Source organism: Neolamprologus brichardi, chromosome 4 (assembly GCF_056152115.1).
Source record: "Neolamprologus brichardi isolate AB-2024 chromosome 4, ASM5615211v1, whole genome shotgun sequence".
NCBI classification, from domain to species: Eukaryota; Metazoa; Chordata; class Actinopteri; order Cichliformes; family Cichlidae; genus Neolamprologus; species Neolamprologus brichardi.
The window spans coordinates 12,969,652-13,041,740 of NC_142107.1; the positions used below are offsets into that span (position 1 = coordinate 12,969,652).

Sequence of the window (72,089 nt, forward strand, 5' to 3'; positions counted from 1 at the left end):
AAGCGGAAGTCTATTCATTAGCTCAAAAGGAAGATTTATTTACGTCTGGGAGCTAAAAGAGACTGAATAACGCTCCAATAAACAGAGGATTACCTAAATCTGTTTTGCTTCTCGCATTACATTTAGTAATTTACTCATATTTTCACTGGACGTTGTATTTAATGAATTATATGAATAGTTGCATGCACACGTTACAGGGCCCGTCAAATAAGCAGCAAGTTATAAAATCTAGCAGCAGGACATTTAGTAAACTTGAAGCTAAGTTAGAGCGTGACATCACATCTGGGATGGGAGGGGTCAGCATGTGCACCGGCTTTTCTGGAGAGCTACATAACAGCGGAGCAGTCAGGCATCGGCAGCACACACCTCTGAAACGGCAAAAAGGAAGGGACAAACAGAAAAGCAACAAGCTAAGAAAACAAAAAAAAAGTAAGCTTACGCCTGCTTTCAAGTTGAGAGCTGGGAGGTGAGGCGAAGCCAGAGAAGAGACGAGAAAGGGAGGGAAGGAGGGCGGCAGGTAACGGAGTTGCTGCGGGCGCTTCGAGAGAGACATCCCCGGACAGAGACGCCTTCATCAGCCGCAGAAGCAGCAGCAGCATCAGCACCACCGGGATGGAGGGGGAGAATTACGGTTTGTCCTCATCGCACTGTTTCACGCAGACTGTTTGGCATGTAGCAGACGCTTTGATCCAAAGCCTGACACTGCATGAGCGCATGCTTTACAGCACTGCCGTAGCGTGTCCGTGTTCCTGCTGTGCCAAGAGATTAAAAAAAATGCAGCCCACTGAGCTATGTCCACACTACTGCCTGTCTGTTTGGTGAAACTGTTAAAAAATGACAACGTGTCACACTTCAAAGTAAGTCCTAGTCCGCAGCAGGCCTGTATGCCGTGTTGTTTTCATCCTACACTTGCCCGTGTTTATGTAGTCTAAGCGCATACACAGGAACAGGAAGAAGGATGCAATCTAAAGCCAGCTTTAAAACAGGTGGTCTCTGTGGTATGCACACATCTAAAAAGGTCGACGCAATTAATTATTTAGCATCTCACTGCAGCTATGACAGCAGGGTGACAGCTGTGAAAACAATAATTATAATAATAATAATAATTCGGATTTTTACACTCAAAAACAACAGCAGGGAGAAACAGAAAAGTTCCTGCTCTTTTGGGAGTTTACATGATCCGGACTGATTTATTTATAGGATATCAGGCTGGGATCTATTTTGAGGCTGACATAGTTTTTCTTTTCTTTTTTTCTTTTTCTTTTTTTTTTTTTTTTTACAGAATGCCTTCTTATACAACTACTTGTGTTGAAAAAAATGTGAGCCATATTTACTGGCAATTCAGCATCATGTCATCAAGTGTATGATGGTGACATCCCTGATGATGTCAGACCGGGATGAGCTAGCTGGTGGCTCAGCTTAGAATATGATAGAGCCTTCATCTCAATTATTTAGTAGTTTAGTTTTTTTTTTTTTTTTTAGTGAGCTTAATGCATCTCAAAATAGAACCTCCAGCAATGGCCTCATTGCAAGAAATTCTACTGATGCTCTGCTGAAGGGAGCAGGAGAAGGAGGGGGATGATGCTTCTCATCTCTTTTCCAAAAATGAGGGGAAGTTTTAGTCTAATGGAAGTATCACAGCTCCTGACAAAGGAGCAATTGCTATAAAGAGTCCATAGGTGGTGACTTTGGGTAGCCCGTGCAGGGTGTTTTCCTGTCAGCCCCAGAACAGGATAATGATATGCCTTATTTGCAAAGGAGCTGAAAGAATCAGTTGGTGATTATGTAATTATCTGCTGAAGTGTGAGGTATAAGAAAAGAGACACGCTGAAGCACCCAGCGCATTCAGATAACACTCTCGCTGTCCCCGACACCTTCTTAGTCAAATCGACAGCTTGTGAATCTGAATGAAGAAGTGCAAAGCATATCATCTCCTCTGTGAGCAAGAAGACGGGAAGAAGATGGAAGTAAAAGTGGAGATGTCGTTTTATTTTGGCACAATTTTTTTTCCCCACTGTAGTTTATTATTAGTCCGGACTTATATAACAAAACACAACATTCGTCTGGAGGCTGGCTATATTTCTAATGTAATTTGTATAATTTATTGCGTTGTGGCTTCACCCGCATAGCCGCCTTCTTACATTTACAGCAGGATTATCATCGAAACAGGTTTCTGAACCGTGTTCCAGTGATGTTGCTAGGTGCTGGCGCCCTAAACCAACTACCTGGGGATTCATGAGGCGTGGCTGGGTTTCAAGACTTACTTAAAAGGATTTGAGCTGCAGGGTGTCAAAATGTTTTTTTTCTTTTGTGTGCACCCCCTCCCATCTACTTGCACCTGTCAGCGCAGTTCGGTTTCTCTTTGCATAATAAAATGCGCACAAAGGAAACAGTGCAACTGCTCATAGGTGTGGTGCGCTGGTGCTCTAGGGTGACAGGTATATGTGGTTTCTGTGGTTATGGGTGTCATCTTTCTCTCTGTCAGTTTGACCTCTCCTGAAATAGATATGCTTCTGCTGGTCTTAATGCTGCGTGTGTGTGTTTTTTCTTGTTTTCTTTTTGTAGTATTTTTCCCTTAAACTGTCACTCTTCAGCCATGTGACACGTTTACTCCAGCTCTAAGCTCCTTTCGTGTTCAAAGCATACTGACACTGTCACGGAAGCAGCAAACTCTCAGCGGGCTTATGCAGACACAACTTGTTCTTAATAACAAGAAATAAGTAGTTACATAAAAATCACACCAAAGATGCTACAGCTGTTCTACTTTCTTGATCGTGTAAGATATAACTCCAGAAATAAGAAGCAAAATGAATTTAATGGTTTGTTTAATGTGATTAAATTTGCACCGATCAGAAAGAGACACAGATGAAGAGAAGTGCTCAAAGCTGAGCAACGAGTGCTGCATGATACTATTGTGGAGATATTGTTAAGCTCATTCAGCCTGTTCAGGTGTAGAAGCTCTAGCCTTCATATTCACTCTGGTTGTATCAGCAGAGTCGCTGGCTCTGCCCCCACTCAGCCAGTTGTTAGTCACCAGAGGTGATGCTATCATTAGGCTCCCATGTAGGAGTTCCACCAACACAGATCAGAAAGCTTCCTGTAGATTTTATCTTCCACCTGGGAAATGATTTTACCAAAAAAGACAACACGTTCACCTCCGTAGCTGTCTACTCATTTACTGATGACTGATTCACATCAGAATCGTGTAATCTGATGGGGAAGTTATCGGTTTTCTTATTGTAATTTTTACTCATGACTGTTGCACTCAGTCTCCAGTCTCCTAACTCCAGAAGACTTGTAGCCTGCTAGGGGAGGTGAAAATAAGAGTTGTTGTTGCATGCAGTGTCCACATGATGGCATGTCATGCTCAAGGAAGTGGTTCATCTGGGGCCAGTTAAACGAAAAAGGCCTTCATGCTGTACATGGCAACACTTACAAGAAACCATATCAAAGCAAACTGCTTCAGTTGTTACGAACTGGCTCAATAGCACAACATAAAGTGGAGACTGACACCAGATCTGGTTTTATTTGGCATTATTTTGATTGACTTCAGCTAAAAATGACAGCCCAGAGAGTATGAGGCCAAGAAGTGGCATCCATACTTTGTTGGATAAACACAATTAGCAATTAAGCCATGACAACACCCAGACTCTTGCACCGTCACTATAAGACAAGTAGGGGTTGGATCGGGTGTGACAGAGTACAGTCGTTAGCCTCCTAGCGGTTTAATCACTTAGGAGTGGATGCATTAGATTATTTGTATAATTTAAACTCTTTTGATTTGTTTAGGGAATTCTTTTGCGATGGCATCCTACTCTGGAAACTCATATTGCAGAAAAAGTGCAGTTTACGTTGTAATCAATGCATTGCTGTAGATTTTTAGTTTACTCACATATTTGAGGGTCATTAGATGTTTTCTCCCGTTTGGGGTTCGTGAGGAATCAATCAGTGACTTAACATGTGCTTTTTTGACTAAAGCAATCTAAAGTGTGTTATATAACAAATCAGTATTAGCATTTAAATTGTGACAGTTTGGGCATCTTGGGGATCTCTCTTTGAATGACTGCATTTGCAGCTTAGTTGCGTGTTGCACTTGACGTCCTCATTAGTCCATAATAAACTGCAGTGCAAAAATAATTAATTCAAATGAACTGTTGTCGATTTGGCTAATTGGCTTTTATGAGTTTCATTAGAGCATTTAAAGTTTGCTCTGTGGACTAGAATAGCTCCATAAAAGTTCAGTGAAATACACAGATTTAAACATTTTCAGTGTGTTTGTGTTGTGCTGTCGAGCGAGGGGGGAGGAACAAATCTGGAAAAAAAAAAAGAGGCGGAAGATTTGTGCTGACTTCACTGTGTGCCGTTCCTCTGGTGACAGAGCTGTTCTGTCTAGGTGATGTGCAGCTGCAGCATTTAAAGTACCCAGAACTGACTTTGCAGTTCATACAGAAGTCAAGTTGAAGCACTGTGCCCTCATATAATGAACTAGGCAGTGCTTGTTAGATCATAATGATTTCCATAACCACGAAGCACGTCTTACTTTATTGCATTCCTTATCGAGTCACCCCTATATTGCTTTTCAATGGAAACATGATTGACAGAGAGGGCGGAGTTGAAGGATTAATGAATGACTCGCAGAGAAGGAGTAATTAAGGAGTGACTGACAAGTGGGGTAATGCAGAGTGGCAGGTGACACGAGTTCAAGAGGGAAGCTAATCGTTTGCATTTTGTTCCACGAGAGGAAGCGAGAATCTGAAACAGATCGTTGACGAGCACATTTTTGTTGCCGTTGTTGTTGTTGTGAAACCCATGTGCGTTATACAGCCCCAAAATGCGATCGTGTCACTGCGAATAACCCTCACCGAGTGTGAGAATAATCTAATCAAAACAAATGGCTCACAGTGTTTGGCCCAGGAGCTAGTTATTTCTTCTATCCTGTTGCCAAGCAACAATGAAATCTTGCCTCTTTTTTTTAATGCTTTTCAAGCCAAAAAACCACGAGTGACTAAAAGCTAAAAGCAGCAGAGGGTGGAGATGGAAATAAAAATCTGGAGTGGACAAAAAAAAAAGCATACTGCTGACTTTCATCTATTTATTTATTTTTGCCATAATTTCCATGAAAACAACAGAACTCCATCCCTTCTTCAAGCGACTTTTCAGATTGAACCAGTCGTACGCGGTTGCTGCAGCAGTCGCAGATACGTTAATATATTTTGTGTGCAGCCTGTCAAGAATTAGTATGTGAGGTAGCTAGTGGGAGAGAGAGGGAGCAGAGGAGGATAAGAGCGAGGCTCAGATACCAACGGAAAAGGGGAACGGGGGAGAAAGCAGAAGTGATTTTAGCATCCGATAGCAAGTTGCACATTCTCAACAAAGGGGAAGAGAAAGTAGGTTAGTGTAAGACATTGGCCGAGGAGCGTCATCCAACTTGGGGTGGGGGGGTGGGGGGGATTAGGTGAAGCAAAGTGACACAGTGCAGGATCTTACAGTTGGAATCCTTCCATGGAGGGAACAGCTGGGAGCAAGGAGTGACAGGTGCACTGGGGAGACTGGGATCTTCACAACTTTTCTTTCACATCACAGTCATAAGGAGGGAGGAACTCAGGACGATACACAGCTGCAGTCTGAGACATACACTCAGATACGGAGATTAGCACGCCAGAGCTATGGGGACAGTCAGTGAACTATGTGTGTCCAGTTTTCAGACCTTCTTGTGCCCTGCTGTGAAGCCACTCGAGGAAGCTCCAGGTAAAGTAAAAGTTGTTTTCAGGAAGATCATTTTTCATTTTGCTGGCTTTTGGCATCATTACTATAAACCTACAGTGTTGAAACTATCACGAGCATTTGTTTTTTGAATGTGTTTTCAACCTGTGAGCGTGGTCATGTGTGCTTCTGTGACCACTGGCACGAACACATGACTAAACCAGCGATGAAAACAAACAGTCGGACAGAAATAGAAGGAGCTTCTCGAGACTCAGGGAGGCTCTCATTTAGCACAGCTTAAACCTCTGCCCTGTGCGTGCACGCACACTAATAGAGCGTGAGCTAATGTTATTACTCACTCAGCTGATCGAATCTGCAGCAGGGCTGCTTCCTTTTTTTTTTCCTTCACATTCCTTTTTCACACACGTACATAAAATCCTTATGTCGGCCGACAACATGTGAAATCTCAGCTTGCGAGCCAGACTTTCTCAGCTCTGCCAAAGACTTGTGTTTCCGTCCTTTAACAAAGAGGACTGGCAGTGTTGTGCTTACTGGTGATCGCCTCCTAAAGCTGGGTAAAATGAATTTTCTGTGCTTCTCGGTTTAATTACACACAGAGAGACACAGATTAAGATGTTGGTTTCTTTCGAAGTTTGCTACTCACCATCTGGACAGCGATGGAGCTGATGTGTGCGTGTTTGTTGTTTTGGATTGGTTGCTAAGCGCCGCGATGACATTGCACTGCAGGATGGTGTGCAGGTTCCCATTGGGAGTGTTTAAACTGCGTGTTGACATGACTTCAAAAGCTTTGTTGGGTGGCAGTGAATCAGCTGACTTTGTGCGAAGCATGTGGAAGCGTTGCTGCCTCAGTCATTTCAAAATATCCACATCAGCACCAGGGCTCTGCCTGTCGATTTGGATATTCAACGGGGAAGTAATCTGGATTGTTCTGGTACTAAATGTGATGACAGCAGACTTTTGCTGATTTTTTTTTTTTTTTTTTGTCAAGCCAACAGAACTGAATGGCATGTTGGGTGTTTCTAGTCACTTAGATAAAACACTTGCTTGCATTTGTACATTCAGCCGTCCCTGCAATTTGTGGGCAGCGTATTACTAAAGCTGCCAACTGCCTGCCTTGTGTCACGTTTTTTGATTAAACGGCAATAAAATGAAGTTTGTGTTGTGATGGCAACCGTTAAGAGTTTGGGCCACTTGTGATGTAATGACATTGGCTGATACTGTTAGTGTTGGCATTTCTGCTTTTAATGGTGAATCACGAATGATTCATGTGTGGCTCATCCAACTGTTGTTAGGCAAGTTCACGTTGTGTCATCTAAGCTATTACTGTAAACCACTCCTGAAATAAGTGGTGGAATTATTTGATTTCTGTACTTGCGTACAAATTGCATCACATGTCGCTGTTATGACATCTCAGTAGGAAATGGTGTACTTTTATCTGGTGGCTTTACTCTCTTGCACACACAACATATAAAGCTCTTAAAAACAGTTTATACAAATGCAGCTTGACGGAAACTATAATTTATCTACTGACTCACTGGTCACATTGTCAGTTAAACCTTTCTAGTACTGGGTTACACTCCTTTTAAGTTGCTTGGAAGAGTTTTTGGTCCATATTGAAATCATGGTATCACAAAGTTGATGTAGATTTATCAGCTGCACATCCATGATGCGCATCTCCCATTCCACTGCATCCCAAAGGTGCTGTATTGGAATGAGATCTGGTGATTGTGGAGTTCATTTGAATACAGTGAACTCAATGTCATGTTTGAGATGATTTGAGTTTTGTGACACGAAGCCGCCATCAGCAAATGGTACACTGCGGTCATAAAGGGATGGACACGGTCAGCAGCAACAACACTCAGGTAGATGGTGTTTAGATGATGCTTTGTTGGTACCAAGTGGTCCAAAGTGTGCCAAGAGAATATTTCCCGGACCATTAAACCCCGGTTGATGGAGCTACTACTTCCTGCCTGAAAGAAGGCAGGATGGATCCATGTTTTCATGTTGTTTACTCTAACTCCTGACCGCACCATTCAAAGGTTGCAGTGAAAATGGAAACTCATTAGACCAAGCAACATTTTTCCAGCCTTCTGTTTTCCAAACATGGTGCCCATGCAAATTGTAGCCTCAGTTTTCTTTTTTTTTAGCTGAAAGGAATATCACCTGGTGTGGTCTTCTGTTGTTGTGGCTTGAATCAGTCCATGCTCCTCTGACCTCTGACATCAGCAAGGCATTTTGACCCAGAGAACTGCCACTCGATAAATGGCTGTGCAGGAAAAACCAGCTATAATTTCAAAAAATTGAAATAATTAACCTTTCTTCTCCATTCTGATGCTCAATTTGAACTTCAGGAGGTCGTCTTGACGATGACTTCATGCCTAAATGCAAGGAGTTGATTGGCTGACTAGATATTTACATTAACAGGTGTATCTAAGAAAGTGGTTAATGAGTGTATTCTGACAACAATAACTGTTTACATCAGATTTTTCTAATAAGACATGTTAATAATACTTAATGCTTTTATTTAAGAGGAGAATGTATATTGAAATTAAACTGATCTTGTTCTCATGTAGTAATATCAGACTCCAAAGTAAATACAAACTTTTATTTTATCATTTATTTTCTTCAGTTCCCTTTTGCATCTAAATTACTGAGTCACACGCACACTGTTTTGCACCTTTCACAATGTAATTGTTATTGTTAACCAAACGCTCACAGTGACAGTCACTGTGAGTCGGCATGCTTAAATAATCATCATAGCCCACAGAATGACAGTGATCCCAAGTACTGTGTTGTTTATAGAAGACATGATAGAAATTTTCTCTGAGTGATATCAGCACAACTCCGTCAGCCATCTGTGCAGAGAGCCAGGTGTGCCCCGGATTTGCCGAGGCTCTCTGACGCGGAAATTACTCTCGTGGGCTCCGGGGACAGCTGAGGACACACTGATCTGTGCGAAAGCACAACAAGGCCGTCAGCAACAGCGTGTGTTTGAGAATATTTGCCCTATCAGCTTGTTATATATGAGACTGTAGTGATGGCAGCAGTTACCAGCCTTTTTTGGTTTGGGAGCCTTACACTGTACTGTTATCTATTTTAACAGCTCTTATATCAGTTTATTATTGATTATTAAAATAATGAGATATCTCACAAGTCAGATAAAATCAATAGTTTTTTTGACGGAAAAAAAAGGTACAATGAACAACATCGAGAACCGCTACAGGTGGAGCTCTTTTTGAGCTAGAGCTATAAATGCTGTCATCGGCCACTTCATTAGGTACACCTATTCAGCTGTTTGTTAACACAAATATCTAATCAGCCAATCACATGGCAGCCACTCGGTGCATATAGGCCCTGTTTCAGGCAGGCAGCAGTGTAATGGTGCAAAATTTTCTTGGTACGCATTGGAGGACTTAGTACCAGTTGAGCATCTTTTAAATACCACAGCCTAGAAACACAAGTAATGCTGTCTGTCCATGTCCATCCCTTTATGACCACAGTGTACCCACCTTCTGATGGCTGCTTCCAATAGGATAACGCACAATGTCACAAAATTCACATCATGTACAGTTCACTGTACTCAAATGGCATCCACAGTCACCAGGTCTCAGTCTAATAGAGCACCTGGAGGATGTGGTGGACAGGATATTCTCAGCCGACAAATTTGCAGCAACCGCGTGATGCTATCATATCTATATGGATTAATATCTGTGAGGAGTGTTTCCAGTGTTTGTTAAATCTGTGTGAAAAAGAAACAAGGCATTTCTGGAAGCCAAAGCATGGGTTGCACAGAGTACCCAATAAAGTGTCCTGTGAGTGTTTTTGCTGAATGAGTTTGACAGTGAGAAGTCTGACAGGAAGTTCCTTCAGGGAAGAGTGTATGAAAACATAGAGAGACTCACAAAACCTAAGCTCGGGGAAAAAAGTGGGTTCCTTTTGGTGTTATGGGAGGATATGTCTCAAGATATTTTTTCATGTCTTGATAAATGCTCTAGGAAAGAACAAGCAACGGATAGGACAGTAAAGAATTGATGTCCATAGTTGTGCTATTTTGGCTATATCTGACATGACCATCAGTTTTCATCTTTAACGCTAACTGCTTAGCAGCATGCACCTGCTGCCCTCGATCTTTTAGTTTTCATGACTCAGATAGAATCCTGTTTATAAAGAGCAAAATGTATATTTAGTCATTTCTCTGGAGTGCTTATTAGTCAAACTCATGAATTTTTCAGCAAAGATACGCAGTCGCTTTGTCACCGTGTGCTATCTCTTGTTGGGGTCACCATGTAAATGTCAAAACTTTGTGCGGTGCAGAACGCTGCACGACTAGAATGAGATGAGTACGTTTTCTTATGCAAACAGGTTCTCAACTGTCATGTTTTATCAGAAGCTTTGGAAATTTTGCATACTCCTCCTGAAACAGTTTCTGGCAGCAGTATTACTGCGTGTAGGTGGGTCCTGCTGTAAGCTGTGTAGAGTTCTGTATTTTAATTGCAAATTGATTGGCCGCCCACAGAGTTCTTTCTGACATGCAAACATCAGAAAAATAGCACCAGAGTTAGATGTATTCTGCTATTTTTTTTTTTTTTGCACATGACTCATGTCAGTAATTAATCGTTCAGTCCTGAATTCCGTCTAACCCAGAAAATTACAGAGTGCATAGAACCAAAGGTCTCATTACCTGTGATTGCACCTGTAAAAGGAGAGCAGTGGTTTCAAAGTAAACTTCTGCAGTGACTCATGCGTCAAGCAGCAGATCACTCGAGCCATGTCTAATGCCAAAGAATATTTGCCGTGCAGGTTTGTAATTGTCGTGGTGGCAGAACCATTTTTCATGCCTTGTTTCGAGCTCGCCTGTAGATATTAACCTCCTGTTTCTCAATAAACCTCCTGTTTGCATGTTTTGTAAGTTAGAAAAAAGCAACATGACTCTGTACAGTGACCCAACTTCAATATGACGCAGTGTAGTTAATTTTGAAATGCTTTTGGTTGAAATCATTGCTGTTTGATAGTAAATATAAATTTCTCTAAAATTTTCCTTTGTGGGGGTTTTTCTCCCCTCCTGCAGCTGTAATTAATACAAATGATCAGCAGGAGTCACTCTTGGTACCTTTTGTCTTAATGATGGGGATTATTTTCTCTCACAGAGCAATTTTCCATGTAATTCAGGCTATTTGAAGCCTAAAATAAAGATGTATTTTTAGTTCAGGAGCTGCCAGGATATTGTTTTGACTCTGTGGTTTCACTTATAATAGCCCCGGCACACCCACAACCGATTTTACACATATACACACACACACAGAAACACAAAAAGCAAAACATTATTTTGCTTTCCAACTTCTGTGTTTTTGAAGATTTTTTAAGATGTTTGAAAACGTATTGCATCAGTGTTTCTTGGATTAGGAGGCTATATTTTTATGGCAAGCCTGCCTTATAAACTAGGACTTTGGTTTTGGGGCTCTTCCAGGGAGTCGCAAATTGTAGTTTTTGTGAAGTGGAGTGTTTTGCTCCACTTCAGACATAAAATAAAATTTGCCCTCTGTTGGAATTATCTTGACAATCGTTTTCTTTCACATCCTGCAACCTTAATTAATATTTTGAAATCACTACTTACGAAACTTTATATGGTGTCGCTGAATACTAAAAACCTGGTAGTGACCTACGCATCAGTAATGAGTGCTAATGATTGAAGTCAAAACATTCAATCATGTGTTCATTACACTCAGCTGAGGGCACCTTTAAAACCACAAGCTTTTTTGAGACTCGCACTTGCAATCACGCTTTAATCCACATTCTTAACATAGCACCGTAAGACTGAACAACAGCTATTTCACAATACGAGCCAGACTTGTGTGAGGTCAGAACATTCCTAGAGGTTAGAGAGCTACAGTCACCATATGTAGACTTAGAGGGTGATACCAGAAAGCTGTCAGAAAAAGCTTTGCTACAAATCCAACACAGCCTGATTTATATACAATGTGTCACATAAGCCCTGTGAGGTGTGTCCTGCATGTACATCTTGCAAACTGCTGCATAAAATGTAATCTTATGCCTGCGGCAATAACGCATGCGTGGGATATCTAGAAATGATAAATAATTAAGCAGTGTTAAAGTAAATGTTTACCTTTGCTGTAGCAGCACTGTTACAGACACCATGCAGTTTGTTGGACAAAGCCAACAACTTCACACAAACTTACTGACATGAAGACAAATTAATATTGTCTTATGGTCGTCATACATACATGCTCTAAATAATATATTAATAAAATTGTAATAAAAAGATATCCTCAGTAATTAAAGCATCATATTTTTTCTTTAAAACATTTCTAACAAAAAATACATTCTGGAAAAAGTAAAAGATGCGGCTTTATAAAAAAAAAATGCTGGAGAGCGGTTAAAAATCCTTTATAAAAAACTTATGTGTCATATCATCAACACCAATTCATATAAATCTTATTGCATTTACTGGAAAATAATATTGTGTTACACAGGTGAACCTAGTTTCCCCATTTGGTTGTGGCTGACCTCATAGTTGAGACTTTTATAGGTCATAGTTAAAGGTTTTGCGGTAATGGTATTTTAATTTTAAAACTGAAAAAAAGAACTAACGTCCTACAGATTCTAAGACGAGCAGACCTTTGTCTATTTGAGGAATTTCTCTTTTCCTTTGAAACTCAAAATCTGCTGCACCTTTTAGCACAGACCTTGTTCTTTTTTGGTCTTGATTTAAAGTTTGCATAAATCCTCCATTTATCTGCTGATCCGTTCTACTTTAGCTCGTTCAGGAAGCTGTGGATAACTGTAATCTTCATGTGTCTATGTCATCTCATAATCTTTTCATTTAAAGGTCAGGCAGCTGCCTGAGTGCTCTTGTTCTGGGTCCTTGAGCACAGATTTACAGCATTGCTTGGGGGAATGGATGCACTTCTAACAATGAATTGAAACTTTGTGTGCACGGGGGTCGCTACACACAGGCTGCATTGTCAGCTGTTGAGTTTGCGCGACACAGCTGAGGCATTCATGGGTCACAGAATGAAGTTGAGATCCCCCCTAAATAAAGATTCAGTGCAGACTGTAGCACTTTACCGTAGTCTTCTTAGTAGCTGTGTCCTGATTCCTGGCTCGGTGCTCAGAATCTTTTTAAAATGCAGCTGGACAGCTCATACACATTTTTCTACCGTACGTCAGATAAACAAAACAGATAAGCTGTTTTCTCCCCTTACCTGGCCTCTGTCATTGGCTGTGAGCGGAGCATTCCTCTTGGCTCTCAGGTATTCATCGACAGGCAAGGACAGGCTCAATCCTCTGCTATCTGACAGCAGTATGGCTGTGCAGGTGTTATACAAACAGAAGACTAATTTATTCACTTTCAACAGGGGGCTGTAAATCCCTCATAGTTCTCCCTAAAATATCTCTCTACTAGGAAAAAACGACCTTTCAACAAACCTTTGATCAGCCTTTGATCACAGGGGGGGAAAAGGTGAAGGTCATGACATCAAATCTCTAAAGCTGCATTAGGCACAAACATTCTGGTGAGTATCACCAAGATGTAGCCAAACCTGTTTCATCGTTACTGGTAGGCCCCTGCATTGTTGTGGTGTAATCATAAGAGTGCAATGAAAATCAGCTGTTTTTCAGAATCACTCAATCATCCCCAATAATAATAACAACAACAACAACAAAAAGATTATACAGGATAATGTGGGAAATAAATCCAGAGCCATTAAAGCACTAGACTGAAACATTTTGATTTATTTGTTTATTTATTGCAATAATATCATGTGGGAATAGGCTGTGCATCGAGTTCGAATATCCAACAGGTGTTCACAAGTGTTTGTCTGTGCAGGTGTTGTTGCTATTTTCTAAAGAACGGTTTAACATTTGTTTCTGAGGTAAACGTCCGACTGCACACACACGTCTACTCTCGGCGGATGTGGTGAATCAAAAGCCTTAAAAAGAGCAAGATCAGCAGCAGTAAACTGCTCTGCCTCGGTGAGTCTAACTCACTCCCTGCCCCCACTCAAACCCCAGCAACACGTGTGTGTGTGTGCGTGTGTGGGAGAGAGCCGAAGGCAACAGGGTGGCAACACGGTGGGGCAGACGCGTCATAGGGCACGTTCGCTGCGCTCTAATCAGTTTGCATAATCAGGACACAGAGATAGGTAACGAATTCCTTTCAAAATAAGAGTCTCACTTACAATAACAAAGTCCAGTATATGACAACTACTCACACCTACCTTACTTTTTGTAAGTAAGTAAAATTTATTTATATAGCACTTTTCACAGATAAAAATCACATAGTGCTTCACAATAAAGAGAAAGAAAATGAAAAAGAATGGAAATACAACAAATAACAATGTAAAACAGTAAAATACAACATAAAACAACAAATTAGTTGAAATCTTGTCTTCAGCTGCCTTTTAAAAGAATCAATGTAGTCTGTACAGCATAAAACCAGTGGAAGAGAATTCCACAACCTTGGTGCCACTGCCTGAAAGGCCTGATCTCCATGAGTTTTAAATCCAGCGCGTGAGGCCACCAGCAGTCTCTGAGCTGATGACCTTAGAGCTTGGTGGTGGAATGTGGTTTCAGCAGGTCAAATATATACTGGGGAGCTTGACCATGTAGGGCCCTAAAGGTTAAAACTAAAATTTTAAAATGAAACCTAAAACTTACAGGCAACCAGTGAAGGGAGGCCAAAACTGGAGTGATATGAGATCTTCTGTTGGTGCCTGTTAAGAGTTGTGCTACAGCTGCACAGTCTGAAGACTATGCAAAGCTGATTTGTTAAAACAAGTAAAAAGACCATTGCAGTAATCCAAACGGGTCGTTTATGCTGAAGAACTGAATCATCTAAAAATGTAATATGTACATTATATATTTATATGCACATGTATATAGTTATATATTTGTTTATTTTTTCTCACCTACTCACTGGCATCGTAAAGACACAAATCAAAACTGTTGTATAAAACATAAACCTGTAGGATCCTGCAGGATAAGCCTAATTTGAAAAAAAAAAAGAAAAAGAAAGTTATGTGCTGAAAGTTATGGTCTGATTATACCAGCACCAACACATATGCAAACAGGAGTTTTGAGCTCTGCAAATTGGTATACTTCTCCAAGTTTATGTGGCAACGCTGCAGGGCAATTCCAAACTAATAACAGACAGTTATTCTTTGAAATTATTTGGATGTGAGGATGACGGGGATTTAGCCAGTTGAACGCTTGTTTGGGTGCCACAATGTCTTGAGTCAGTCTCATTATACACCTCAATATTCAAATCAATATAAAGTTCTTGTAATTTAAGAGTAGTGTTTTCTTGAATTTATATTAAGTTTTGTACTGTCCTGAAGATAACTGGTTTGGCTAATGGTGCCTTTATGAATACCAAATCACAGAAAGAGTCGAAACAACAAAAAATTGTAACTGTGTAATCCAAATAAAGTTTTTTGGAAACATTCTTTAAAACGTGTTTTAATTTGAAAGGCACAACCGGAAGCGCTCCTCTGTGCTGAGCCTGCTCCTCTTGCTACTTTCTCGCTCTCAGGAGCAAAAGCTGGTTGGTCAAAGTCCGTCACTTCAAACCACTCCCTTGAGTCGTGGACCGAAACAGTCTTGTTTTAGGCTAGAAGTCAATCCTCGGAGTAACTTTTAACTCGCCAATTGAGAGTTGAACAGTCAATAAAGCTGTCGTTAATTGTATTCGGCGAAAGGTTTGACTCTCGGAAATCTTCTAGAAACTTTTCGGACTCGAAACCTTGAGGCACAGACATCATGGTGTTAAAGTCGGAAGACGGCGTAGGTGAGTGAGCTACTCAGGGAGCGACGCTTTACTTCGTGTGAAAGTAATTTAAATGGCACCACATGGCCTTTAAAATATACATATATATCGGAGATAATAACTTGACGGTATGAAAATGGAAAATCTCAGTGGACTGTAACTGTCCTTGGCCTTGTTGACATTGTTTATTCTCCTATTGTTGCTTTGCTGCTTGTGTAAGCGCGGCACTTTTCTGAGCCTTATATAGCAAAAAAAAAAAAAAGACAAATAAAAAATATGTATACACAATCATTTGGGTTTTTTTTAAGTCTATTTTTGTTTATCCATATCATATTGACTGATCCTTTTCTACAAAATTCAGCACATTACCACATATTTGTACACTGAATCAAAGAGCTGGCTGTATTTTCACATTTAATTTTGAGCAGTGCTGTGTCAACATTATCAAGCACTTTAGTAGTAACACTCTGTAGACTTAATGCTGACTCTAACACGGTCACAGTAAATATCGTCGGTGTCATTTTTCACTGAATACTCAGCAACAGGTGTGAGAGCAGACCGCGCACTCCTCCAACAAGCTTTACATGAGTCATACTTCATCATTCCTGCCTTTGGATGGGCCACCTTTAGTTGAAATTATGCCAGAGAAGCCTTGCTAACTGTTGCAAATTACATTTGTGGCTGTAATTCCTTTACATCAGTTTGATGATGTGCAGTCATAATGAGCCAGTGTGTAGCCTTTGGTGTGAGACAGAAAGCCTTTGTTGCTGAGCATCATTCTTTCATCTTTTCTCTTTGACTTGGTTAGCCTGGCAGCATTAATCAGGAACTTTGCCTTGCGTCACTAATAATCCTGTTAGAGAACAGTGGCTGATCCTGTTATATGCTGCTGCTCCTTTATTGTTCTTGGGAACTTGCACACTTTGCCCCCCTCTCTCTTTTCCTTCCATAGCCTTGGCTCAACCTGGCTGGCACACACAGCTGCATTGTTTTTTGGAGGCAGCGAGATGAGAGAGAGGTCCATTCGATTTCTTTTGAGTCCATTTGTCTCTGCCACTTAGCGGTGGGTGGTCTGGGAAATTAAAGTAGTTGTCACTAATGGTTCCCTAATGAGTGGCGCTGAGAGCTCTAATGGGGCCTCTGGTACGTTGTACCCTCCCTGGCACTAATGCCCCCGTGGTTTGATAATCTTCATCATCTCGCCATAATCATATTTTAGCTCTCTTTCTGCATCAGTTGCAGCGCTCCTTTCCACTCAGACCATCGTTCACTCTGCGTTGTTAGTGCTGAAATGGAAAATGTGTTTAGAGCAGAGAGCACTAGTGAGGTGTTGTTGAAAGTCTGTTTGGTAGCTCAGCAGCACTTGGTTGGCTGTTTTCGCTGATGTTGATAGTGATCTCGCAACTGAAAGAGGAGAGAAAATGAAGGGTGTGCAGATTTTAAACTATGACCTGTCACATGAATATTGCAATGGTTTCATGAGAGTCTGTGCTGAACAAACATTTTTTTCTTTCTAATTAGTCAAGGCAAGGGGGGAAAAAAGTTTGTTTTGGATGAGCCTAATTAAATAGGTGGAATGGAAAGATGTGGAGAGTTTGGAGCCAACTGTTGATTGTCATTTACCTGCATTGTTATTATGGTCAACTACAACTGACTTTCTAGTTGGTACTGGGCTTTGTCTTCATGTGACATCATGTGACGCACATCATGATTTCATAACATCATGATGGCGAGCTATGATTAGTTGGGGAAGTCTGTCATGTCTTGCGGTCAGGTCGTTATTATAATCCCAGATAAATGAAGTCCTATCGTCCTTTTAAAAATTTCGCAGATTAATCAAGAAAAGTGTTGTGGTTCTAGTCCACATTTCGTGACATCTTGTCATGATGCTGCCTGTCAGAATGACAGGAGGTTGTGAGGACAGAGTGCAGATAAGGGTGTAGCAAGACTTTAACTGCTGTTTTCACTTCCTTCTCGGTTTCTCAGAAAGAAATGTGTCAAGTTCTCTTTTTTTTCTTTATTCTTTCTCTAGGAGTGGAAATTACACTGCAATCTCAAAGCTTAGCAGCTTATTATTCCTCGCCTCTCTCAAAGTTACTGACTTTTAGTGACACTCAGCTTCGTCTGCAACAGGTAGAGACATGCCTGGAGTTGCTGTCTTATTACAGGAAGGGGGAAAAAAAGTCTGACTTCTGCTGGTAATGTGAAAGAATCCAAAATGGCGGCTGGGAGGAACTTCTTGATAGATGCCTTTCTAAAGGAGTATGCTGATTTGCCAATCAAGCAGCTGTGCAGCAGCAGCAGGGTTTGAGCTGTGACTGAGCTGTGCTTACTTGGTCTACTCCTGGTGTTTCTCCACTGTTCAGAGCACAGTGAACCAATGCCTATTTTATTCCCTTCCCAACAGGATGGGAGGGTTTCGCCGCAGTTTTCACTCCTCTGCCGATCTGTTAGAGCAGCTCACAAACAGGAAACTGAGGGTTTGATGATATGCTTGACAGGAAGAGGCATCCTACAATTTGTGTGATGGGTACATTTTTTCACTCTTCTACAGCAGAAAAAGCAAAAATAAAGGTGCTAAAAGATAAAGATTTTGGCTCTTCCAGCTTTTCCACCACATGTTTTTCAGATCATGTGTGTGTTATACTGGGAAGGCAGGATGTTGATAGTGGGAAAGCCCTGATTAGAATCAAGGCTAACGGCATCAGAGGACAAAGGCATGTATTGTGGGAAGAAATAGCACTTCCGCTTTTGAGGGAAAACACAGAGTTGCCTCCTCGGTGGCTTCTAAAAACAAGTTAATGTCAATAAAACAGAGCAGGGATTATGTAAAAAATGCTCATCTTTTGTGTTTGCTACCGTGGATTATGTCTATGTATGTGCATGCAGCTGCTATGCTGCTGTTGGGCACTCTGCATGTTTGCTTTACACTGAATCTGACGCTGACACAGTGTTTAGGGTGGCGAGCCTTGCTATACATTCTTTAGGCTCAGTTCCCACCCACTCACATCCTCGGGTCTCTACATTCCTGCACAGCAGCGTCAACAAAGCTAGCCAACCCACTGTGAACTATGTCTGCGCTGTCAGGGGAATGACGGGGTCGTTTCTGTTTGACCAGTCTTCTTTTGTGATGGCATCGACTTTTTAATGTGCCTTTTTAAAGGGTGTAAAACATCTTCTCATAACACAAAAACTCACACAAACACAAAATGCTTTGCACTTTCACCTGTTGAGAGCTCTGGAAGACAACCAAGTTGGACTACGTGAGAGGGAAAAATCCACTGAAAAGTGAAACTAGTGCTCCTCCTTAAACTGGCATTTCTTCTAATAAATGTCAGGGTGTCCTCTGATTGCAAAACAAAGCCCAGATGCAGAGAAGTCCATGAGACGATGTTTCCTCAGATCACTTGTCTGTGACCTAATTAAACCCTTTCCTCGTGTATTTATGTGCACAGTCACTATTTTCAAGTATATTAGTACAATATGGTGTGTATGTATTAAATTATTTCCCCATTAATGTCAAGAATGTTGATAAAGCAGCATATGCTTCAGGGCAGACTTTTGTCAAGTTTCCATTGGCTTCACCACAGGACTTCAGTGACCAGTAGGTGACATCTGAAGCCCCTCAAATTTAGAATTTTATTTTAAATCAATACTGATGTTTTTAGGAATTTAAAAAGAATAATAACAATAATAACAATAATAATAATAATAATAATAATGATGAGATTGGCACTGATGGCACAAGCAAAAGAAAGGGATCTGTCAGTCTTATTGCTTTCTCAAATCACTTTACATTTGTATTGCATTATGTTTTATTGGAACATTCATTAGGAGAATAACACCTTTGACTCTCCAACATAGATCATTGTAATCCTGAGGCATGCTACAAGTGAATTTACTGTTGCTATTCCACTCTTGTCTAAGATGGGATTATGTGAAAAATGGGTATAACTTCACCAGCACATGGATCCCATCCTGACAACTATCAGAAGAAGCTCAGTCACTTCGAGGCTGCAGAGTGCACTCAGCACGGCAGAGGGCTCCAGGATGACTCATTCATCTTTATACAGACATCAGACAAGCGCTCATGTCTGCTCTGTGCTGCAGACGTACCCGGGGCAAGTGTACACTCATACTGTAAAAACACACAGTGAGGAGCAGTGCTGAGAACCATTCTCTTAAAAGATCATTAGACTCAGGATAACACTCATGGCCTAGACTTAACAATAAACACATAGTCGCCTCCAGCACAGAGTCCGTTGTTAAAGTGGAGTTTGGAGGTGGTAATTTTGGAAGCATGACTGGTCAGGAGAGTGAAGAACTGGCTTGAATTGCTTACTCACTACACCAGCTCATAGTAGAATATATCCTCGCTGTCTCTGTGGGAGATGACAGCAGAGGAGGAACCAATCATCATGTAGTTATTTGGTAATTTAACTATTAATCATCATTACGAACATAAGACAGGCTGGATTTTTTTTCTTTTTCAGTCTTATGGTTCTGGGCTTTTTCATTTCATCATTCCTGATACAAATAGGGCAAATTCCCACACTTGAAAAATCTGAAATGGGGGGGGAGTAATCGGATTACTACCTGAAAAGTATTTCATCCTCTAACTAGAACTCAGCATGTTGAATTATAAGCATGGGTTGAACGTATGCCTACAGGTGTGTATGCAACATATTTTTGGGAGAAGGGGCAGCAGCTAAAGAAATGACCACCGGGTGGAGCCACCATGTTCGTCGTGGAGACAGGAAAGCATGTGGAGAGAGAGAGAAAGAGGGAGGGCGAGGAGGTGGTGAGCTAGTGAGTAAGGCTCCTTCCCAAAGAGACTGTATCAGTGGCTGTGTGCCTTGAGCCGGCTGGCAGCTGATAATTGTGCTGAAGAAATCAGGCAGTGTCTCTCTCCCTGTCCGGAGGAGCAGGACTCTTCCTTCTGTCACTTGACGTGTGGATGTTTTGAATCGCCAGAATTAAGCGGTAGAATCTGACAGGAGCCAGGACTGCTGAGCCTGTTTGTGTACAACAAGGTGGAGTGAAGAAGTGGAGTTCTTCAGAAACCCAGAAAAGTAACACTTTGGAGATTTTCTTGTTCAGGTTAGCACCAAATCTTGATGATGCTTCTGTGTTTAGCTGATTAATTAATTTCAAGGCTGTTTTCTGTTGCTTGCTGTCATGTTGCTGTCATGTGGGACTTTGGTCAGGTTTCATTGAGTCTGTGCCTGCAGTTGCACTTTGACAGTTTTTAGGGTAAAATCAATGAAGCTGGAAAAAATGCATGCTTTATAAATAAAGAAACTGCTGGGAGATGATTCATATATATGAATATTTATGTGTTTTAAATCTCCTGGCTGGCCTGTTGTGTTGACTGTATACCAGAGCTGGAGCCCCAAAACTGGGTAACAGAGTGATGTCAGCAGTGGTGAGTTTGTTGGTATGAATGAAGCCCTTTTGATGATGGATGTATGTAGAAGTTGGACTTAAACACCACATCATCAGGGGTCTGTATGGAGCACATGGGATATGTCCATTCAAGAAAATTAACAAGGATCAAGCTGGTAAAAGTAAAGGCAATTCCTTATCATCAGCCCATGTGTTTGGGCCTTGTTAAGGAATGAAGCTACTTGTCGACACAAAGAGAGAGCTGTGATCATCCCACCTCTCTTCCCACAGTTTCTGTGTTCTTCTGCCATTTGCTGTCCCACGCTTCCCTGGCTAAACACAGGGCTTCTTCTCCTGTTGTCTCTCCTCTGCCAGTCCCCCTTCACATTTCATACCAGCAGGTCAGAATGAATGGATTTGGGCCTTTTTTTTCTTATTAATCCATAACTGGTGGTCCTTTTCAGTCCGGTGTGTGGATTCGGTTTCTTTGTGTGCTCTAAAGGAGGAGGTCAGAGATGAATGATTTTTTTTTCTCCTTTTGGTGACCACATTCAAAACAGCCTTAGCTTTGTTGGTTTTGCTCTGCTTTGTTACAGACTGTCTATTCCTGTCTGTGTGTGTGTTTGCTTTTAGATATAAATGAGAGAGGGTGCCCGTGGGATTTGCTAAAGTAATGAGATTCAGTCTGAGATATGTGGATGAGATAGTCACATTTAAATCACTTTCTGTTTAAGCAGACAACAGCAAGAATCAGAAAGCTTAGAGTTATTTATTAGACTGAAAATCAGCACCATAATCGATTGTGTGTGTCCTGTGCTGAATTAATTAAACCTTATCAAGAAGTGGACTGCTTCTTTTGACCATTTGTGCTCTTATTGGTATTGGCTAGGGAGCAATTGATTGGAGCCTACGTGGCTCTTGAGGCCAGTGGCCAGGTTTTAAAGGGAGGATTGTCAGTGTAAATATAAGGTCAAATGTTGAACAGCAGCAACAGAAACCTGATGGAATGGGGGGAGAGGAGCAGGTAGATGTTGACTCGAGAAAACTGATGTTCTCAGTTCAAATAAGATCGGCTGGAATAAGAAGGGAGTGCAAAGCATAGATAGGAGTTGGTCAGACCAGAAGGATGGTGCATGAAGGAGAAAACCTGCAGACACAAACAACAACAAAACCTTGTGCAAAGAATGATTGCTGCTGACAGTGTCATTTGTTTACCTCCATCACTGTGTGCACTTCATCAAAATAAAAACAGTGATCTGTGTGTGTCTTTGCATATTCCCTCACTCAGCAAATTGTAGGTGTAAATATATTCCTGATGTCTTCATCTGCTGCTGTAAAACACCAAGACCTTATACACATCTGTCTACTAAACTGTCATTTTACTATAAAGATCACTCAGCATTAGTTTCTTCCTTACATGCAATACGTACGCATGTCTAGTATCTGTGTTGCTGGAGCAGCCTGAGTAAGGAAATTACCTAGTTAATATTTTTTCTCTTGGTCCTTGTGTGCTTGGAGGAGCTCCCTAAATTGGGTCACATCAGCAGGGAGGGGGAGCTAAAAGATCTTATGAGCACTCGGAATTCTAATTTCCGTATTTTCCAAGGAGAGTTCTTCAGTGATCTGGGTGGAAATGAGACGTCTGCTTCTTTTGCCAGGATGGCAATCAGGATGAGTATTAGTGGCTTCTGCCGCTCTGGGAGAGTGATCTATAATTGGTATCTCTCTTGATGCCACCTCCCTGGTGCGCTCTGCTGACCCAGCCTTCACTAAAAAAAATGCTTCACCCATCTAGGAAGTCTTAGATTAAAAAAGTAAGGGTGCACCGAGACAAGGTATTATTCTTATACCTGATTTGGGGCTCAAATGAAGCTTTGGGGAAACTTAAAAAAAAAACTTCTTAAGCACTTTACCTAAAGTACAGAATGTATTTGACAAGAAGTGGGATGTACCAGTTCAGGAGTAAGCGCCATGATTATTCTTGCAGAGTGCATTGAGTGTTTCAAGTCATACATTTGGGTTGAACTGCACCCAGGAGTAATGAGGGCCAGGCCACTGCAGGACAGCTCTGATTGTAATATGCCAGATTTAGCAAAAGAGCACTTGTGTCAGTACCATTAACCAATTGCTTCACACTGTCATCTTTTTCAGCAAGGTATATAAATGGAAAGCATTATCTTTGGTTTAAAATAAGATAAATTTAGTACTTTGTAATACTGACTTGGTTAAATGACCTCTGAATAGAGGTGAACACACTTTGGGAGTGACAGTTTCGTAATAATGTGCTGGAAATGACAGTCAGATGGTGTTAGTGCTGTAAAATGAAACAAAAAGCAAGTTGCAAGAGTGCTGATCATTAGTTAATATGTGGGTGTGCAATTCCATGTTACTTTTCCCTGGTCTCTCTGCATGACGGCACTATGTGCAAACACACCCCCATGTGCGTTTGCATGTAATTCCCCTAAATGACTTATTTTTCACGCATTGCAATTCCGAAAGTAGTGAGATGTGGGCGTCATGTGTTTTACTTGTGAAACAGTCTGTGGAGTCTGTGGTCATCACAGGTTCGACCCTGCCCTTTTTCCATGTGAGAGAGTAAGAATTAAGATAGATGAGGAGGCGTGGTGTGCGTGGAAGGAAATGCCTAATTTATCTCTTTTCTATAATATTGTAATGTCAACAATAAAATATGGATAGTAGGTGGTTATCACAAAGTATCTTTTAATAAGACCATTTATTTTCATTGTTCCAAAAACAAATAGTCCCTTCATTCTTCCTCTACCCTCTCTGACTCTCTTTTTAATGTCCTGCCTATTGCTGATGACAGCCACATTTCATCGGCTGTGTCAGTGCAGAGGTTTGCTGAATGCGAGCCAAGCAGTGCTCCAAGCATTTTCTTAAGTTGATGAACTCCCTCTTCATCTGCTGGTTTCTGGGAAATTACACCCACTTGGTGCCCACCTCTGAAGCAAGCATGTTTAGGGCCTTTCCCTGCTGTGCTGTGGTTATGGTTATTTTGGGTGGAGCAAGGAAGGCATTGATGGTTTCAACCACGTTGCTCCGTGATCATGCGGATTCAGATGACATGTCGGGATGCAGTGTACGTTTTGATTGCAGGATCTGGGTGCCATCGTGCATCTGTCATATGGATTTTGCACAAACTATTTTTATGTGCTCTCAAAAGAGGAAAGTGTATAAACAGTTTCCGTCCTTAAAATTATTAGTTTGCTAATTTTTTCAGTTTTCTCCTTGGAGTGAAATTATAGTCCTGTATGCAGCTCTTCTCTAATGTCAGTCCTCCTCTAAGGCCTGGAGCAATGTGGCTGTTTCATATTGGGACCTGCTGTCCTGTGCTGTGTCCTGTTCATTTTTTTAGGGTCTGCCAGGCCCCCTACCTGACATCGTGTTTCTAGAAAGACAATTGAATTTTCTTCTTTGAGATCATCCTCCCTGTTGTTATTTTTTTAGGCTGTTGAACACAAGGCCCTGCTCTGGATTTCATCATTGTGACACTAACTCATCCAGGCGATCAGGAGATAAGGTCATTAAATGCAAGGAGGGCCATATATTCTCAGACCTATCACCACTTTGTTTGTGTGTTAGGTGGTGCCTTCTTGTGCATCTGCAAGGAGGAATTGTGACCAGATTTTTAAAAAATGCACATATATTTGGGTTTGTGTCTTTGCTCAGTATCATCCTGTCAGCTCCCGCTTATAAACAAAATTCATTCAGACCCCACTGTGACTTTATATAGCAGAACGCTCTGTATGTATATGGCCGGTATGCCAGAATTACTTAAGGTGTCGAGGTTTGATGTGTGAAAGGTCAGCTTCATGTGGACTCCCATTTTCCCCCAGCTGTCTGAAAGCAAAACAGAAAGACAGCATGGCATTGTTTTGGTGCTCCTTCAGTCTGCTCTAAAGCAGTCCCTGTTTTTTAACTTCCATTGTCTATTATCCCTGTGTTAAATATTATCAGAAATTCTGGGAAATGCCATAGTTATTTACCCCAATGTCTTTAGGTTTACTTGCTTCTCTTATTAAAATAAGCATCCTCAGTTATACAGATTTCTTTCTGCTGGTTATATATTTAATGTTGGATTTTTTTTTTCTTCTTTTTTTTGCTATTTGTATGTTTGTGTCTCGTCATTTATGAGTGACGTGCTTAGGATAATTTCTGAATGTCAGTTGTGTCCTTCGATTGCTTGCGTCTCTTTTTTTTTTTTAAACCATCATCATTCCACTAACACTTTTACATGTGGTACACTGTTACCCAGTCTCATTGAATCAAGAATTTTACCTCTACAGTTATGTTGAGTCTTCTGTCCTCAGCTTTCGTCTCTTTATATCTGTTACTTTGTTAACTGCTGAAGACTGACTGAGATCAATAGTCATCCAACCTTTGACTCCCTTTAACCTTTAAACTCTGCTGAGGAAATGAAACGAGGAGGTTACAGAACAGATCTTGTGCTGAGCCACTGTAGGAACTGGAGAAATGGCCTCGCATGCCAAATAATGTATCTTCTGTCTTTTTTTATGCAAGTATTTAAAGGCAGCTGATTATCAAGCAACACTTTACAGCAGACTTTTGGGCACACACCTTTTTCTTGGAAAAAATTTTAATTATGAGAGAAGCCATTGAAACAATTTGAATAGCAATGTCAACATCAATGTCTTATTTGTTTTATATTGAAATGTCATTATGTGTTGTTTCCCACTGGGAATCCACCTTACGAACAATGCAGATTAATGACATTTACTACTACTACTACACTTTGACTACTTCCCTTACTTCATACCATTAGTTTTTGTTATTTTACATGGTATAGCATACATTTTGTTTATCAAGTAAACAAGTTAATCAATACTTGTTTTTAGAAATTGACTATGTTAAATATATAAATTACACAAACACACAAGATGCAGCTAAGTCATTATTAGCATATTTGTAAGGTTATGCTTGGTCTTAATAGGGCTGCTGACAGAATAACCTGATTGCTTTATTAAGAAACTGTCACTGTTTTTTAAAGAGAAAATGTAAACTTTCTAGTTCAAATGTAAAGCAAATGAAACGCACTGTTTGGAGTGCTGCTGTGCTTACAGTGCTCAGTGTCCACGCATCTAGTTTTCGCTCAAGTGGACAAGCAGGCACGTTGTCCATCAAACAGGCTAATAATAACTAAGGTGTGAGTGACAGGAGGACTGTCAGCACTTTGATACCTGTCACATTTGTGCTTCTTATGCACTGATGCTCAGTGCTGATTGGCTGACCAGACATTTTTTGAAAAAAAAAATTGTAGTTCCACAATAGCTGATTTCCTGTTTGATCCGCATGTGACCGCTGCTGATTAGGTCACTCTGTTGGTGTAGGCGTTTTGAACTCTTTAGTGTTTGTAATGCAAAGGCTTATTTGAGCCATCACTAACACTTTAACAAAGAAGGACTTTTACTGTATTGTCTTACGACTTACGGTAGCCCCTGCAGTTGAAAATGTCTTCTCATAAATCACCACTGGTTTTCATTGTTCCTCATATCATCTTCCACATTCCTTGCTATGTGTGTAATCACTTTTTGGAATGTTAAAGAAATGCTTCAGGGACATTTATTTATAGAAAATGGCAGGGATTGTGCTGCATAGTGGACGTGCACATGGTCATCTATGCATGCTGACAACTTGCCATTATTGTATTGTTTCTTTTCCTTGTGGAGGACTGATGCACATTCATGGCACTTGTATTGTGTCTGTGCAGGCACGTCTGCATGGTATGCCTCTGTCTGCGTACAGCCTTATGTACACCCTTGGATCATGACTTTTCTGTTACTTTAACCCTAGTGGACCATTACCAGCCCTCACACATTGGGACAGTATTTCACTGGTTATTCTAAGTTATTCTAACCCTTCATCTTCTTTCTCATGTGTCTCTAGTGCCGGACGACCTCACTCCAGAGGAGCAGCAGGAGCTGGAAAATATCCGCCGGCGTAAGCAAGAACTGCTGGAGGACATTCAGGTAATCCTAGAGGAGGATATGTAGGCAGACTCTTTTAATGTTAGTAAGGAAATTGGATGTCGTTTTTATTGTTCATTTATTGAAAGTGTTAACATTTTAACATTTTCTTTTATCTGCCAGTTTAGTGTTTTATCTTTCAAGGATAGAAACTCCTTCAGCAGCATTCTTAACTCATGCTTGAAAACCTTGGTATTCAAACAGAGAGAGATTTGCGTTCACTCTGGGGAAATCAGGTGACAAAGAAGGCAAAAAACCTCAATCATCCTGACCATGTGCTGTCATCTGAGTTCAGGAAGTTGTTTTCTGCTCATCACTACCTTATACCCCGAGTGTAGAACAAATGGATACTTTAAAATCTTTCATTCCCTCAGTTATTAGATCATCAAACCTGAACAGGGTTTATTTTAGTCTCATTATTTTCTGGTGTTGTTCGTTTTTAGACTTCTCCTTTTTATTTTTTTGTATTTATTTATTTTTATCCTGATTGTTTGTTGATCTGAACAGTGTTTGTTAAAGACTGTATGTTGTGTGACTAGGTTGAGTGGGTAAGCTGCAAATGAATTTCCCTTCTTGGGGATAAATAAAGTTATCTTAATCTCAATCTGACAAAAACGACTCCACACACAGATAAAAGGTGATTATGTTCTTATGACTGCACGTTTGCAGGAAGCTAGTAGCATATCCCTCCTGATTTACAAGCAGAGCCAGGATTCAAAGCAGCTCTGCTGAATTTCCATAAAGTGGTTTATTTGATTCCTTTCCATGGCCCATGATGATGTTTGTTGGCTTCAAACTTGAGACCAGAGCATAGCTCGTGAATCTAGCTCTATCTGTAGGTCAGTCCTCTCACTCAGTAAGCAGCGATAATAAGCAAATAGCTCACAACAAAGGTGAGAGACTGTCATGCCCTGGAATTAATTATGACGGTGTCCTGAATTCCCAGTGGGCGAATTGGCTTCTGCTGACCCCAGTGGATGTTTGAGGTGTGATCTGTCACCCTTACTTTTATGAGCTTAGGCCACCATCACTGCCCTTCCCCCTCTATGGCTGCCCCGCCGCTGCCCCCATCCTGTCCTCGTCTCTTTTTCGGTGCTCTGCACATTGACCCCTCTCCTCCTCACTGGCTCCCACACTCTCCTCTGCTGGCCCTGCATGTCAAGGCCTCGGCACCACACCCACTCTACTTTCTGTATGAGCACAGCCTTTGTTTGTGCAGACAAGCATCTGAGGAATGTGTTGTGATTGCGCAGGCCTTGAATGGACAGATGTTGTCTTTGTGGTTTCACAGTTGGTAAGTTGGCATTGTGTACAAGAAATATTGCATTGTCACGCATGGTAAAGGAAAAGGCTTGATGATTACTGTTAGTAGGCAAACGAGATCTATATTTGAGTTCTCTTATGCTACTGTCTGTTCTCCCATGCTTTGATCAAGCTGATCGCATCCTCTGCCTTTACTGTGCCAGTCTGGCACCAGCAGGTCTGGCAACTAAATCTGCCTCTGAGACCATTAATCGGTAAAATACCACACAAAATATAATCCTTTTCCATGCTTACTTACTCCATTTGTATTGAGGTTATCCCCTAATGTTCTCCGCCCAGTGAAATTCAGATTGAGAGGATTGTTTGGCTCAGACACATCCTAGCAGGCTTTCTGTGAAATAGGAGCTGCTATCACTTTATAGTTTAAGGAGCATACAGTGTTGCATGTGCAGCATTATCTGAAGAGGCCAAAAAGTGACTTTTCTCCCTTTGTTAAACTGTTTGCTCTGATGTGAGTATTTATGCAACAAAAGGCCACCTGACTTATAGACAAACAATGATTCAGCCTCTCTTTGCACTGTTTAATACCCTCACGTTTGGGGGGGTTGTAATACAAATGCTTTGCATGTTATTTGCATTGGTTATCCCTTTCCACGCCTCTTCGAGGGAAGTTGATGGACATATGTTTAACCTGTTCCTGACTCCCAACAAGGCTAATATATATATATATATATATATTTTTTTTTTCCTTTGCAGCGGCTGAAGAATGAGATAGCAGAAGTTACTAGTGAAATTGAGAACCTGGGTTCCACTGAGGAGAGGTAAGAGAACTGGAGTGACTTTCCTCCCCTGCAAACACATTTCTTTCTCTGTTGTGTCTAAGTTGCTTGCTTTCTATTAACTTTGCAAATGAAGCTGTCAATTATTCATGTTTGATGGCTAAGTTGGGCCTCCCATCTCACCAAATTGGCTATGCTTTTAAAGCCGTTTAAATGTTTCATCAGGCACACCCTCATGATGGGAGGCCTCATTGAATAATGCAGTGGGTGTTCGGGCAGAAGCAGACAATAGGTGGTCTCAGGGGAGGGAGTGCTTGGGTTTGGTCTACTTTAGTGGATAGGGATTCCATCAGCTGCTGAAAATCTCTGAAACACTCTTTCAGTGGTACCTAAAACCCCATTAGGGGTGCTTATGATCAGATATTTCTGTGATCCATTGATTGGAGATGGTACATAGTAGTTAGCGTGTGTTATTGCTCTTCACATGAGTGCTGGACTTTGGCTAACAAAAGCCAAAGGAATGCTAGTGTGAGTGAATCAGTGGGGAGAGGTGGAGATGGAAATGTAACCATGGTGACTGCGGACTCTAGGATTGCACTTTGACCCTGAAATTACTCAAAGCCTGAGAAACCACACATTCCCATATCCATGCTAACCTTTAACAACTGTGTCTGACCAACACCTTGTCATCACAGTTGAGACGTACGGGAAAGCTCCTGACAGACCTTTTTAAAAAGACAGGGACAGAGATCGGTGAATTGAGCAGTAAATTGAGTGTGTTTCAGTTTATCTAAAACTCTGAGCTTCAAATTCTTGTCACTGCTTCATATATACTAGATCTGCAAAATACTGCTTTAGTTGATTATTATTTATTGATCAAGCATTTTTCACCATTTTCTAATATAGGTGATAGAGCCTGACAGATATAGGATTTGTAAGACAGATACTGATATTGACTGATGTATAAATTCAATATATGTATTTTATTCTTTCAAAAATACAAAACGTAGAGATTTCCCTAACATTTGATATGTGCAGCTCTGGGTCCTTATTAACATATTACAATGCAATTTAAATCTAATTTGTTTTGTAGTCATGATTTACTAATTTAAACTCTGCCTGATTCTCCTCAGATCAGTTGATTGTTGTTTTTGCATGTTCCCAGCAGGGACGTTGCAGAGTGCCCTCTAGTGGGCAAGCTGTGCAACATCAGTACTCAGACAGCTGAAGGGTGTTTCACTCTTCTTCTTCTTCTTTACTTCTTTACTTCTTCTTTACTAGTTGATATTTTTTGTATGAGCTGTTATAAATGCTGATAGCAATATATCACCAAATGGCTAAAAATAGTTACCGGCTTCTGATAGATAAGACTGTTGATTGATCAAGAAATAATTAAGAAATAACTGATAATGAAGTAATACCTGTTATGTCCATCATTGTCATTGTGTCACCACATTATCATAGTATAACTATTCTGCATTATGTTCATGTTAGTATTAATAACAACATAAACTCTCTCTTTTAAAGGAAAAATATGCAGAGGAATAAACAGGTGGCTATGGGCCGTAAGAAGTTTAACATGGACCCCAAAAAGGTAGGTAAAAAAAATACTGTGGCTCAATTAGAAATATGATTTGTTTGTTGTGGTTTTCGTAATCAGGATATAACCTGGGGTTCACTTTCTTTCTCAGGGGATCCAGTTTCTGATTGAGAATGACTTACTGAAGAATACCAGCGACGACATTGCTCAATTCCTCTACAAAGGCGAGGGCCTCAACAAAACAGCCATCGGAGATTATCTTGGAGAGAGGTCAGAAAGAAGCTTTTATCCACTCTCTCTCTCTAACTGTCTTCCACTCATGCTGGCCCATTAGTCAGCAACCATACACGTGGTTGATAAAAGTATCAAATAGAGAACACATAGTTTCCTTATTGCTGTATTTCCTCTTGGTCAAGCTCACGCCCATCCTTTCCCAAACACAGGTTATTGGTTCCACATTTAGACCTTCCTCTCAAGACAATGATCGCTACTCTGAAGCCAACATCTGTGCTTGATTATCTTACTCATAAGTAACTTGGTCAATAGACTCACAATTTTGGAATGTGTGTGTTTGAAAGCAATTAAAGATTTCACTCGAGTGAAGAGATCATCCGTGTTAGAGTGAACACATAATACAGGAAATATTGATGGGCTTAATGTACGGTATGCACTGCTCGGGGACTGTAGGGATGGCAGTGTTACAGGCAGGGTGTGGTCTGTAAGGCCATAGCGGGGACTGGAGTGCTGTTGACGTATGCTTTTTGGTTGTTATCAAGCTATCTGGTTCTGTAAGGAGGGGCTGTGGCAGCATGCTAGTCTTAAGACACGATTGGTCATTTGTCCACTTGAGATGGTGTTGAGTGGATATGACTCTGAGCTCCTTAAAGCCTCGCTGTGATCCCAGAGGGCAGATTGTTTTCTGTGAAGGGCATAAAGGTCGGGGATGATGTCATGCTCTAATTTAGATAAGTGAAGAGGGCTGGGAAGTGTGTGTGGTCCGTCATGTGGGGTTTGCTGGGGGTATCCATTGTATCGTCACAACCCCTTGCTTATCAGATTAACAAAACATTTTTTTTTTATCAAACACATACTACCATTTTATTATTTTAAGACTTATTAACAGAATATAATATGGACATATTCACTGACAGGATAATTTACCCTTTTTTTTATCTACCTTAGAGATGATTTCAATATCAAAGTACTCCAAGCCTTTGTGGAGCTTCATGAGTTCACAGACCTCAACCTGGTTCAGGCGTTAAGGTAAGATATCCTCCTAACATCTGTTTCACACGCGGCTGACTCCTCATACTGTTGCTTCCTTGCAGGTTTATGTAAATCACCTGCACTAACATCAGTTTTCACGAACAGCCTCATTTGCAGTTTGTAAGGATGCAGCTGTCAGTTTCAGTCTCGAGGAGGAAAAGAAAAGGAAATAAATAAATTCTTTGACACTTGAAGGAAGTCTGTTGCTCACTGCAGAGTTGTGTCCCTTGACAGACAGTTCCTATGGAGCTTTCGGCTGCCAGGAGAAGCCCAGAAGATCGACCGCATGATGGAAACCTTTGCTCAGCGCTACTGCCATTGCAACCCTGGTGTTTTCCAGTCTACAGGTATAGCCGTCGTGTCTTCCAGCCCAGCTTTTAGTGCTGTCATAAAAACAGAAATAACCATAAATGTTAGAGCAGTGAAACAGAACAAAATGACTTCACTTCATATTTTCTCCTAATAAAATATCTTAATACAGATTTAGATGTTAAACTTGGCCTGTTGAATAGATCATTATCTGTAAATTTCCTCAAATGTCTTCTGTGTTACCCTGATTAAATGGACTGGCTCTTATGTAGTGCCTTTCTACTCTTCTTGAGCACTCAAAGCATTTTATGCAATGTGTCTCATTCATTCATATTTTCAGTTATTTCTGCATATAAGGGCTTTCTATTTAACATTCACAGTATGATAAACAGGAGCAATTTGAGGTTCAGCATCATGCCCAAGGATACTTTGACATGTGGACTAGAGCAGCCAGGGATCGAACCACCCATCTTTCAATAAGTAGATGATTTGCACTACTCCTGAGCCACAGCCACCCCAATTAATCAGTAGTATCTCTTTAAACTCATACCTTTTCATGTTGCGCTGCAATCCAGTGACAGGTCAATGGAAGTCATGTAAAAGCTGGATCATTTAGCAGACACAAAGTCTGTTGTGGTGAACTGTGTCAGGAAGTGTCTGGCTTTTGGGAAATAATGACACTAGCAGACAGACAACTCCATCCTGTATGGATGCTGGTGGATGTAAATAATGCACGGGACTGCCTTAACAGGCTTTTATAAAGTGCTGCTGTTTCAGCCATGTGCTTCGCCTCAATGTCTTTTAGCTTATGCATGTATACACACTCATACATTAGACAGCACATGCAGAAGCATACTTGGCTGCCCACATGCAGTCCTCCTCTCCTGCCCACTCTGCGCCCTAATGAAGCTACATCTGCCTTTTCCCTCCCAGTTTGACTGCAGTCCCCTAAGTGCAGTCCTTTCAGCTCGACTAATTTACATTCATATTTAAACGCAACATTAAACACCCACACCATTTTTATGGTAAACGGCAACCTTTCACTGCCTTTCAAACCTCACCCCCTCTCATAGTGCGATCCCACTTTTGTTTTGTTTGGGTTTTTTTTTTTCTTACAGACACATGCTACATTCTGTCATTCGCCATCATCATGCTAAACACCAGCCTCCACAATCCAAATGTAAAGGACAAGCCGACCGTGGAACGGTTTATCTCCATGAACAGAGGCATAAATGATGGAGGTGACTTGCCTGAAGATCTGCTCAGGGTGGGTAGCCCTTCCCAAACTTTGTTTCCTGAAATCGCCCTTCTTTCCTTAATCTCACACATTCTTTACTCTTTGTTTTAGAATTTGTATGAGAGCATCAAGAACGAGCCTTTCAAAATACCAGAGGATGACGGAAATGACCTCACACACACTTTCTTCAACCCGGACAGAGAGGGCTGGCTGCTAAAACTGGGTGAGTGTGTACACAGCTACACGAGAACACAGAGAGGCTATTTTCACCCTCATGACTGCTCCCATAGATGACTTTGTTGTGTCATTAAAGCTGCACATATTTTTGCATAACCCGATAACCAGTGTCTCCCCTGATGTAAATAGCCTCTGAGTGTGCGTGCGTGTGGGTGCGTGTTAAAGGTTACTGTGAGCACACGCGAATGGCTAGAGACACGTCTCCCCGCTTTAATGTATTATAAATGTGGTCTTGAGATCAGACCATCACATGTGGAGACCTTTGAATTATTTACGATGATGCATATGCACACACTGACATGCACACAAATACTGCGTTTCAAAACTTGTAAATCAAGTCAACACACACGCATAAAACACACTCTGGAGTTCAGACATTTTCAGGAAGCTGTTCTCATTTTCTGTGCATTTTATAACTGAATTTGATATTTGAGATGTGTAGATTGTCCCAATCTGAAAAGGTTAGTGACATTTCTATGGCCTCTTTGTCCCTCATGTGTAAATCAACTGTATAGTTTGACATAAGCAAAGAAATAACCTGTATCATTAGAAACGTTTACAGGATGGTAACGAACCTTTCAGTGGTCACATTCAAATCGCTCCTGGATGCCAATTCTTCATCTTCTGTTTCCTCTGACATATCTCTCTCTGTTGTATAAATTCACAAAAGAATGCATGAATGTATAGAGTGAAGACCTTCAGTCACTGTGAATCTTTACAACAGAGAAAAAGGAGTCAGAAATCATCTCTTTCCACTTACTCCTAAATGGCAGATTTCAGTAAAATAATCAGGGTGGAAGGTCAAAAAATTACCTGATATAATAAGGTGAGAACCCAGTGAGGGATATATTTCATGTAGTGCTTCACAGTAGCTTTCTTAAGTCCACATAGACTAGATCGCCCTCTTGTGGATTGGCTTGATATCAGCAGATGGGAAAGTTTGCTGATGGCAAAAGCTGTGAAGCAGTGCATTGAAGCCTCACTGCGACCAGATTAAAAGGACTGTGGTGCTATATTTCTTTATCATTTAATTTGATTATTTTTTTCTTTTCCTCTTCGTTTGTTTGTTTGTTCCCATGATTTTGGCTGTTGTCTTTCCTCAGGAGGTATGTACACCTGCTCTTCCCCAACGCTAGTCCATCTCTCAGCTCTCAGGTGCTTTCGGTGGCCTGCCATGCTTTCGTTCTCTTCCTCGTTTATTACATTCATACAGAGTTATTTTGTGTGTAGATTTTTTTTTTTGTCTCCCCATTGACTCATTTGAACTTCAGATGTTTGTTTGTTTGTCTGTTCAGTCTCTCATGGAGCTGGTGGTTTTGTCCATGCTCTTTTATCTTTGTCGGGCAGTCGCCAGGTGCATTTGTCACCCTGTGGACTCGACTCGGGGAGCTACTGCTTTGTGACCACACTACTGAGCAATTTGGCCTTTTTTTTTCTCTCTTTGCACTGTGGTGGTCACTCTCTTTGATCTCCCGTTTTTTGGAAGCTGCATTATACCTTTTTTCCATACAGCGAGCGCAACAAAGGACTTAGCTTTGAAAAATTGATCATGAACCAGTGTACACATTGGAAGCTGTTGTTTGCTCTCTGATTGAATGGAAAGGGAATACTGCACCTTTTCATCAATGCAGCTTTCCTTATCTTCTTGTATAATTCCTACACGTCGATCTGAAGGTTAACATTGTGGCTGAGGTTGGTGTGGTGCTGGACCGGACTGGACCAAGCTGTGGGAAGATGGCATGGACAGAGGAGTGTGCTGAAAGGAGCCAGACATTGTTTTAATGATAAATTTATATATTGGTGTTAGTGGTGCATGTTTTCTTTAAATGACAAAAAAGGGGTAACTAAATTCAACTTGGGGTTTGTTAATCATCAATTGCTAATTGATCGGAATGAGAAAAATCATCTTCAAATAAACAATCACCTCATAACCTCCTCTCGTCCAGCCTCTCACAGTCCCATCTTGCATGGGTGACTCACTCCACTCAGCCCCACTCGGGCCTTGCACCATCCACACGCCTCTCTGCAACAATCTGCTGGGACGTCCCGCCTCGTCCCAGACATTCTTGCACAGGAGGCAGTGAACTCTTTATTTTTCTCAGAGTGACAGGAACTGACACGGCCATCAGACCAATCGCAACTTTTAGCCAACCCAATCAACTTTTAAGCCCGTCAGCTGTGTGATTCTGCCATCGCGTCTGTGCTCTCTGTCGGTCTGCTTTTGTCTTCTTTTTTTTTTTTGCTGTTGCAACATGCTGACGAGTCAAGGTGCGGCGAGGAGCCCTATATCTCCATTTCCGTCTGCCAGTTCAGGCGTGTCGACAATTTCTGTAGCTACTAAACGTAGACTGAAGTGTTGTGCCTGTCATGATGTCTGTAATATGATGGGATATCATATACAGCGTGTCTGCTGCTATATGATAATACAAGTGTGTTCTACATGTCTATAGAAACATCTTCAAACCCTTGCTTTTGGTAAATGGGTTTCAAAATGCAGCTTTTTACTAACATTGGTGGTGGGAAAACCTAGTCTAGACTTGGCTTAGTAGGCTTATGACTGTCATCGTTAGAAGGACCCCTCCCCAATAACTAAATACTGTTTCTATATAGATGCAAAATTGCTTAACCAAGCCCAAACAGGATATTTAAGATTGAAATGCCTGTGGAGAGACTAAGCATAACTTCAGGCACTGAGCTTCCTGCCTCTCTCTTCGTTGGCATCCTATCCTCCCAGAGTGTGGCTGCCATCTGGTACTGCGATCATGTTTCCCCTCACAGGAAGCAGGGTGACAAAGGGGGTAAGAGTTCAGCTAGAGATCAACAAGAGCAGAGTCAAGTAATGAGCCCCTGCTGCACTTTAAAATGAAGAAGATAACTTAATCCACAGTCCCTCCCCACTTTCTATGTTCAGCCCTTATATATGGATTTGGCAGCTTTCTAACTGTTGCCCAGTAACATAAGTGGTTCATCAAGCTTAGTGAATGCAGAGCATATAGATCTGTATGCTCCCTATTGATTCTGGCTCTCTAGCCCTCTGAGTAAAATGGTCTTGAGCCAAGAGAGGAGATGCCAGTTTTTTCACTCATGTCAAAATATGATTGAAAAGTAGCAAACAGCTTTCAAATCAATCCTCAGATGTAAACTCTGGGTAGTTTTTATATGCATTTATCACCTATAAGGAGTTTCTTTATCATATGAACAGTATATCAGACTGGAAAATGGCAATCAGGCCCATAAATCAACAAATACAAGCAAAATGATAAAACAGTTATTATAGCTACAAATGGAGTGGTGATGGGGAGCACATGGCATGGACGTGGATTAGGGTGGATTGTGGGGTTCCTTAGGTAAAGGAAGTCCTCTGGAGCCGTCATCTGTCTGTCTGCTCATACATCTGTCTGCCTGTCTGCTGCTTGACACGGTGCTTTGGTGCTTGTTTCTCTTTCCATATCGCTTTCTCTTGCTGAGCGTTTCTGATGCTTGCTGTTTGCTCAACAGGGGGACGAGTTAAAACTTGGAAGAGGAGGTGGTTCATCCTCACAGACAACTGTCTGTACTACTTCGAGTACACCACAGTGAGTACAGTTGTTTCTCTGTTAGAGTTCCCTCCTTTGCTGTTGCCGCTCCTTCGCGCAGTGCTCTCATTTTATATTTGTGCAGGACAAAGAGCCAAGAGGAATCATCCCACTGGAGAACCTGAGTATCAAGGAGGTGGAGGACAAGAAGCCTGTACGTACAGCTCCCTCTAGTGGTTCATCTGTGGATTACCCACAGTTAGAGACTCAAAATAGCATTTTTGATCAACAGTTATTTTTAAAATAGTTATTTTTGTGGCATTGTCATTTCTAACTTAAATCATCATCACTTCTGTAGAACTGCTTTGAGCTTTTCATACCTGACAGCAAGGACCAGGTGATAAAGGCATGCAAGACTGAGGCTGACGGACGGGTCGTGGAGGGCAACCACACCTTCTACCGCATCTCAGCCCCCACAGCTGAGGAGAAAGAAGAGTGGATGAAAAGCATCAAGTAATTTATATGTTTTTAATTACTTTACCTCTTTTGAGGTAGCTTAATTTCAGTGATGGCAGTGAATGTCACCACCCTAAAACATGAGTTTTTGACTCTTTCTCCCCTTAAAGTCAACATTTGATCTCCTGAATGATACATTTTGACAACTCAGTTTATTTAAGGTTTAGGGTTTTTCCAAGAGTAGTCCTAGTAAGCTGTATAGGCAGAAAACACCCTCACTAACTTCTGATTGAAACTCATTTATTTGGAGTCTGCAGTCCTTAAATATGACAGAAACTGCTCTCTTCAGAAAATAGAATTCCATTCCCAATATGTGCTGGCATGACGTCAGGGCAGCATGAGTACGAGAAATTTTTAATTTTTTTTTGCCGATGCCCGTGATGCTGCCCCAGGCAACCCATGTCGCCCATATCAAAAACCGCTACTGGGTGGATTATTTTCTGCTGATATCTGCGAAAGCCATGCAAAGCAATGAAACGGCTTTTTAAAGCTGCTAAATCTGAACATATTTGTGTAAAATCTTTGTTCGTTTTTCACATTTCTTTTAATTCTCCCAAAATACTTTGTTTTCAGAGGCACATATTTTTCTAAACAGACTTAGATTTCTTGTCCTCGCTCTTCCAAAAGTACAGAACAGTATATTGAGTCTGATTATGCTGACTAGCTCCTCTAAATGAATGAATTTAACAGAAGAATAATTTTGCCTTCCAAATGACTTTAATTAGACTCATCCTAAGAATGTTTTTTTTCCAGACAAAAAAGAGAAAAATTAGACTTTCTTGCACAGCTGAGCCGTGTCTAACATTAGTGTTTCATGAGTGCGTCAGTTTGCACATTTTATGAAATTTTGCTGACATTTTTCTCTGCTTCTGCACCCACAGAGCTGCCATTAGCAGGGACCCCTTTTACGAGATGCTGGCAGCCAGGAAGAAGAAGGTGTCATCCATGAAGAGACATTAGGGGCACTCGGCTCTCCGGACGTTGCATTTGACAGAATAAGGGGCGCGGGGTCTGTTTGCCCTTCCTGGGCCATTGCAGAGGTCATGACCGAGGTCTGCCTCTGACCTCCCCAAGGCTTTTCTCTAGGATACACAACAGGTCTGACTTTTGGACTCTGCAGGCCAGAAAACAAAAAACAGGAAAGCATGCTGGGTTTTTAGATAAGAGTCTGGGCTGAGCGCCTCCTCTAACCTCCTGTCTGAATGTGTTGCTTTCTCTCTCAGCTTTGTATGTGCTCTCTGTCTATGAGACCGGAAGGGAGTGTTACTGTGCAACTCAGAGTCCCTTTTGAAGACGCGTTAAAACAACACAGTTCTCATATACACTGCATACATACGCAACATCACAACAAGCATACTTTCATGGAGTCCTCCCCCGTCGCACACATTGTTTTAACTCAGCAGGTCTGACCGAGTGTGGCACCCCAACCAGAATATTCCTCACTGTGTGGAAGAAAAGCGAAGATCTTTTCTGACGTGCTTTAATATGTTTTGGTAATACGTGTCTATTTTTACAGCTTTTACTGTCAAGTCCTCTCGAGCCTTTTGTTGTTTGCTTTTGTAGAATAAAATGTTGTTGAGATAGAAGCTGTAAAGGGGCTGCTATGAGAGGGAGGGAGGGTTATAATTTGCCAACTGTTAGTGATTTTTTTCTTTGTTTTCTTTTTTCTATTAAAAAAAAAAAAACTTTTAAAAAAAAAGGGAGAAAAAAAAGTTGCCACTCAGGAGATTGCTACCATGTTCAGAGACTTTACAGGGCGGGTTGACTTGGATCATGTAAACAACTCAAGAGATGCATTCAAAGGAACGAAAGGCACGACGGAGGCCCGGGCTGAGCTGTGTTTGTATGTGAAACTGCAGAGAAGGCGTCTGCTTGTCTGGGAGGGGATGCATCCCGGGGATTATGGGCCTGTCTATCGCTTTGGGCTTTCGAGGTCTGAGGATTGGGGGGGGGGGGAAAAAGCAAAAAGTGGGCCCATTTCCCCCCCCCCCCCCTCTTTGTCTCATTTCGACTCTAAAACCAAATCATTATATTCCCGTATCATGCAAAAGTCATTGAAATGTCAGAAAACTTACTTTACTGCTGCACAGTGCCTGGTGCTCTAGATGAAATGTGATGAGAAATGCTGCTGGTTAGCAAAAGTAATTTAGATATATATTTTTCTTCCTTTGTTCCACTCATCCCACCTGTCACGCTTCTTTAGAGGTTTGCTTTTACTGTTATAATTAAACAACTTTTTCAGCACAGCCTCATTCATCGTTATGTTTAAGACACACTGTAGTTTATGAATATTGCTTTAAAGGAGCAGAAATAAAAGTTTGTATTATAGAAACAGTCCGATCCCTGTCTTAGTCCCTGTCTCAGGATCCAGTGTTCCAGGTGAAACAATACTGAAGAATGTACTGTGGTGAACCAAAATATATATATTTATAGATATATATATGTAGAGAGAAAGGGCAGAATGGCTGATTAGCGATGCACCAAAAAAGCAAAAAATAGTTTTGAGGGTACAGTTAAACAAATAGGGTCTGATTTGTACACCAAGCCATCATCTCGACTGCTCCACGGTTGTCTCTTATCTCATCTGTGCCTGCTGTCCCTAATCCCACCCCCAGCCGTCCTGTTTCCTGGTCTCCTCCTCTCCTCTCTGCTCTTCCCGGCGCACTACTCCTAGAGGATTAAGCAAAAATGCAAAACAATCATAATTCTAGACAGTATTGGTTTATTTATCAAAGTTGTACATATTTAAATGTATAGTGGGTATTGTGTTTCTAATTTTGTTTATTTCTTTTGCCATTTTCCTTTGGCACTCTGTTAGAATGACTGAGTTAAGGTTTCTATCAATGCCATTTAACCGAGCTGTAATAAAGACAGAATTGTCACAATGCTGACTGTTGTGTTCTGTTTCGTTTAAATAGAGCACTGAAGCATATCATAGTTTTAACATGACACCACCAGGTGGCAGTATGTGATAAGAATCACTGGCCATTGTGCTGCAAAGACAGGCCGCGCTATTTTTCCGTTGCAAATGGTTTATTGTGCACTTTTATGCTGCTAATTAATGCACTTTTCCCAAATCGATGCCTAAATTAAATTATGGTTTAAATGTTGCCAGTCAGCCACATATATGGCTGTGACTATAACTTCCACTTGAGGGCAGCCTTGAATTTGAATCATGCCCTCTCTGTCCTGAACACACAAGTCTCAAAGAACATTTGCCCTTATAAAATCCACCCTCCCCTTCTGTTACTGTTTAAAACCAGGCCTTATTTACCCTTATAACATTTCATATCTTTTCACGGGCTTGATTTCAAAGTATTTATGGCAGAAATGTCAGGACAGCAGGGAAAGGTCGATATTCACAAGTGAATATGTATCATATTAAATGATGCCTGGAAAGGCAAATCAATAGAAATGACTTTCTCAATGGAGCAGGCATGCAGGAACCAGCAGGATGTAACTGTTGGGATACAGTGCAAAGGGAGAACATCTGGGGTCACAAAGGCTAAGATGCAGCTGGATTTGTGTTTTATTTCGATGCCGTGTGTCATAGTGTCATGGGAAAGAACTGGCTGAAAAGTGATTGTTTCTTATTATTAATGACTTTGTAAAGCAGTAAATGATAGGAAGCAAAAAGTCACAATCCTGTTACTTCTGTGGGGGGGAAAAACACCATCTTTGATGAATGGTCTGCATATTTCTTCCCTATTCTTTCCATCATGTTCAGCAGTCCATGTGTAATTTCACACAAGACCCTTCAAAGTAGTTTGGGTAAACATTTCAGCTGCAAAAACACAAGTTAAACAAATCAATCCCATCTAAATATTTGCAGGAAATGCTAAATTGTCCTCACGCATACGAGCTGTTTCTGAGTACACGGATTGATAAAGTTACATCTAAATTGTTTCTTCTCGGGCTTTAAAACATTTCGACTATCTACTTTAATTAAAGTTGAAACGTGTTTATCTGAACTGAAAACACAAAAAACAGAAGTTCTGTGATCTGTGGAAGATTAAAACCTTGTTGCTTTTTTTTCCTTTCAAACAAGCGATATCTAAAATCAAGGCTAAATAAAACTGTGCTTATTTGTTTGATATTTTCCTCTGGGCCATTGCCTGCAGTGTTTTGTGAAAACACGGGTACAAATTATGCAACAATTTCTTCCAGATGTGCGCTGAAGACAAAAAAAACACACAAAAATGACAGCAAGAGATTTGTAGCCCTGAATTCCTGCGTTGCACCAATGCATTCTGTTATTAAGTGCATTAGTGTATAATCAAAGTGGTTGGTAAATGGCCCCTGATCATCTTTGCATAGCCGCATTCAAGTAATATTTTGCACCCGTGCTGCGAAACAGGGTGATTTTTGAGAATTGCAGAGCCAGAGCGAGGAGGTGATCGTGACTGATGGGAAATGAGAGGCACGCTGCCGCTGAAAGAACAAAAAAGAGTGAAAAACTGAACGTGTGGTGGTTGCGAAGCGGCGGCAGAAGCAGGGAAGTCTTTGTTTTTTTGTTTTTTTTATTTCTGCACTCTTCTTCGCTTCTCGCATGTCTCACTCGAAGCCTGGTTAAGCAGAAACGTGAAAGGACGGTGACCTCATGCGTCTTCTTTTTGGTGGTTGACGTTGGAGTGTGCGTGACAAAAGGAAAGGTGATATTTTCTTCATTAGGAGTGGAGAAAGGAGTGGACGGGCTGTACTGAAAGAAGATCCCGGGAACAAACTGTATCCACAAATATTATTCAAAGCCAAATATTCTTAAAAAAAAACAAACAAGAAAAGCACGGTATAAATGGCATGGCTCAGTATGACATAGCCGACCTTTGTGCGCTGAAACACACACCGCTCGGCTGTGCTGTCACTTTAGGCTTGCTTGGTGGATTCACTTCTCTGTGGTTAAGCTGAGGAAGGAGGGGGAAGGTCTGGGCCTACTGCAGCTCTTATAGGCCAGGGAGAAGGATCCTCCGTCTTCTCAAGTAAGTGGAGACATGTGAGACCAGTAAGGCTCCAATTAGGCCCAGACTATTTCCCAGAAGCACTGGAATCCTCCCCCTGCCTCTCAGCCCACCTCGGTGGGAAAAGGGTGCACCCCACGGTGTCCGGACCTGACCTCAGCTGGCACGAAATGGGCCTTCTCTCGTAGTGGTTCATGCAAGCAAAGAATGTTACACATAGAAAGGCATGCGCATACAAACACTGTGTCACGCAAAGAGAGATGCAACACAGCCTTGTGGATGTTTTCACCCAAACCCATCCACAGCTGCACAGCATTTGCTCTGACTGCTCTCTTGGGCCTCAGGTTTGCATAAAATTACCAAGTCAACCCAAAACAGAAGAGTGTCGTTTGTCTGGGATTTTTTTTAAGCTGATCTAGTAAGTCTAAAAGTCATCATTCATGTTAAGCAGCATTGCTCTTCTACAATGGGAAGAACCTGATCTCAAATGGATAAAAAGAAAAAAAAAATCATGCTTGAGCAAACACAAATACACACATAGACAAAGCACGACACAGACAGGCTGGAGCCGTTTGCAGGTGGCAATTAAGCATGTTTTCAAATGCAGGATTGTGCAGCATTCAAGGTGCATGTACACTTTAGGTGCTGTGCTGACACATGTGTTGGTGGTTTCCTGGAAGAAAAGATCCTGCTCAGATCACTTTAGCAACCTCTCTGGTAAAGGACAATGAATATAACCTCAGGGCAGGATTTCTGAGAAAGGGAGTTAAAAGGAAGAGACAACAAAGACAAGACTCCCCCCCACACAACCCCCCCTCACACACACACACACACACCCTCAACTGTCTCTCCTCTGCCTGACATACCCCTATAACTATGCAAACAGCATATTTACTGTGCAGTGAGTTGTGCATAAGCTAGCTGTTGGGAGCACTGTTTAAAACAAGTGATGGTCAACAGCAGGAAAACATAGCTTGCATGGAACAAAAATACAGTTCACTTTCAAAGTGTTTGTGCATGCGTTTTTTATCTCAAGCATGCAATTGTGTACGTTTGAAAAGTTTCCTGCACACAAAAATCTCAGAAAACGTCTAATTAACGCCAACTGAAGGAGATCTGCGTTCCAGCTTAAGATACGTGACAAAAAACCTTTCTGATGAAATCAAAACAGCAGATATGTTCGCTTAAAATCGTTTGTGACCCTCTTCCTTCCTAACAGCTGCTTATTTTCCCTGAACAATATAGTTTTTCCCATACATTTTAAGGACGTCCTCTTTATTGCTGACATAGTGACCCAGTTGTGAGAGCTTGGAGGAAATAAAAAGTGCCCACAAACAGGTTCCTCTTAACAATCAACAAGCTGACAATGTCAGTGGTAGATTTATGATTTAGTTGTAAAGATCACTAAAGGAGGCGTAACTGATTAGTACCTGTAAGGAAAGTATGCTGATTGCAGTTACCGGCATTGTAGCTGAGAAATGAGACAGCCACTTGTCTTTGCACACAGTTGTGATATAGTGGAGTAGTTGAGGTTATACTCCTGTTTATGTCATAACAAAAACATCTCTAACTTATGTTTTGGTAACGAGTTCATTTACGTGTGAATTCTTTCCTTTGTAACTGGTAGCTCTGGATGGATGGATGGATACAGAGCGTTAAAGTGAACGCAAAACCTGTGCTGGAGCCATTTTTTTCCATTTCAGCTCTGCGCTGGGGTTTGCTGCTCTCCTCGCCTGTCGGTTTATAGAGCAGACTCTTGTCAAAGGGCTTGGCCTTTGTATCAGTGGGCTTTCTGCAGCGTATCACAGCCATTCAGCATCCTTTTGTGTTCAAGCACGGACTAATGGTTGTGACTGTTTCTTTTCTTTTTTTTTTCTTGAAAGCTTTCACATTTTCACATAAACTGAAACAGAGAGCAGAGGTGAGCAGCAAAGCCGCATCAGAGACTCAACACGACAGTGGGCTTAGCGTGGGCTTACAATTCTTGTGTGACGGAGGGGTTGGTTTTAATTTTGTGATTGACTTTTTTGAGTGCAAACTTTCATATATGCTTCCAGGGCAAAACAGAGAGCAGAGGAGAGCAGCAAAGCAGCGTTAGAGACTCTCGGCATAAAGTTTTACTCAGTATGAGTTAACAATGGTGGCATGGTTGAAATTGGATTACTGTTATTATTATTATCCATGCACCATCCAGTTTGTTACCCACCTGGAAACATTCAGCTGTCGGTGGCGCTGTCACTTGGTGTTCGCTCGCTCTGTGGTATAGTATCACTTCCTGTTCCTGCTCAAACACAGTGGTGTTTCTGAGTAGCTTATTTGCTTAGCAGTTTAATTAACAACTTCTAAATACATTCTTTTTTTCACAGTATAATCTTCACGTGCTTCATCCGAAGCACACTTTCTGTGTACTCACTACCTAATTTATAGCCAAAGTATTCACTCACTGTCACTCACTGTCTCTGTACTGTTTCGCTAGCTTAGCTCGTAGCCGACCCGTTAGCACCATGGCTACTTCACCTGTCCCTTCTGCACTTTCTTGCTCATTGTGTCAGATGTTTAGTTACTCCTCGGCCTCCTTTAGCGGTAATGATATCTGTAACAAATGTAGCATATTTGCAGCTCTGGAGGCCAGGATTACTGATCTGGAGACTCGGCTTCGCACCTTGCACTCACCCTTAGCTAGCCAGGCCCCTGTAGCTGGTGCAGCCGAAGATAGCGTAGGCCCCGCTAGCTGTTCCCCGGCAGACCCCAAGCAGCTGGGGAAAGGCTGGGTAACGGTGAGGAGGAAGCGTAGTCCTAAACAGAAGCCCCAGGTACACCACCAACCCGTTCATGTGTCTAACCGTTTTTCCCCACTCGGTGACACACCCGCTGGGGGTCAAACTCTGGTAATTGGTGATTCTGTTCTCAGACATGTGAAGCTAGAGACACCGGCAACCATAGTCAATTGTCTTCCAGGGGCCAGAGCAGGCGACATTGAAGGAAATTTAAAACTGCTGGCTAAGGGTAAACGTAAATTCAATAAAATCATAATTCACGTCGGCAGTAATGACACCCGGTTACGCCAATCGGAGGTCACTAAAATCAATATTGAATCGGTGTGCAACTTTGCCAAAACAATGTCGGACTCTGTAGTTTTCTCTGGTCCCCTCCCCAATCAGACCAGGAGTGACATGTTTAGCCGCATGTTCTCCTTAAATTGCTGGCTGTCTGAGTGGTGTCCCAGAAATGATGTGGGCTTCATAGATAATTGGCAAACCTTCTGGAGGAAACCTGGTCTTGTTAGGAGAGATGGCATCCATCCCACTTTGGATGGAGCAGCTCTCATTTCTAGAAATATCTACAAATTTATTAAACCCCTCAAAACATGACTATCCAGAGTTGGGACCAGGAAGCAGAGTTGCAGTCTTACACGCCTCTCTGCAGCTTCTCTCCTCCTGCTACCCCCCCAAAAACCCATCTCCATAGAGACTGTGTCTGCTTCCAAAAAGACAAAAAACAAACTAAAAACCAGCAACAAACAACTTAAACATTTACAAAGAAAGAACAATACAGTATCCACATCTGAACCAAAGAGTAAAACAGTGAAATGTGGATTATTAAATATTAGGTCTCTCTCTTCCAAGTCTCTGTTAGTACATGACTTAATAAATGATCAACAAATTGATTTACTCTGCCTTACAGAAACCTGGTTGCAGCAGGATGATTATGTTAGCTTAAATGAATCAACACCCCCGAGTCATTCTAACTACCAGAAATCTCGAAGCACAGGTCGAGGGGGCGGTGTGGCAGCAATTTTTCACACCAGTCTATTAATTAATGAAAGACCAAGACAGACTTTTAATTCATTTGAAAGCCTGATGCTTAACATTATCCACCCCAGCTGTGAAACTCAGAAACCAGTCTTACTTGTTATCATCTATCGTCCACCTGGGCCTTACACAGAGTTTCTGTCTGATTTCTCAGACTTTATATCTGATTTAGTTCTGAGCTCAGATAAAATAATTATTGTGGGTGATTTTAACATCCATGTAGATGCTAAAAATGACAGCCTCAACATGGCATTTAATCTGTTGTTAGACTCAATTGGTTTCTCTCAAAATGTAAAAGAACCCACCCACCACTTTAATCACACTCTAGATCTGGTTTTAACATATGGCATAGAAACTGAACATTTAACAGTGTTTCCTGAAAACCCTCTCCTGTCTGATCATTTCTTGATAAAATTTACATTTACAATAATTGATTACGCAGCAGTGGAGAGTGGACTTTATCAAAGTAGATGTCTTTCTGAAAGCGCTGTAACTAAGTTTAAGAATATAATCCAGCCACTGTTATCATCGTCAATGCCCTGTACCAACACAGAGCAGAGCAGCTATCTGAACGCTACCCCAACAGAGGTCGATTATCTTGTTAATAATTTCACCTCCTCACTACGTACGACTCTGGATACTGTAGCTCCAGTGAAAACTAAGGTCTCTAATCAGAAGTACATGACCCCGTGGTATAATTCTCAAACACGTACCCTCAAGCAGACGACTCGTAATCTGGAGAGGAAATGGCGTGTCACAAATTTAGAGGATCATCATTTAGCCTGGAGAAATAGTTTGTTGCTTTATAAGAAAGCCCTCCGCAAAGCCAGAACAGCTTACTATTCGTCACTGATTGAAGAAAATAAGAACAACCCCAGGTTTCTCTTCAGCACTGTAGCCAGGCTGACAAAAAGCCAGAGCTCTTTTGAGCCAACCATCCCTTTAACGTTAACTAGTGATGACTTCATGAACTTCTTCACAAATAAAATTTTTATCATTAGAGAAAAAATTACCAATAATCATCCCACAGATGTAATATTATCTACAGCTACTTGTAGTTCCATTGATGTTAAGTTAGACTCTTTTTTTCCAATCGATCTTTCTGAGTTAACGTCAATAATTACTTCCTCCAAACCATCAACGTGTCTTTTAGACCCCATTCCTACAAAACTGCTCAAAGAAGTTCTGCCATTGATTAATTCTTCGATCTTATATATGATCAACCTATCTCTAATAATCGGCTATGTACCACAGGCCTTCAAGGTGGCTGCAGTTAAACCTTTACTCAAAAAGCCATCTCTAGACCCAGCAGTCTTAGCTAATTATAGGCCAATCTCCAACCTTCCTTTCATATCAAAAATCCTTGAAAGAGTAGTTGTCAAACAGCTAACAGATCATCTGCAGAGGAATGGTTTATTTGAAGAGTTTCAGTCAGGTTTCAGAGCTCATCACAGCACAGAAACAGCTTTAGTGAAGGTTACAAATGATCTTCTTATGGCCTCTGACAGTGGACTCATCTCTGTGCTTGTCCTTCTTGACCTTAGTGCAGCATTCGATACTGTTGACCATAATATTCTATTAGAGCGATTAGAACATGCTGTAGGTATTACAGGTATTGCACTGCAGTGGTTTGTATCATATCTATCTAATAGACTCCAATTTGTGCATGTAAATGGAGAGTCCTCTTCACACACTGAGGTTAATTATGGAGTTCCACAGGGTTCAGTGCTAGGACCAATTCTGTTTACATTATACATGCTTCCCCTAGGCAGCATCATTAGAAGACATAGCATACATTTTCACTGCTATGCAGATGACACCCAGCTCTATCTGTCCATGAAGCCAGATAACACACACCAATTAGTTAAACTGCAGGAATGTCTTAAAGACATAAAGACTTGGATGGCCACTAACTTTCTGCTTCTCAACTCAGATAAAACTGAGGTCATTGTACTCGGCGCTGAAAAGCTTAGAAATTTGGTATCTAACCAGATTCTTACTCTGGATGGCATTACCTTGGCCTCCAGTAACACTGTGAGGAACCTTGGAGTCATTTTTGACCAGGATATGTCCTTCAACGCACATATTAAACAAATATGTAAGACTGCGTTCTTCCATTTGCGCAACATCTCTAAAATTAGAAATATCCTGTCTCAGAGTGACGCTGAAAAACTAGTTCATGCATTTATTACTTCCAGGCTGGACTACTGCAATTCATTATTATCAGGATGTCCAAAAAACTCACTGAAAAGCCTTCAGTTAATCCAAAATGCTGCAGCAAGAGTACTGACAGGGACTAGAAAGAGAGAGCATATTTCTCCTGTTTTGGCTTCCCTTCATTGGCTTCCTGTTAAATCCAGAATTGAATTCAAAATCCTGCTCCTCACATACAAGGTCTTAAATAATCAGGCCCCATCTTATCTTAATGACCTTGTAGTACCATATCACCCTATTAGAGCACTTCGCTCTCGCTCTGCAGGCCTACTTGTTGTTCCTAGAGTATTTAAAAGTAGAATGGGAGGGAGAGCCTTCAGTTTTCAGGCCCCTCTTCTGTGGAACCAGCTTCCAGTTTGGATTCGGGAGACAGACACTATCTCTACTTTTAAGATTAGGCTTAAAACTTTCCTTTTTGCTAAAGCATATAGTTAGGGCTGGACCAGGTGACCCTGAATCCTCCCTTAGTTATGCTGCAATAGATGTAGGCTGCCGGGGGATTCCCATGATGCATTGAGTTTTTCCTTTCCAGTCACCTTTCTCACTCACTATGTATTAACAGACCTCTCTGTATTGAATCATATCTGTTATTAATCTCTGTCTCTCTTCCACAGCATGTCTTTATCCTGTCTTCCTTCTCTCACCCCAACCGGTCGCAGCAGATGGCCGCCCCTCCCTGAGCCTGGTTCTGCCGGAGGTTTCTTCCTGTTAAAAGGGAGTTTTTCCTTCCCACTGTCGCCAAAGTGCTTGCTCATAGGGGGTCATATGATTGTTGGGCTTTTCTCTGTATCTATGAAGCGCCTTGAGGCGACATTTGTTGTGATTTGGCGCTATATAAATAAAATTGAATTGAATTGAATTGAATTCACATCAGCAGCCAGTTTAGAATCGCCAGTTAACCTAACATGCATGTATTTGGACTGTACCCATAGAGCAGGGCATCTAACATGCTGACGCTCAGAGTCTCTCGTTCTGGAGTATCCTTGGGCGACACACAGAACTATGAGTTGACCCCGGTGCATATATCAGAGTGCAAATGTTAACCAGTGCTAAGAGTGGTGCTTTGAGTGCTCAGCTGAGTAGGAGTAATACTTGCTAACACACAGCAATGGAGTAATGGAGAGGAGGAAAAAAAGACAGAAGGTTGTTTGTTTCAGTGGGAAAACAGGAATTTATGAAATTTTCTGCACATTCGTTGAACTGTGGGTGGATCTAATTCTGGGAAACTGAATATTTGTGTGAGTATGTGCGTGCACTGAGAAATAGAAGCACATTGTTTTTCTTCCCTACGAGTTTTGTGTCCAAATGAAATCTCCTGTAGATTACCTCATGTCGATTGAAGCGTATTGTATAAATTGCAGCCACAGGACTTCGAAGAACCTGAGATTAGAACTTCAGGAAACTGGGATAAGCTGGAGTAATTTCTGGAACCGGCAGATTGTTTGTTTACATGCTAGCGTATGTTTTGGAACAGGCTGTACCTTCCTTCCAAGATTTTTAGTTAAGAACAGGAAAATGAGGGGAAAGGAGGCGGTGGTTTGGAACAAGTCCAGAAGAATTTCCTGTCTATAGGGAGTGCCCGACTAGAAGAGGACAAAAGGAAATGCCTTGCAGAAAGAGAACGGGAAAGGTCTGGCGGTTGCAAAGCACTTTTCTGAACTCTAACTCAGGGCCGGTTAACACTTGTTCTTTTTTGTGATTAATGTCTTTGCTAATGAGTCAAAGGTTGCTGTATTTTAGGCACAGAGCCAGCGTAAAAAGTCCTTCTTTGTAAAATATGTCATCACAAAACATGTCTGAAATACGCAGGAAAGGCCATGCAGACAGGGCCTCCCTCTGTTAGGGCCTCTTGAAAACACTGAGCTGCTGTTTTCGGAGGCCGCAAACCTCAAAGTGTAGGAGTTGCATTTCTCTGATGCAGGGCAGCAAAAAACAGGATTATCGAGAAAACAGAACTGCAAAAGGAGAAGAAATGCATCTGTCCTGAGCTGTTGATTTATGACACACAAGGAAACAAACACTAGCAGATGATGATGGAGAAGATGAAAGAACGTTCCTCTAACACTAAAAGAGAGTCAGACAGGAACACACCTGCGCTAGGAACAATAGGCTCCATTCAATCCAGCGAATGGCATTTAGTCCATTTATAGTCTCATGATATGACTTCATTGTGTCTGCGGAGATCACGTGCAAGGTCAATGAGGTCTCACAGATATACGGAAATGTTTACAGATTCAGAGAATAGTTGGGATCAAAGCTTTCCTGCGTGTGACTGATATATCCCGAGAAGTATCCTCACATATCTGAGTCGGATCGTTTAGATTGTCCGGAATGACGTCAGTGAGTGCAAAATCCTCATTTGAGGTGAGGTTGATCTACAGTTTGAGAATATATTCCAGGTTAATCCCCTTTGATCCACTGAAATGTCCCTGTCCCGTCCCTAGTCCGTATCACAAGGATCCATCAGCACTTTTATCTCAACAGTAACCGCAAAACCTGTGTGTGAGCGTTGCACATATACCCGATAAATCCTTCCGGAAATATCGCGCTTACTGGCAAAGCATGGGATCAAATTACTACTACTGCGTTATAGAGGAAGTTTGCATTTCTGTGTTTGCATGTTGGTGCATTTGGATGAGCCCTACATCATTCTAGCATCTGCTTATAATAAATATCTGCATGCACGTGTGCGTGTGTTCCTTGAAGACAAGGGCGATCATGTGTGTTTTGGCAGCACGTCCCCTCAGTTGAGTGCATTTAAACAAGGTGTTCTCGGTTAACAGTATCCCTCAGCCAACCTGCTATTATGGCGCAGACAGATTTATTACCAGCTGCCTGAATGACATCAGCCAGCTATTTCTGGGATTTGTGGGAATCAAAGTCCATTTTGAAGATCCCGATTATGTCATTAGCTCCCTCTGTCCCCAAGCATTCGATACTGATAAAAGAATGGTGGCGGCAGAGGCAGATGAGCCAAGATAGGCGGACAGCGTCACATCAATCATATTATCTGCACCGATCTGAATGTTTTGAGGCAACCCATCACATCTGGACACTGGCCATTTCAAGCAACGCGCCACGTGTGCATTCTTCAGAGACAGCTCGTGGTCTGTGCATGGTTGTATGCCCTAACATACTTATGCAGTGGTCAAGGAGGTGCAGATTGTGAAACCCGATGTGATGTTTTTGTTTTGTTTTTTTCAGATTGTGTATTAGCTGTGCATCACTCATGCATTAAGTTATCTGAATGAAATCAGTGGAAAACACAGTTATTCTCCCAGAGCTGAGAGCTGGATGATTTATACGACTCAATATGTTGCCACCGCCTGACTTAACATAATGACAAAAACTGATATCTAAAAACCCAAATTTTTCATTTCATGGTGTGGTTGTGTGCCAGACTTTTAGGCCACTAAAAAAAAAAAAGTGCTCTTGTTACACTCTGGTTTTTAGATGGATTAAGCAAACAAAATAGAATGGGTTCATTAGTGAACTTTACAGGCATTGGTACACAGAGTTTGTTACTTTTGGACAGAGCCAGGAATTTCATTATGTAGCCGCATATTCAGGGCCTGATGCTCAAACTAAGTCCTGGCCAGAAATAAATAAGGATATTTCCCAAAATATTGAAACTATTCTTTAACAATAAATACACTTTTTTGCATTAGATTCGGCATGTTTGGCCTGTTATTGTTTGAAGTGAAGAATGGGATGTACTGGTATGGATCAGTTGTGAGAAAGCTTCACTTCTACCTACAAAAAACATCCAACCCAAAGCCGCTTTCTGTGGAAAATTATGTGGATCTAGGCGACAACTCTTGATGCCATTTGTCCATTTTCTTTCCTTTTCCTCCTTAATTTTGACAGTAATCAGAGGTAATGAATCACACAATCGCAGAGCCAACTCTTCCTGAATCAATTTTCGCTTATTATGCATCTTAGTGTCAGAAAAAGCCACTAATCCCAGGGGGTCTAAGATTTGTATGACTTATATGATTTAAAGATCTCAGGAATCTTGTAGGAGCTCCATCCTTACTGGAAATTTTTTAAAATGACTATTTGCATATTTCAGATTGAACTGAAACAGATCAGCTGAAACACTCAGTTTATTTAAATCCAGGTTGAAGACTCACCTATTCTCAGCTGCATTTGAATAAAGCACCAAATCCACACTTTTAAGCTTAAATTTCAAAACTTATATTTTAACTACTGATTTTATCTACTGGTTTTTTTTTTAATCAATTTTAAATCATGCTTTTTATTGTTTTTGTTTTTTAATGTCTCTGTAAAGCACTTTGAATCACCTTGTTGTTGAATTGTGCTATATAAATAAACTTGCCTTGCCTTGCCTTGAACTGATCACAACAGCACTCCTCCCTTTGTCTCACGACGATGGCAGATAAGAAAACAAACCCGCGTCTGGAAAAATGAGGCCAACAGTGAACATGCAAATGCAAGTATATTCCACTTCCTCTTCCTCATCTAGAAGGAAGAAGAATAATTGGCATTTATACGGAAATGGACCATAGTGTGTTGTAATGTAAATATTGCAACACTGCTTGGACTGAATAAGTTTGCTGGTCGTTTGCTTGCAGTCGTTAATTGAAAATAATTTATTCATGAAGCTTTCCCAGCAATTTAATAAGCCTAACATTAACACTTTGTCCAGAGACAATAATCTATGCACTGGGTGCATAACATGATTAAAGAGTTTTGTTTATCTCCCATGGTAGTGCTGTCAAACATTGCAATGATAGTTTTAGTGTGAAGAGTAAATTAATAGCGCTATGTTCTGCTTTTAGCCCTTCCCAGAAGGCAGCTATGACATTTATAAATAGACACCATGTGATACTAAGCAAGGAATGCTGCCTGTGCCAAAACGTGACACCCAATATCGGTGCCAGCTTTCACAACTTTACAGATCATCAAGTGGGAATCAACCACTTATTAAAAAAAAAAAAAACCCTGCATGTTTAATCACCCGTGCACAGAGAAATACAGTAAACTATGTACCGGCAGTATGCATATTAAATAAAAGAGAAAAAAATCTGCACAGTCTGATTGTCTGTGAGCTTTGAATGGAGGGTGTGTTTTCATTTTTGGAATTTTATTTAAAAAAAATTTCTTTTTCCTGAAAAAAAACGTTTTACTTCTCATGTAGTGTCGTCAGTTCTCATTAAGAGGAAAGAGTAAATATTAATAAGAAAGCACTCGTCTCTGTCAAAATACAGGAACACTTCTGCAACAGAAGAGTTGCGCAATCAGAGTGATGAATGGTATTCGTAGTGCGCATGAACAGAATATCCCCAAGTGTTTCCCGGACTAACCTCGTATGTCGTGAAAGACAACTCCACAATGGTTACAGTAAACACAAAATACATGGATATGTTTTCATCAACATATACTAGGACATATAAATTTGAAGGAGAAGAAGAAGAAGCAGAAGAGTAGCTTGTGAAAAACAGTGTTGCCATCGGCGTTTTTGTGGCATTCTCAGCTGCGGTGGTCATGCATAAGACTTCCCATAATTTACAGAAGCACAAAGAACGACATTGACAGCGACACTGTAAGAAAGACACTGAAAAAGTTACCAGGAAATCATTACTGAATGATTGGTAATAACACAGAAGTTGCCCTGCCCAATCAAAAAAAGGAAGTTTTACAGTAATTTAGCTCCAAATGGCGGTAAGTGGACAAATAGAAACAGGGGAAATAGGCAGGTAGAGATACAAAGTGCCATTGTTCATTCATCATAAAGACTAACACATTTTAGACTGACAGGCATACCAGGAATCTACCATATTATCTTAGTTCATCAGTGTCTAGCGGTTCTACGGGAACTTTTGAGGATTACCTTTTACAGTCCTTCCTTTCGTGAAATACAATGTCTGTGGAAGTTAGCGCATTAGGAAATAACGATTTTATTCTGGCTCTTCTGTGTATAATAGGATTTTAAAAGGAAAAAACAAAAGAAAAACACTGTTACCAGTATTGTTGACTCAACTGGAATTCAGGATCAGTGCATTCAGCTGTGCAAACACAAAAATAAAAAAATAAAAAATACAAATTGCAGTGTTTTTCAAAAGGTCTTCCTCTCAAGTGAAACTCTGCTAAACCAAGCAGCTCCAAAATATTTTGTTGAATAATATTTTTTTGCTTTTCGCCGCCCTTTCCAGTTGATAGGTCTGCTATTTTGCCCTCATCCCCAGTGGGTTTACGGGAACCATGAGCTAGGGTAAATTTCCGAGTCAGTCTGGGAAAACCTAAACAGCTGTCTCTTTTTTTCTCCCTAACCAGTGGTTTATAGCTAAAAGCTAGCATCCGCTGCCATGTGATGCCTTGTCTAATCCACTTAGAACTAATTCTAAGAAGAACTACACAGAAAATTTGGTTGTTGTTGATGTATTTGTTTGTCAGTAGACAGCGCTCATGCATTTGAACCTTTAAATATGAACAAATGCTCATTTTTGGTGTAGTATTTTCATTCGCTAAGACTACTATAAATATAACCCAGGGAATGGCACACACACATGCACACACACACACACACTTAGCCTAAAAAACCAAATGTGTCATTGCCAAACCTTCCAGCCACAGATGTTTAACCGGAGTCCCACAGTGTGCTACAGCAACAGGGAAGAAAGCTGCCTCAGCTACAGGTCACTTGGTTCGCCTGCCACCTTGACTGACAAATGTATGCACAGCCTCAGTTTATTGTAATCGACCTGTAAAATTACAGCACACACATTAAACAGCCAAGTCAGCATCTCATAATAGTGTGCATAATTGTTCCTGTTGAGCACTGGGGAGGCAGGTTCTTTTTCCCAGCTTCAGTCAGCTTACTAGGTCATTTTTGTTCCAGTCATTCCTAGTATGGACCCTGGGGAGCCTTTGAATACCAAATTGATGCTTTACATTGATGACACCATAGTTTTTCTGGAAACAAGCACACTGTTACAGGGCTATCCTAGTGATCCCCTCCCATCCTGCTTGCCCGTATTAGACAGCACCTGACTCACCTCTGTGGACACAGCTGGTCTTAACAAAGGCCATCAGGCACTCTGGTGTCACTCTGTTTCCCTCAAGCTCCCCCTCTTGTCCTGAAGTTTGTTAAAAAAAAACAGAGAAAGATTTGGGTTTTTTTTCTCTTTATTTCTATGGATTCCAGCTTGTGTTGAGAAATGTCAAATTCCTGTACGATTCCATGGCCCTGCCTAATAGATCTCAGCATTAATGAGTAAGCTGGACACAGATCCTGACATAAAAAAACAGCCTGGGGTTAATCTACAGCAGAACAACCAGCTGAAGCTGAAGGTCATAGCTGAGTCAACAGGGAACAAGATGAGGTGGACAGTGTGAGCACTCTATCAGTCACGATTTACCAAAGATAGGCATTTCCACAACTGAACAACTGACTTCTGATGAATTAAAAAAAAAAGTCCTTGTTTAACAGTTCTACAAACTGGCTTATAACACTCATTCAAAGTGTCTCTAAAAACATATTTTAAACATTTATTTTATAATCTGCCTTTACACCCGTTTTTATTCATGTGTACCCACCGAAAAGGGGGCAAATAAACAATTGCAAAGGCACTTTTTCAGCTGAAAAACAGCAGCACAGTCTCTGTAGAGAAGCATGTTGTAATGGCTCATATTAATGAGGGTATACCTCTGCTCCAGACCCTACTTGGACATATACAGTCAGGAAAATTGGTAAAATGGAATTAATACGTGTATAAAGACAGCTTAACATAGGACTTAAACTGCTCTATTTGATGTCCAATATTATACAGACTATGCAGGTGTAGCTTCAAGATAATAATAAATACCTTACAAATGATCACCGTGTTACATTAAAGCATATCAAGGTTTATAAGAGAGCGCTCAAATATCTCAGGGCGCTCATTAAAAGTGCACAAACGCAAACGGGAAAACTGTTAAAACATCTGATGACAAGAAGTAAACAATAACCCGCTGCCCTTGGAAACCAGCTGTTGCCGGTTGAGAAATAAAATCAAGTTTCCCAAAATCTGTCGCCCTCTATGGGAAGGCAGCGATGAGCATTCAACCCTCTGTTTCTATGAATTTCTCAGAAACCGATTGCACAAAGCGTGGCAGCTGAATCATTACCTCACGCTAATCACTAAAAGAGGAAGAGGAACTTTTAATAGGAAAAAAATGACTACATAGCCAAATATAGATTTATGGTCATCGTCAATAAGCATCGAGGCTCGAAATCTACAATCAAGTTAAAAGTTTTGTGTGAACAAAGACACAGAGGTGCAGGAGGAGCGCTTGGAACTCCTCACTAACTTCATTTGGAGGAACATCAGCGGGGGGAGGGGGGGCAGTGCGCTTCTCATAGCAGGAATCCTTTAAAAAAAATAAACACACGCTTCCTGTCAATCTGCCAGGAGAGCAGCTTTACTGGAAGTGAGGGGGCGGGGTCTCAAGACTCAGCCTCGTCTGTATAAAAGGTTCCCTGCTCTCTGAGAGGCGCACTCAGCTTGTTACGCACAGAGACGGCTCTTTACTAACCTGCCAAAAAGAAAAGGCAAGACAAAAAAAAACTTTAAAGTTTTTTTCTCAAACACCCCAAAAGGAGGCAGGACAACTCACTATCCGAGCAAGCATTTGGATTTAACTTAAAAGAGCGACTTTGGAGAAACATCACAGGTACGGACCAGTCTCTTTTCTCATTTTTTGCACTCTCTCTCTGTAGCATAAAATCCTTATTATATAACCAGAATGTATAAGTGTATAATTCATGTCAAGGGTGTTTAACTAACTGAGGCAAACTGTTTAGAGAAGCCGACCGTGGCATGTAAATTGCGCAATGAATATTATGCTGTCTTTACTGGAACTGACCGTGGTGCCTCAATCCCGAGGGCAGATTACACACACATACGCACATACACACTCATACACAAAGTTTCCCCGAAACGGCTGGAAGTTAGCTGAAGGATATTAGTCAAACAGGGAGAGCAGAGTAAGGCTGGGTAGCCCCAAAGTTTTAAACATGACATACAGTTATGGAAGGAAAAAAAAGTTTCCAGTAGTGCCTTTGGGAGTTTTAAGAGTATTCAAGTTGAATTTGTAGTTAAAGTTTAAATCAGAATTTTAATGTCTGTGTCACAAAAACTGAGTTTTAACCCAAGCCTCTTCTTTCTTTTCTTCAGGTGTTTCACTCAGGCAAAAGCTGAAAACAGACCGCTTCTTGCCTACTCAAACAACCCTCTCCACCTCACCTCGTCTCTCGTCTGTGCGGCACCCGGTGCTCCTCAAGCTGCCAAGAAAGCGGGCATAGCGCCATGGTAACTCACAGCAAGTTTGACTCCGCGATGAGTAGCAGCCCCTTGGACTCCAAAATGCGGCTGTCTTACCATTACAAAACTTTCACCTCGAAAACTCAGTATCAGATGGTCCTGTCCACTTTTCAAAAGCTCCAGGAGAGTGGCTTCTACTGGAGCACCATCACCGGCAAGGAGGCCAATGCCATGCTGGCGTCCGAGAAAGTGGGCACGTTTCTGATCCGTGACAGCGCTGACCACCGACACCTTTTCACCCTCAGTGTCAAGACGGCCTCGGGCACCAAGAACCTTCGCATCCAATATGACTCAAACTCTTTTTACCTGCAAACTGACCCTAAGAACGTTCAGTCTGTTCCCCACTTTGACTGCGTTCTCAAGCTGGTTCATTTCTACATGGCTCAGAATAAAGGGAACATTCAAAGTGGGAATATCTACTACATTTACTGCAGTGGGCAGAAGATCCCTCTGGAGCTCATCCGACCTCTCTCCTGCTGCATGTCCACTTTGCAGCACCTGTGCAGGAAAACCGTCAATGGACATTTGAACATTTCTTCCAAAAGAGACCAACTTCCTCATAATTTGAAGGACTTCCTCCAGGAGTATGACGCTCCTATCTAGTGGCATTTGACTGATCCCTGTGTTAAGAGTGTAATGGAAAAAACCTGGTTGGTTTCAGAGCACCTATACACAGTCGGGAGCTGCATTTGAGGAGTAATGAAGCAGTAGAGTCGACAGAATCGAGCCCAGGACTGAGCTTGTGAAGGAGGACCACATGTGTACTGACAAGATGTGTGTTGTTCTTAAGAAAGACATTTAAAAAGACACTGGATTGAGGACCAATCCACAAAGAGGGCCAAGAGAGCGAGAGCACTGCTGTGATCTGGTGGCACGAAAGAGAGATAACACCGCTATCTTCGTCTGCCTCACTGATGACGTGAAACTTAGTGAAAACCGAAGTGAGGTTCACAGCCAGCTGTCTACAGTGCAGTGACACATAGGTTCCCTCTGCCACCGCTGCTGCTGCTAACCAGTGTACTGTGAGGCTGTTTAGCTCACACATCAGCCTTAGAAAACGATCCACCAATTACAGCTGGACTGGCTTTGTTACTGGATGAGAATCTTGGATGTGTTAGCATCCTGGGATTTCCAGTGTTCGCTGGAAATCCACAGACGATAAATGGAAAAAGCCAGAGTACAAATAAATGGACACTGATTGGTTTTCTGGGTTTATTTGTGCAACAGCTTGTGTGGGATGTATAAAGAATGGAAAATGTGGACATTTATATTTTTGATTTAGAGAAAATGTTTACGCCAAATTTTGCCAGAACAAGACCGCAGTTTGTTGGAAGGTCAACAAGACTGAATCCTCAGAGATTTTACTTGAGAAAGGAGCACCACTGCCAAGTTAAGCAAATACAAAGACACCCTTTTATTGGCTGAACGGTGTCTTAGTATTTGTGGCACAGGCAGGATCATTACTGCATTCAAATGAATGTCAACATCATTTTCCTTAAAACCATGAGCTAAAATGAAATGGTTGATCTTTTTGTGTGTGTGTGCGCTTGTATGCGCCGTCTTTCATAAAGATGTATTTTTTGCCAGCCCAACCACTTGCTGGGGATGCTTGAAGATAATTGAGAAGTTTGACGAAGCAAGCAGACTGATACAACTTTGCACTTATTTATATGTGTACAAACGTTTCACTAATTTATAATAAAGAGTGATATTTTTTTCTAAAAACTGACATCTCATTGTTTTATTTTACTTTGCCTGTGTGTGGATGGGGAGTTGTGGTGGACACAAAGCTGACATGACATGCCTGGATCTTTAACTTAGGGTTACATACACATGTAGTTTACTTTTCTTGCCACATAATTCAGGTCACAAGATTTCTGCTCATGATTTCCACTTAGAGTTTACCAAGCACCACCTTTAACCGAGATGGGAAACCACAGCTCTATATCTGACACTATTTTTTTTTCTTTTCTTTTTTGATGTATTAAACACAAAGATATAAAAGGCGTTATACTTTCTCTTTTAAAAGATTAGCTTCCCCAGAAGACAGCATGCTTGGTTTGAACTTCAAACAAAAAAGTTATTTCTGAGTGTTATTTCCTAAGAGTATTTCTTCCTCTAACTGAGAAGCTGCCACACACAAAATACTCCAGAACTGTATAACAATCTAGTCTTCTAGAGAAGTACAGCCGGCGTCCTTTATTCTTGTGTGACTCACTGGATTCTTTGTAGGTGTTAGTGTGACTTAACACGCTCGCACATGCACAGACATAATGATGCCGCAGTCTGCTTATAACATGAACGGATCTGATGAGTGTTCGTGTTCTCTGTCTGGTTCTCAGAAATGCTCAACACCCTGCGCACAAATGTATAAATAAGTCAACACGCGAGGTTTAGTTTAGTACAGAGAAATTCAGAGAGGTGACGTATTCACTGTTTCATATGATGTCAGTCGTGAAATAATGTGGAAAGCCGCTAGCCCGCTTAAGAACAGTCAGTTCTTAAGTTTTATCACGGCGTGTCTGACATGTTTCTGCTCTAAGACAACAGTTTTGCGTCAGCAAGCCGTACTACAGGGCTGCAGGATTGAAAACAAAACAGGAAAGATGTGAGCCATTCTCCCAAACACGAGAGATTAGATCGACTTTCTTGTGCAGTTCTGTTTGCGCTGGTTATTTATGAGCACAACACATCCTGAGCTCCGGGGCCATCTTTCCTTTGGAAAGGAAGGCTGTCTCGGCTGACAAAGGATTTAAATGGGCCTAAACACAAGCATTGCTGCTATGTAACCAACAGTTATATCTATTTCCTTCCTGGCATTATTAACAATGATTTATGATCAGTTCTGTACTTTGTTACCTCTAATTTTTTTATGCATAGTTAATCAGATCAGAAGGGGGGAAAAACACACATACAAAGTCAGTAGGAACATCAACATTGAGGAAGTGAGACTTAAACATATCCCCATCAGATGATTCGGATTCATCAGTTGTCGTCTACCCCTCTCTTTGTGTTCTCTCTGTGACCCGGGCCCTGCACCGGGGAACCTTGCAGCCAGGATAGGGTTGAGGCCCATCGCAACCCCGCTTGGATAAATGTTTATGAAAAAAATATTTGAATGTATTGCAAGATAAAAGATGCTTTTTTCCACCCACACGAAAAAACGGCCGCACCATCTCTTACAGTGTATACTGCTACATAATATCAAGAGTGACTACAGCAAGGAACACATACACAATTGCAGCCAGCTACTTGATAAATGACCAGGAATGTGCAATAACCTCAATGTGCAGCATAATTACAGCTCCTACTTTGCTTGCTTCAACAGCACTTTGCTGTTTTCCTGCTGCCTCTGGGGCTGAGTAGAGAGATGTCAGAGAGATGAAGGGTGACTGAGGTGATGTGTGCTCTGTGGTATATGTACAGAACCCTGTTTTAGTTTTTCTCTTAATACTACTACTACTTTTAATAATAATACTGATGTGATATCATGTCACTGTTCATCCACTGCTTGGAAATGCAATTTAATATCTCGGAGAAAACTGCATGACTGGACTTGTGACGTGTAAAATATTCAGAAACCGGCTTTAATCCTTCAAATATTCAAAAAACAGTCAAAAGGAAAGTTTGTAGATGTTATATTTGAATTTTCTGGTTTTATTCATTTTAGCACAGTTAATACAGAGTGTGGAACATAACCTTTGCCATCACCATGAATATGTTTAGCAACAAAGAAATGAGACAATAATTTCCAAAGTAAACCCGAGTTTATTGTCTGATAATTACAACTGCAGTTAACACATTAAAATGTATTTCTGTCTAAAAAGACCGTGGCATATTTCAGTCTTGAATGGCAGCTGAAACCAGCCTGACCTTCTGTAGAGTCCTATTAAAAGCACGCTGGCTTGGCGTGCTGCTCGGGAGAAATTCTCTGGTAGCGATGGTCATGTGATTCTAGAGAACGAGCTCTGAAGCTCTTACACAGTCGTAAATTTGTCATAGTGGCAACACCCCCAGGCAACTGCTGTGTCTGAAGCACCAATCTGAAACCATTACAGCTCCCACATTAACTGTTTTTATTCACAGGAAGTACCCGTATGTCGTCTGTAGTTGTATTCAAACCTGTTATACAGTTGACACAAAACGCCAAAAAAACAGATAGTGGGAAGACAACATTTCTTTAAAAAAAAAAATCTTGTGCAATAAAGAGGAACTTAAAACTAACAAATAATGTAATGAAACATATTCATCATTAGTGTTGCTTAAACTGTTTTATCCTCCTTTTATAAAATGTACTACAATATAATCCGACTGAACAGTAAATAGTTCTTATTTATTATTCTTTTTTAATATTACCCTATTGTGGGAAATGGACTGGTTCTTATATAACGCTTATACACCATGTCAACTAAGCACTTTTTTGCTATGTGGAAGTGCTTTCCCATTCACTACTCCAGTGAATACTTGAGTTTCAGTATCATGTCCATGGATACTTTGGTACACAGACTGGAACAACCAGTGATCGAACCACCATCCTTCCAATAGTAGAAAACCTGTTCTGTTTCCTGAGCCACAGCCACCACCTTTACAGTATGTTAATTTGAAGTAGTACACTGGTAAATGAGACTAGTTCCTGAGAAAACTACTCCACTGAACACAATGTCCACAATGTTGAGGCTGACTGACTTATCACAGAGGAATGATGTGTTCTGTTGTTAAACCAGTGATAAAAATCAGAGACTGTGGACTGTCTGGGACAACATGCCATATCGTCTGAAGAAGGAATTCCATGTACTTCAGCTGAGGGCTATAGGTGACGTGTACACTTCCACAGAAATTAAAGAAATTCCCCCCTGTTCACTGAAATTTGTGTTGTAGTGTATAGTTACATATAAAATGCCATTTATGGCATAAATCGGAATACATGCGCTGTGGTTTTTTAATCCCATACTACAGAAGGATGACAGATCTTAAGCAGAAGTGAATGGATGGATGGAAAATTAAGCTTACTTTGAACTTACTTTACACTTTATTGTTACTTAATAGAATTCCAAATATTGTCACATTTTAAATCTGAGATGCTAAACAATAGCTTTAATCTGATATAATCATTTCCTCAGTGTGATAAAAATGATCAAAATGGGTAGCTAGTAGGTTAGGGTTATTCTCTTTGTAGCACAGGCCCTGCACACATATTCTGGCTTTAATTCTTTAATTTAATACTGAAAATGCAATGTAAGGCAATGTCAACCATCTGTGTCACCAAACCTCACATACTAACAAACATAAAGATGTCCAAAATGAATGTTACAGTCAAATATATGCTAATCAAACCCAGCCTATTCATCTGGTTCTAAGAAGAAGTCAAATCAGCCAAAATAAGTAGCAACACCTGTGTTTCCCCTCACTGAGATGAGTGGGTGGGGTGGGGGGGTTTGAAATATTCAGCACCTTGCACAGCTGCTAAGCTATTTAACTTAGCAGTCCCTTTTCTCCTCACACGGTTTGATTCGTCATGGTAGGAAAAGCATGACTGTCACAAATTAGATACAACAAAGCAGCAGGACGCATACTTGGACCCTGAAACCCAACTGGCTAAAAGTACACATTTTTATTAAGCGTATTATGGTCTCATATTATTCAACCAACTACCTAGTGAAGTGATGAACCATCAAGCAGACATGTAGTGGAGCTTAATGTTTTCCTGAAGCAAAAATGACTTCATGTGTTTTTACACATCCACACTGAACTCGAGACCAGCAAAGCGATGTTGAGACATGAACTGAAATAATTGATGGGTTCCCATGGGGAAGAAAATTAATGTGATAAAAAAACGGATTCCCCAGGGAATTGTTCTCTAGCCGTCTAAGTACAGATTGTGCAAGAAATGAGAGTTTACAGAAGTTAAGCCACTGAGTTCTACTCTCAAAAAGTACACAATGTACATTTCCTGTGATAAAGTTATCTTCTGCTCTTGAGCAAAGCAGACCTACAAAAAGGTTCAGATTTCACAGTCTCGCTGACACAGAATAGAAAATAATGAACATTTTGCAGAAAAAATGAAAAACAACAACAACAACAAACAAAGGAAATAAATAAATAAAAACAATACCCTCACTGATTGCTGAGCGCAGCTCGATTTTCAATACTATAATCTGCGTCTGTGCTGTCATTTTGCCTCCCTGCATGGCCTTAACACGCATACACACAGCGAGCTGACTGCTCAGCTGGAGCTCTGCAGGTCACTGTGGAGAAACAGTGAAAGTTAGCTTCCCGCTCATCTCTCCACTCTCTTAGTCTGTTTACAATTCCATAACTGCTCGTTTCTATGGAGCTGTTGCCAATGATCTCCAGATGCCAGGTATCAAAACCAACCGGGGAGAAGCTATGACTCATCGCAGCCCGCAAATCCCTCCCACTGAGTCTCTTCTCCTGGCATGCTGGCTCTTTTCTTCCGCCAAACCTCTGGACTTACTGTTAGCACTCCACTCTCATGTGCTTTACTGCACTGCCAAGTACTGTAAATCTGCACTTGTATATTCAGGTTTTACTAGAACTGGAACTCTCTGCCGCTTCAGCAGGTTAATCTCCCTGTTTTGCTTTGTTTCTAGGAAGGAATTCTGAAGAAGCCCACGAGAATATTCTTCACAATTAGACCTTGATTATAAACTATTCATTGGCTTTGGTTGGTTTGCATACGAGCATTCTCTGAGGGCTGCAGTCATTTCATTCTTAACACATGCCCTGGATTTTATGTAATCATTACATAAGCGAGGGTTTAGTTACAGTAATAAACCTTTGAGTTATAGCTTTATTAGGCTATTCTGCTAGTGTTATGTAGTAATGGCATGTTTGTCATTTTCATAGCCATCAGTAGCCTCTTGCTGGCTCTTTATTATTGCTTTTTTAGATTCAAAATTCATGACTAAGAAGTTATATTGATTTACTTCAGGTTTCACAGTTTTAACCAATAGATTTTGTGATTTTACTTAAGGTGATGATTGAGCTTAGCGTTAGTTTACGCATGAAGTCAAGCTCAGGTGGTTGTCTAGGGGGATTTTGTTTTTGTTCACCTCCCGGGAGGAGCCACCACTACACGTGGTTCTTTCGATTGTAGTGGTCATGCTTAAAATGGAGTTATAGAGAAGCGCTTTGACTCAACAAAGTGTCACTCCTACTATAGCTCCACAGGTAGTGTGAGAATCTGTCTACAGTTTTACTGGAAACCAGTCATACAAGTACAACAAGCCACTCTGAAATTCTTACATTTCCTTGGTAATTTAATTCGAGTCACAGATTTTTTGTCGTGAAAATGACAACTTGAGTCACACAGCAGCCAGAATTAAGCCATGCCTGTGCATGCTACCACACACCTGCACAGGGAGCTGTCACTGGTGGGCAATAAGACGACAAATCACACCGGTCATAATTCACGCGACGCTCTATGGGTGATAAAAACTAATCAGAGAGAGACCGAGAGAGTGCTGTGTGACTAAAAAGAGGTTTTGCTTTCATTTAATAATGATCACAATCAATTACAGAAACACCTCCAGTTCAGGTAAATCACCGATACTTTTTCTTTCTTTTCTCTATTTCCATGTATCAAGTTACAGTTAGCTGATGTTGTCATGCGAGTGCAGAATGTAAACAATGTCAGCTGAAGAGAAATCCCTTAAACGTCCTCCTGCACTGCTGGGAAACACCCTCTGAGTCATTGCTACGAAAAGATCTGTGCTCTGTTGTAGCAGTAAGCTGGCTCTGAATGAAATGACATATTTCTTGTCCATGGTTACCACACAACAACTCAACGCCAGACCTATTTTATAGCATCCAGTAGCTGAAGTTAAAAAGAAAAATGATTTGGTTACATCTGAAAGAGTTCCAACAGCAGACAAAGCCTTCCCCTTAATTTTACAAGTGAGGGTGCTGACAGGCCAGACAGCACCCTGTAACAAGCCTGATGTGTCTCTCAAAGTTGAATATCAGTGCTTTACAAGACACTTCCATACACTGTGCAAACACAGTCTTCATTAGTTACAGAATGGAAAAACACAAGGCACACTTACACAGCATCACAAACTGCAATCAAATAACACCTAATGGAGTGTGTAAGATGGAAAAAATGTAGTGAGGTCACCTAAAAGTTTGGTACTGTACACTACTCTCGTGACACTCTAACCTTTTAGTCTTTTCTTACTGAGAAACCCTTTAACAATAGTCATTTGTTCTATAAATAATGTACACATGGCACGACAACTTTTGCTGTATGACATAATATCACTTTTTACTGAAACTGGGTGTGTCTTTGTTGTGTCAGGAAATTTGTTCGCATACTGAGACATAGCTGGTAAAATGCAGCACAAGCTGTCATCGCATGACAGATGAATACTTACACTGTACAGTACACTCTGTACTCTGTAAAAGAGAGTACACACGCTGCTCACGCTCATCTGGCTCTGACAGTGCCGCTTCTTTAATATTCAAAGACAAAAGTGACGTCTTGGTTTAGTTCTCATAATTGCACTGATAAAAACATTGTGTGCTCCCAAAATACCACTCTGGCACCCAAGTCAGCAGATTTACATGCCAAATAGAGAAGAACACTCAGCAACTTCCTTCTTCTAGTGAAATTGTATAGTTTTCCAGAGAAGTACTCAGTACTTCCATTATTATTATTCCAGGGATTTCCTCTGATGGTTCTTGTGTAGTGAACACACAAACTCAAATACCAACAATGCTCTCAAAATGACAACACCATACATGACACCTCGAAGGAGAATCTAACACACCTACAGTTGTCTGTCTGTGGTGTACCAAATCAAACAGAAAATAACAGCTGGCAGACATAAATGCGGCCCGGCTTGTCGTTTCTCACTAATTTCCTATGAGCTTGACTTTTTATAGAGGCACGTAACAGATGTACAGATAAATTTTTCTGCACACACACACACACATTCACACACCCACTCTACTTTTATTACTAGCTTGCATGCTTTGTATGCTCTATATTATGTATTTTTGTGCTCTTAATTAGATTGCAGCAGCATGTAACTTTTATATCAAAACCAAGGCCACTGTATTACATTTTAAGTCAATCTCGCTCACACTGTATTGCTGCTGTGAATACTCGCTCACCATAGCACCGAATCCTTAGTTAAGACATGTAGCAGATGCCTGCAGGCCTTCAGGCTGCCAGCTGGACTGAAGACTTGAGTTCTCCTTGGCAGGTCATAGCACAATTACCTCTATCCCTGTAAATAGCACGTCAAAAAGCCACAAGCATTAAAAATTAAGCTCTGCGTTCAATTAAAAACGATGTGAACCTTTCACCTTTGGCACAACAATGGTCTTACGAGAAGCCAGTGTTGGCAGGTCTGGTAGTCAAATTTAATTATTGGGTTATTAAATCAATACACTCATAACAGTTAATGTAAAAATGCGTAACAGATGTTTACGTTATCCTGATTCCAAGCCATGCAGAAAACATATATAGTTAATAGAAGACATTTACCATGTTTGCACAACTTCGCCCCATTGAACAAATAGCCTATTTGCACAGCCCTATACAACAGTTTTGCTGTGTGTGTTTCTTATGTATTGTGCTCGAGGCATGTATAGTGTGTCTTCCAGATCATTTTGGACACACACAGCTCTTCCTCTGTTTGTTATTGGATGTAGAACAGAATTTAGATTAGAAACAGCTCCTGATCGCCATTAATTACACAAGAAAATTGTAGCTGATTGACGGTCAGTCTCATCCTTGTCTTCCAACTCATTGTCAAATTCTGAACGGACAGTCTGAAGTCACTGAAAATTTGTTTTATTTGATGTGTTGTTCAGAGAGATGAGCTAAAGGTGAGCTAAAGTGATGAATGAGGTTGAAATGGCAATAAAATTCATAATTATTATTTTGGAAACCATTAAAAAGTGGGCCGGTGTTCTGACAAAACACCCTACCTATCAAGCTAACCTACTTGTTGTTACTGCGCATGCGCACAACTCAAAAAGGCCATGGTTTCGGTGTTAATAGTACACGTACTATTATAGATATACCTATAGATATGTACGACGGAGGCATAAACCACGTAAGGTAGTACATTCTGATAAGGTAACACGGATTGATAGACATGACTATATATTTACGCCACGGTAGGATGTTTTGACAAAGTAGGGCGTTTTGTCCGGCACGCCCAAACATCACACAACACTATGTAAATGTAAAGTTCTATTGTATTAAATACAGTGCTGTGAAAAAGTATTCATGTCTTATTTTTTGCTCATCTGTTACACTCATGTTTCAGATTATGCCCCCTAAACTTAATAACTGGTTGTGCCACCCTTGGCAGCAAGAACTGTTCCGGTTTATAGCGGTTAACATTTAAAAAAAAAAAAACAACGTTTTTTGAAAGCAGCTAATTATATGTTAAAAATTAGCTGGAAGTTCTACTGTTTACTCTGAATCTGCACACATAGGCAATATTTTTTATAAAAACAGAACAAAAACAACCAACACTAATGCTTAGTCAGGTGGAATCAGCAGGTTTTTCCTGTAACAGATGTTATCAGGGGAATGGTGATGACCCTGCATGACCCCACACAGTGCTGGGAAACAGTGCAGTCATTTACTGGACCAGCTAATCTTAAATGCAGCAGCAAAGCTTCGATTTATAAATATATCATCATCAGAATTATTATTCAGTATTCAAACAAGTGTGTGCTGCTTTCCATCACCGAGGCGTGGTGTATGAGTCGAACAGATAGCATAAAATAGCACACTGTAACTAAAAGGAACGTCACGAATTGTACATTCTGTGATGAACAATGGTAAACCATGAACATACTGTGGACCACATGCGTGTGTTTTTTTCCCTTGAAAGCTCTTAGCTAAGCGTTGTAGTTTGTGAAGCTAAGACAATCAGTTCAGAGCAGCAGACATCAATCAGATATGACACCTGACACTGGCCAATAATAAATCCTATAAGAGCCAAGGAGAAATGTGCTTGAAAGTAACATACACGGGACATGCTGGCAGTGATGCGTTCATCGTCCTGGGTGGATATAAAAGAAAATAACCCAATGATGTCAGGTAAAAGTGCTAACCACCTTCCTGCACTGTTAATTACTGCCTGTGTACCGTAGCTCCAAACTTAGGAGCAAGTGAATGAAAATGTTATGTCTGTAACTCCTGTTCCCTGAAGAAGGCGACTGGGGCACAATAGATATATAGCATGTGATGTCATACTCCTGTGTGTACTGGTTGAAGAGACCTTTATCCAGGTCATTGACATTTGTGAAACCTCAGTTACACATATCTACCCCGATTAACACAGTCACCTGTCAGATTGTTAACTGAAAAGCAGCACAAGGTATTTATAGGACACCATCTAATGCAAAATTGAGTAACTGCCTTAGTAGTAACTGTGGTGTGTATGTGTGTGTGTGTACTTGTACAAGACCGTGACCATGTGTCAAACTGTTAGCATTTTGAAGTTATGCAGATATTTAACAGTTTCGTCTAACACCCCCTCCCCCACACTTCTTCAGAACAACAAACAGGCCAACAGTTATTGTCTCCGGTGCGGGGGCCACTCACACTGCTTTTTTCTCAGTATTTCTTTTCTCTGTATTTTTTCCCTCACTACTGCTGCTGCCTCATCTAGTACGTCAGTGTTTACTACTGAGAGGAAATGGGGTGGTCTGAGCAGGAACTGTAACCGCTTTGACTTACACCTGATGGTTGTACACAGAAGCTGTCTGCTATATTTCACATCACCTAATTCAAGTCACCAGATCGGGCCTCTCCACTGTGCCTTTTCTTTTCTTTCTTTTTTATTCTCATCTTTTTTTAACCACCTAAGACCCGAACTCTTCCATGGCATGCATTTTTAATTTCTCTTTGATATCTGGGCATATTAGGACCCGATGAATGTAAAAATAAAGAATTACCAGATTTTTTTTTCACCTAATTTTTGTTTCTAGAAGTTTGTGCTCCTGTTTGGTTAAGTCAGTTATTGTAATTTATTTGTATCTTACTTTGAACTAATTTGTGTCTAAGTCTTGACTTAGACACAAATTAGTTCACCTACAGTCTATGCCTGCAACTTTTAAACTATCACGCAGCATTCCAATCTCTGATTCAAATGATGCCACTTACATTATATGGCACTGTATGGCTTGCCATTATCCTAGAAAGCTATGGTTTGGGGTATCCTGTTGTTATATCAAGTTCACGGTACTTAAAGGCTGGATAGTGCTGCTGTTCTCTACCAGATTGGGCCTCTTTGATATCTGTTTGTTCTTTCCTGAGGACTTGTGCAAACGCAAGCTAGACAATCTTATCTGAACCAGCCAGGTGATCTCTCCACCTATAATGGAAAGCTGATTTTGATTTCCATCTGCCTACTGCTGATCCCTACAGAGCACCGGAAACAAACAACACCCAACTCCATATCTCCTCTCTGGCAGTGCTTCTAGTTGTGTTCCAACTCTTGTATTTTTCACCAAAAACTGCTGCCAGCTTGTGAAGTATATGCCTATTCATATGTGTGTGTATAAGCTTTATTGAAATTAAGCTTTTTTTTATTTTATTTTTGGGGGCACTCTCACAGCTGTGTTTCTGTCAAAAAACAAGCATCCATTAAAAGGAACAATGGATATCCTGTGTCATGGAGGACATTAGTTAGAACTGATTCATTCCCTGCTTTAGCCTGTGGTTAGCTTTTGAATGGCACTGAAATGTAGTAAGCCTAAGAGGACACACAAAAACAAAAATAAAAATACACCCCCGCCCCAGAAAACAACAACAACAACAAAGAAAGGATTCTGTGTAAATGTATCCTGAGTGAGCCTGAGTGTGGTTTATTTTCAGACTGCTGCTTTATAGGGTGTGTATTATGAATTTTGCTTTCAATCCCCTGTCATGTGTTTAATGGCAGGTCCTAACTTGTATATTTCCTTCAAAATTTTGTGCAACTGTGGAGTTCTCTGAAGACGCATTGAAGCTACAAATCAAAACTCTCTTTTGTGTTTTGAGTCACAAAAATTTCTGTAGCACCATAGGTCATTGTACTATGAGACAGGATTACAAGTGAGCCAAAAGTCACATCAGAGACATCTGCACATGAAACCCCTTGATTTCATAGAAGAGAAAAGGGAAAAATACAGTGGTGTTAGATTTCTAATTCTTTTGGAAGATCCAACAGAAGAGGGGGGCAGGGTGTTGACAGAACCCCGTTGACTCTACTTGTACAGTCATGGACATGTAGACTTGAGACAGACCTTTCATGTCAGAGAACAACACACTGCTCAGAAAATTCTCCAGAAACGGCTCTTAGCAGTTCCATGAAAATGGCAGTAGCAAAAACAAGTCTAGAAGAATTAATTGCTGTGCTGTTTGAGGCTTTTCCACAGGCCTCCCAAAGCCCACATACAAACTTCAAAGGAAGCCTTTTTTGTTTACTGGCTCTCCCCACACAACCTTGGACGTCACGGCAATAACAGTCACTATTAACAATCTCACTGACCTGTTAATTTTTCAGGTCATGTTTTAGGTTCTACAGTTTTGGTTACGGGAAAAATCAACGGTAAATGTGCTCAGAGTCTTTTGAGTTTCATAGTTGCTGTTGGTGACTTTAATTCAGTGTGTTTGACATTGAGGGACCAAGAAGAATAAGCTTTTAGTTAAGTTTTACGAGTAAATTGTGCATCTAAGCTTCTTTGAACATTTAAGTCTGACGTGAGTTTTGCGCAGTACAGTGACAGGGGTTAATTAAACCTTGTGCTAGAAGCGCTTTGTAAAACAACCTCCCTTTGGCAAGACAGGAAATGTGTACGAGATTATGTTAGATCTTCTTTAACTTTAAATGTTGGTCAAAGGGTAGTTTTTTTTTTATTTTATTCTGTTAACCTGAAGAACAAAAAGCGAAAGGAATGGTTACACTTGATCAGCAATGTAGAATTTAGCATCTGTTGCAACATGCAATGGCTCACTTTGATATAAACACAAACACTAGGAAAAGTCTCGGCAGGTGTCGGGTTCAGTTTTCAGGGGAAATGCTTCAGAAAGTGTTTTTGTGCTGTCAGCTATATAGAAAAATGAATGATTATGAATGCCAGATTTGGCTGTGATTAATTAAACAGTGACAGCAAATAGCCACAATGTCATCACCCGTAAAGTAATCTGTTATTTTTTTTCTATTTTGTGCCAGTTGCCTTTGAAATTG

At 41.0% G+C, this 72,089-nt stretch overlaps 2 protein-coding genes across 5 annotated transcripts; both read left to right on the forward strand.

The window, feature by feature from the left end:
• Positions 1–338: 338 nt before the first annotated feature.
• On the forward strand, positions 339–39,220 carry cyth1a (cytohesin 1a). 4 transcript variants are annotated; one of them, XM_006791397.3, is made up of 13 exons: positions 339–631; positions 26,819–26,901; positions 28,918–28,982; positions 30,468–30,534; positions 30,632–30,750; positions 31,663–31,743; positions 31,981–32,093; positions 33,174–33,322; positions 33,404–33,516; positions 37,026–37,104; positions 37,190–37,258; positions 37,403–37,557; positions 38,442–39,220. In XM_006791397.3, the coding sequence occupies exons 1-13, from the start codon at positions 613–615 to the stop codon at positions 38,518–38,520; spliced, it is 1,191 nt and encodes a 396-aa protein (XP_006791460.1). In that variant the 5' UTR covers positions 339–612; the 3' UTR covers positions 38,521–39,220. The 4 variants fall into 4 exon arrangements, with proteins under 4 accessions (XP_006791460.1, XP_035763824.2, XP_006791459.1 ...); XM_035907931.2 differs by lacking the exon at positions 339–631 and adding an exon at positions 5,454–5,748 and having other exon boundaries at positions 33,404–33,515; positions 37,028–37,104; XM_006791396.3 differs by lacking the exon at positions 339–631 and adding an exon at positions 15,278–15,529.
• Positions 39,221–57,051: 17,831 nt separating this feature from the next.
• socs3a (suppressor of cytokine signaling 3a) lies at positions 57,052–60,058 on the forward strand. The gene is made up of 2 exons (XM_006791394.3): positions 57,052–57,217; positions 57,721–60,058. Exon 2 carries the CDS (start codon positions 57,853–57,855, stop codon positions 58,468–58,470), a length of 618 nt encoding a protein of 205 aa, XP_006791457.1. The 5' UTR covers positions 57,052–57,217; positions 57,721–57,852; the 3' UTR covers positions 58,471–60,058.
• The last annotated feature ends 12,031 nt before the right edge of the window (positions 60,059–72,089 follow it).

Bases quoted from the DNA above. Each gene is read 5' to 3' on its own strand.
- cyth1a (XM_035907931.2), top strand. From the start codon at position 5,667: ATGGGGACAGTCAGTGAACTATGTGTGTCCAGTTTTCAGACCTTCTTG. The intron at 28,983-30,467 runs GTAAGAGAACTG...TCTCTTTTAAAG, and splicing joins CTGGGTTCCACTGAGGAGAG to GAAAAATATGCAGAGGAATA. The intron at 30,535-30,631 runs GTAGGTAAAAAA...TTTCTTTCTCAG, and splicing joins TTAACATGGACCCCAAAAAG to GGGATCCAGTTTCTGATTGA.
- socs3a (XM_006791394.3), top strand. From the start codon at position 57,853: ATGGTAACTCACAGCAAGTTTGACTCCGCGATGAGTAGCAGCCCCTTG.